We start from the raw sequence: 72089 nt of genomic DNA, 5'->3' as shown, positions 1-72089 counted from the left end.
AATAAAATAAGATGGAAGATTGTTTAAGATAATTCAATTTATGTCAAAAGAAGAGCAGTACTACTTGGACTCTCTAGTGAGACTATTGTATATGTCATAATAATCAATATCTAATTCTCCTAAATGATTTTCTCATATTAAACTGATCATTTAATGTGGGGAAGTGCCAGGGGAGAAAAAGCTAGAATATTGGTTAAGCTAGCAGACCGGCCACAGTAGGGATCCAAAGGAGGGAAAATAGGGATCCAAAGGGGGGGCCATTTGCAAAAGAGCCATGTGCAACAATGGGCTAAGAAGACCCTAAGGTTCAGCCCATTAAGACTTCCAAAATGCTAAGGTTCCAAAATTCAAAGGTTGTGTCCAAAGGTCAACCCTAGGGGAAATTGGATGCATTGTGTGTAACTAAAAAGTCTTTGCATATCCCTACATGGGAGGGGGCGAGCCCTTATTCTAGGGGATGAGAGAGAAAGTCACACACACACACACACACACACACACACACACACACACACACACACACACACACACACACACACACACACACACACACACACACACACACACACACACACAGGTTCCCTTTACACAAAGGGAATTAGGGACACATGTCAGCTCCCTAGCCCAGATGCCCACAAGGTGTGCCCAATTCCTATTGGATGGCCTTGGAGGTGGACCAATGAGAATTAGGCTAGAGTAAATCTAGTTTAATTAATTTAAAAACACTTAATAAAAGAACCAATGAGAATTAAGCCTCCTAGAAGACTATTGGACAGTCTCCCAAGGGGTCCAATGAGCATTCAGGAGCCCAATGGCTTGCCTGATTCCTATTGGCCAGGAGGCAAATGGGTCCAATGGGAGTTTAGTTTAATTATTAAATTACCTAAAGCTCTCACAAAAGGGGAAAGGGGGGCACATGTCAAAAGGCTATCACTTATGCTACTTAATAGCCATTGGCTTGACTTGGGGAGGTCCAATGGGGAGCGTGCAAGAGCAATTAGCAAGAGGGCTCGCCCAAGAGAGAGAGGGGGCTGATTTTTGCAAGGCATTATCACACACACACTCACACAATCTCATGTGTGAAGAAAGAGAAGACTATCTCTTCCCAAGCTTTAATGGAGAGCTCATCACCTACTCCAAGCTTGTCAGATAGAAGCCTACATCAACACACTCTTGGCATGTGGATGCAAATCCAACCAAGAGCCAAGCTTCAATGCATGCTCATCTCCTCTACCAAGCTAATTACTAAGCTAAGCTATGCTAATATGAGTGATTATGTGAGGAGATGTACATCTTTCTCGTAAGATACTCCTTCTTCCTTTCAATCTACTCTCATACCCTGCTAGCTCTCACCATCTTCGAAGGTGTGTGAGGTATTGGGTCTGAGAACGGGGATAATTAAAGTCGTGTTTGCTAAGTGTTTTGCTTAGTGCATGAAGATTTCATCTTCATTGCACTAGCAGTATTGAAGGAACACAAAGAATTGTATTATACAATGTCTCTCTTGATGGGAGAAACCATAATACAAAGCCTTTTGGAGGGGGGACCGGCTCCATGCAAATCCGGTCCCCAACTGTTGTCAATAGCTTAATTTCTCTCTCTTTTGAAAGTATTGTTGATGCTATCTAACTAGGTGTTATGCTTTTTTTTGCTCTCTCCACCCAAGCACTCTTGTAATTCTCATTAGGAATCTATTTTAATGAAATGCCCACTATGTTCATGCTAATTTCCGCTACACATAAGTTTTTAGACTATTAAATGTTACATTGGTATCAGAGCACATGGTTTCTCTTTTCTTGCTCAAAAAGGGAGGTCCTCAAGCTAGCTATAAATGGTTGGTATTATTAATTGCCTGTGAGTAAGTAGAATAGGGATTTTTCAGCCTTGCAGTGCGCCTGCCTTCGTGCAGTTAACGGGGCATCACCGTCAAGAGCTATGGTCTTAATAGTGGAGTCCTATGGGGCTTGCCTATGGCTTAACCACTATTGAGCTATTAGAAGCTTGACAGGAGCCGGTGCTGTTTTGGTGTTGAAAGACCCTCTCTTCTATTCCTTGCAATTAATGGTATTCGAGCCGCGGGTACAGTAGCTTGAGTGCTTTTTCTAAAGGGGTAAAGAGGAGTAGCAACTAGGGCTTGAAGTGCCAAAGTACACCTAAAAAGTTTACACCTAAAAGTTGTTAGAATGGTTGACAATAGTAAAGAGAGTGAAATTAATGTTGATAACTTTGATTTTGCTCATGAGCAAGCCACTAATGATGCTTCAATGCTTGTTAACTATCTTGTTTCTAGGCTTCAACAAGCCATGGGCAATCCATCTCTCCAAAGCGAAGTGCAACGGCAGCTCCGTGCTCACAGGATTCTCCAAGCTCATCACCATGACGAGAGAACACCTAGGACGCCTCCTTGTGAGACTACCAAAAGAGGTCTCTCTCTGATTCGGGAAGAAGAAGAGAATCCCTACGAAGGGCTCAAGAATTTACTTCTTGATGATGCATCTCCTTCCCAAAGGAGAACTCAAGAGCCTCCATCGAAGGAACGAGAAAGAAGTGAGTCTCCTGCCACCTCGGCGGAGATGGCTCCATGAAGACGTCGGGCTAAACGCTCTCCATCACCACCAAAGTGGAGAAGACCATCACACTCTTCTCCACGCCATAATTCAAAGAGGGATGATAAAAATCAAGAGAAGAAAAAGGCGAGAAAGAGGACACCCTCTTCTCCATCTTCTTCATCCTCTTCCTCTTATGAAAGTGATGGTGAAGACCACGAAGATCAAGACAAGAAAAAGGCGATAAAGAGGTCACCCTCTTCTCCACCTTCTTCAAATTCTTCACCTTCTGAAGAAAGTGATGGTGCAACCTTTAAACCATCAAAAAGAAGAGGCCATAGAAAATACTATGCCGCATGGAAGAGTTCGTCCAAGTTGAAGAAATTCAAAGAGGGAGGGAAGAGCATCTCTTTCCTTACTTATGATGGTACCTTTGGTGCTACGGACAAAGTCTTGGCCTTTATCCAGCAATTCGATGCAGCGTTTGGAGATGAGGGCTTTACGGAGTCCTCTAAGCTACGCCATGTAGCTATGCACTTTCAAAAGTCCGCCAGGCAATGGTGGTCTAGCCTACGAGCCAACGGTGAAGCTCCACGAACATGGAAAGCTTTAAGAGCTTCTATTATGAAGCAGTTTTTGGCCACCGATGCCAAAGACAAAGTACTCACCGAATGGCGAAGCTTAAAGCTCTCTCCCTATGAATCCATCCACAAATATGTAGACAAGTTTTGGGACCTACAACTCAAAGCCACTGTCTTCAAAAATTTGGATTTTGGAGAGCAAAAGCAACAATTTTGTGCGGGCTTAACCGAAGAAATGGCGGAGTATGTCAACTCCCAAAGGCGACGTACCATATCGGCGGTAATACACCATACTATGGTGGCCTCTCGAATCAATTTCCAAACGGGGGCTAAAAGAAATAATAAGCCCACGGAAAACAAGGGTTCCAATGAGCCTAAGGGGAAGGACAATGTCCAAAAGTCTCCTAAGGGCAACTCCAATAAAGCTAAAGAGAAGGGAGTTTACAAAGGTAAGAACAAACTCTCTCCTGAAGAGCTTGAGCATTATCGTAAGGATAACCGGTGTTTTAAGTGCGGCGAGCAAGGGCATGCGTACCGCGCTTGTCCCCAAAAGAACAACCGCCAAGATCCTCCTAGAGCTTCCTTGGTTGAAATCCAAGAGGAGGAGACTCACCAAACACACCACAAAGGATCTCCTCTATGCCATGCTTGGGGAAAGGTAAGAGAACATGATTGTTTTATTCTCTTTGACCCTGGTTCTACTCATAATTTTATATCTATAGAGTTGGCCACCAAGCTAGGCATAAAATCCTACGAGATGGGAGATGTCCTACCCGCAGAAAGTGCCTTCAAGGGGCAAGAAGCTTTAGTCGCTCCCTTAATCGGGAAATTGAGGCTTCATGTCCAAGGCTATGTGGACAAAGAGGACTTCTTTATCTATCATCTCAAGCATGAGGATGTAATCCTAGGGGCACCATGGTTTGACCGCCTGGCTGCCGATGTTAAATTTCCTGATAGGAGAATCTCCTTTAAGTTCAGGGAAAAAGACATGTATATAGATGCTAAGGAAATGGGTAACACTATCCCCATTGTACATACACCAGCTTTCAACAAGTCAATAAAGAGCTCTATTTCCGTGTACATGATTTTTGTTAAAGAAAATAAAAATGAACCTAATGCTTTAACAAAAGAAAATAAAAGCAACCAAAAGGAATTAGAGTTATCCAACTTTCTCAAGGGGTTTCAAGATGTTTTTATTGACGACATCCCTTGTGAACTACCTCCTAAACGAGGTAATGATGACCATGCAATTGAACTTCTTCTAGGAAGTTCACCGCCTAAAAAACCTCCTTATAGAGTCTCTCAAGCTCAACAAGAGGAGATTATGCGGTAAGTGCATGAGTTAGTTGAGAAGGGCGTGGTTAGGCCTAGCTCATCTCCATTTTGCTCACCTGTGCTATTAGTGCAAAAGAAAGATGTCACATATCGTATGTGTGTCGACTATAGAGCACTAAATAGGATCACTATCAAGAATTGGTTTCCCGTTCCACGGGTAGAAGACCTATTTGATAAGCTACAAGGATCGACCTAAAAAGTGGCTATCATCAAATAAGGATAGTTGATCAAGACATTGTAAAGACCGCATTTCGCACCACATTTGGTCTTTACGAATACATTGTCATGCCTTTTGGCTTGACCAATGCACCAGCCACATTCAACCGCTTGATGGAGAAGCTGTTCATGCCTCATCGAACCTTCACTGGAGTGTTGTTTGATGATATTATCATCTACTCTAATTCATTAGACGAACACAAGCAACACCTCCAGGTAATATTTCAAGTTTTAAGAGAGAATAAACTTTATGTTAATCGAAAGAAAAGTGAATTTTTCTTGCAAGACAATTAGTATTTAGGTCACATTATCTCTCAAGATGGCATCCAAATGGATCCATCAAAGTTAGAGGTAATAAAAGGATGGCCTAAACCAAGGAATCTTCATGAAATAAGAAGCTTTATAGGTATGTGTGCATACTATAGACGCTTCATAGAAAAGTTCTCACAAATTGCGGGACCATTACATGACCTAACAAAGAAAAGCGTTAGGTATACATGGTCTGCTAAGGAGAACAATGCTTTCGAAAACCTTAAAGAAAAGCTTATCTCTCAACCTGTGCTTACACTACCGGATCTCTCAAAACCATTTGAGGTCCAATGTGATGCTTGTGGTGATTGCCTTGGATCTGTTTTGCTCCAAGAAGGGCACGCCATAGGCTATGAGAGTCGAAGGCTCGACCCTGTTGAGCAAGCTCTAGGCATATATGAAAAGGAACTCCTTGCAGTTCTACATGCCTTAGACTCATGGAAGCACTATTTATTGGGGACTCCTTTCATTCTGCGAACGAATCACCAAAGTCTTAAGTACTTCATGACGCAGACCAAGCTCTCCGACAAACAAATGAGGTGGGCAAATTTCCTTTCGCAATTTCATTTTCATATTGCGCACATTGCTGGCAAGCATAATCAAGTAGCTGATGCACTCTCCAGACGGCCGAGAGTGAATGCGGTTTCCATAGGAACTCACAATGATCTATCTTCAATGATAGATGAGTACGCTATTGATCCTGATTTTAGAGACGTGATTTCAGCCCTTGAATTAGGGAAGAAAGAAGAACCATTTACTTTACAAGATGGTTATCTTCTCTATGGCAATAGACTATGCGTTACTAACTCACTACGTGAGAAAGTAATGTATGAATCTCATGCTCCACCTTATGCGGGGCATAGAGGGATTCAGTCTACCTTAAAGGGAATTGAAACATATTTTTATTGGCCTACCATGAAAGTGAACATACAAGAGTATGTTTCTAAATGTGTAGTGTGCCAAAAGACAAAATTTGATAGAGGGAAGCAACTTGGATTGCTTCAACCCTTGCCAATCCCTAATTCACCATGGGAGATCATATCCATGGATTTTATCTTTGGATTACCTAAGTCTATCCATGGGAATACGGGAATATGGACGATAGTAGACAGGTTCAGTAAACAAGCTCATTTTATACCTGTCAAAAAGACTATCAAAACCCATCAAATGGCAACCCTCTTCATTTCACAAATTTTCAAATACCATGGCTTGCCAATGTCCATAGTGTCCGATAGAGATCCTAGAATGACCAATAATGTCTGGAAGGGTCTCTTTGAGAATTTAGGGACAAGGCTAAACTTCTCTTCGGCCTATCATCCACAAACGGATGGACAAAGTGAAATAGCTAACCTAACCATTCTCGATCTACTAAAAGCCTATGTAACGGAAGTAGATCAAAGATCCCAATGGGAGAAGTACTTACCCTTAGTGGAGTATGCTTAGAATAACAGTGTACATACTTCCACGGGAAAAGCACCTTTCGAGGTAATTGAGGGGAGATCAAAAAGTCCCTTGCTACTTAAGGTACATGGGAAGATCTTCGCTGCAGATGAGTATAGCCGAGACCTACAAGAATATTTTCAAAAGATTAAGGATGCTATCTCTATCTCACAGCTAAGGCAAAAGGATGCTGCTGAAAAGCACAGAAGAGCCCAAGCCTTTAAAGAAAATGACTGGGTCTTGTTAAAGTTTCCCAAGGCTTGATTAAGGCACACGACGGGCAAGAATCCTACGGGCCACCAAAAGTACTATGCTAAACTAGCAAAAAGGTACTATGGTCCCTTCCAGATTCTTAGGCCAATCAATGAGATGGCCTATCAACTCAAGTTGCCCAATCATTGGCTCATACACAATGCTTTCCATGTGAGCCTATTAAAGCCTTACAAAGGAGAGCCACCTCAAGAACCAACTATTGAAGACCCACCGAAGATCGAGGACCAAGAGGAGGTGCTGCAACCCGAGTCCATTCTCCGACATGAAGACAAGGTACTAAGAGGTGGTAAGACTATCCGACGATATCTTATTAAGTTTAAGAATTATCCTTTTGAAGATGCTAGATGGATGCAAGGCATACAATTAAAGGATAAACTAAACCTTGTCAATGCTTACAATGCTTTCCAAGAGTAAGCAAATGTACAAAATGTTAAAAATGAACAAAGTTTTTTTTGTCTTAAAAGACTCTCTTTTTCTTTATTGTGCACAAAAATGAAGTAGTATGCATGCTTAGATCAACTTTGCGGAGACGACGTCTCCCAAATACCAAGTAGAGCTTGTCACTCTATATGGAAGATTGATAGGACTAATGTGCAGACATGCTTGTGGCAGTCTCAGGCTCTCAAGCGCCAAATGGACTAGTCATCCATTGTGGAATGATGTCGTAGGGTAACATAGGGATCCTCTACCCGCTAAGAAAAGGACTCATGAATATGCTTTATCTTCTCTACACCATAGTCGAGGACGACTATGATTTCAAGAGAGAGGTAATGTCATAATAATCAATATCTAATTCTCCTAAATGATTTTCTCATATTAAACTGATCATTTAATGTGGGGAAGTGCCAGGCGAGAAAAAGCTAGAATATTGGTTAAGCTAGCAGACCGGCCACAGTAGGGATCCAAAGGAGGAAAAATAGGGATCCAAAGGGGGGGCCCAATTCCTATTGGATGGCCTTGGAGGTGGACCAATGAGAATTAGGCTAGAGTAAATCTAGTTTAATTAATTTAAAAACACTTAATAAAAGAACCAATGAGAATTAAGCCTCCTAGAAGACTATTGGATAGTCTCCCAAGGGGTCCAATGAGCATTCAGGAGCCCAATGGCTTGCCTGATTCCTATTGGCCAGGAGGCAAATGGGTCCAATGGGAGTTTAGTTTAATTATTAAATTACCTAAAGCTCTCACAAAAGGGGAAAGGGGGGCACATGTCAGAAGGCTATCACTTATGCTGCTTAATAGCCATTGGCTTGACTTGGGGAGGTCCAATGGGGAGCGTGCAAGAGCAATTAGCAAGAGGGCTCGCCCAAGAGAGAGAGGGGGCTGATTTTTGCAAGGCATTATCACACACACACTCACACAATCTCATGTGTGAAGAAAGAGAAGACTATCTTTTCCCAAGCTTTAATGGAGAGCTCATCACCTACTCCAAGCTTGTCAGATAGAAGCCTACATCAACACACTCTTGGCATGTGGATGCAAATCCAACCAAGAGCCAAGCTTCAATGCATGCTCATCTCCTCTACCAAGCTAATTACTAAGCTAAGCTATGCTAATATGAGTGATTATGTGAGGAGATGTACATCTTTCTCGTAAGATACTCCTTCTTCCTTTCAATCTACTCTCATACCCTGCTAGCTCTCACCATCTTCGAAGGTGTGTGAGGTATTGGGTTTGAGAACGGGGATAATTAAAGTCGTGTTTGCTAAGTGTTTTGCTTAGTGCATGAAGCTTTCATCTTCATTGCACTAGCTAGTCTTGAAGGAACACAAAGAATTGTATCGTACAATGTCTCTCTTGATGGGAGAAACCATGATACAAAGCCTTTTGGAGGGGGGACCGGCTCCATGCAAATCCAGTCCTCAACTGTTGTCAATAGCTTAATTTCTCTCTCTTAGTATTGTTGATGCTATCTAAGTAGGTGTTATGCTTTTTGTTTCTCTCTCCACCCAAGCACTCTTGTAATTCTCATTAGGAATCTATTCTAATGAAATGCCCACTATGTTCATGCTCATTTCCGCTACACATAAGTTTTTAGACCATTAAACGTTACAGTATAAAAGACTACATGTTGAGTTTGATTGCACATGGAGGATGTTAAATATGATTGTCTATGCGAGAATTAGAAAAGCAAATAGTTAGAAAAACTTGCAAACATAACCCTTGAAGGTAGGAATAAGTAGTAAAATCACTAGAATGAAAATAGAAATGCTCATGTATGAGTCTTGTGAAAGCAAAGTGCAGATGATAGTGAGAGTTGGTAAGGTCAGTCATCACACCAATTTAGTTGTCCCCTATTTTCGATTACGTTTTTAATAGTAAGTGCTTGTATTGTTAAGAAAGGTCGTGCTTATTAGTGCATCCATAAATAATTACCTAGGATATCCATGAGAAGGGTAAATTGCAAATGCTTTATGAACAATCGTTTTCAATTGCAAAGAAAAATGGTACTTAATTTAGATTACTGCAAGAGAAGTTCGAGATGGATAGTGCCATCCCGCTTAGAAAATAGGTGGGTTGGTTTATTTATTTTCCACCATAGTACATAAGCTTTGCACACAACTACTTAGTAACAAGAATTAGTCAGAAGATGCTATCATTCACCATGCCATCTCAATATCTAGATTTAATAAATAGGAAAAAGAAAATTATGTTTTTGCACAGAAATAGGGCAATTCCAAAGAGCGAGCGAGATTTTTTGAGAAAATAAAAAATTGAGCAAACTAATCCAATAAAAGCTCCAAAAAGAGCTTATGGAGCCCTACCACCTCTATTAGCATTACATAAACTCTTGATTAAACCTAAGAGTCTTGATTAAACCTAATAGTCTCTTGAACTTGTCCTAAGCACGCCCATATAGAACCCCTCAAAAGTGAAGTTTGAGTAAGAAGGAATGCAGAAATCAACATGTTAGCACAACTAAAGAAATTTCCATTGTAAAAATCTCAGTGAATTTTACAAATATGGTCCACACCATGTAGTATTTTTTGATTAGCTCTACATATGCTAGATGTCTAAGTGCTAGTGCATCATGGTTAGGAATGCAAGCACCACCAGAAGACACATGAAAGTTATGATCAAAGAGAGGCAAAAAACTCTATCTTGGTAGACCTTTATTGGGATGACACCTTTGTTGTCCTTTAAAAGAAGACCCCTTTCTCTTGTCACCTTGAGCAAGGAAGTGGTGATGCTGGACCTGATTCGTGGCACGTGAGTAGCCATGTTGATAGCGATCGCCAAAGGGTTGATGATGCAAAGGCTATTGTTGAGCAACGAGAGGTTGTCGACAGTTCGGGCTCTATTATGCGCTTGGTTGCACACGTCTAGTGAGGGCTTGGATAAACGATAGCCAAGGGTGATCAAATTCAATGCCATATTGTAGCTACCAAATCTAAGTGCTCTCTCTCTCTCTCTCTCTCTCTCTCTCTCTCTCTCTCTCTCTCTCTTACCAAGTTCTTTCATAATTTTATTGAGCCCATTCCAAACACGAGGAACTTTGAAGCTGCTAGGGGCAATCAACAAGCCCATGCCAAAATCAAGGTGCTGCATGCGTGTCCACTTCATATTGCATGCCATCAAAACACTGACAATGCATCAGAAGATATCCTACCAAAAGGTAGAGATTGAAGATCTCAGTGAGAGCCAGATGATTTGTGGATTGGCTCATGTTCCTGGCCCATGATGCCTAAGATGTGTTATGTGTCCATAGCGGGTAATTGCAAGGCAACCATGCTCATCAAGGTTTATTAGGGCTAGTGGCCACGGTTCGACAATTGAGCAAGTAATAGGAGTGACCAGACCTAGGTGGGCATCATGTGATCTGCTTATTTGCAGCCTTCCATAACTCCCTCATATGGCACAACTCCTCTGAAGCCTCTCGTGGCGCACCTGCAAAACGTGGAGCTTTTGCTCCAACATTGGAGTGCAACATTTTCTCTCGCAGCTCCTAGTGCCATCCGCTTTTTTGTGTGAGAGGCCAAAGAACAAAGGAGCTATTGGATCAGGCTTATAGTATGGGTAATCGCCAGATCATAACCAATGTGAGGGGTAATAGCGAGAAGCAGCCTCAGCGGGCGCAGGCCTGATCCTCTGCTCCTTAGCAATCCGGCAAGTAATAGGAGTGGTCAAATGTAGGCATGATCAAGCGTTGTCCACCTTGAGTGCACCGTAATTGGAAGACGCTTGATCTCTTCCTTCTCTACAAGGGTCCCTGTATTAGCTCATCGCCACTCAAACCCTACTTCTAGCTGGAGAAAAATATACCTACCATACGCCCCAGACTTGGCAGGAACAGAAACCCACTTGCAATAGGGTAGAGGGGCCAGTTGTGGTACGGCCCCCAAAGAAAAGACACATGAACCCCTACTGGCTCCTCTACCCTAGCACCTTGGAGCTCTCTCTCCTGAAACTCCTCAAACCAGTCCGCGGCGCCGTGAACGTACCACAAGAAGTTTTAGACAAATTCTCACAATAATTCCCACATTGTGACTTACTTCAAGATCATGAGTTTCTGTGAGGGAGGCACCCCATACCTAGCTAGGTACGACTGGGGGCAGGGGACCGACGGCCCGGTGGGGGGGCCGGGGTCTCCTGCCCCCAATCGTACCTAGCTAGGTATGTGGTGCCTCTCGAGCAAAAGCTCATGATGTTATGCATGGTATGAAAAACACTGAAAAAGACTCCGTTTTCCTACATGAGAATATTTCTAAATCTGGTTAGAGGAGTTTTTGGAGTGCTTAAATCATAGCAAAGCTTAGAGTTGTGTCACACCTAGTGTGTGCTACAAGAACCAAATAAAGCAATCGCAAGTTCTAGTCCAAGTTTGTAGAAATCCTATTGTCGTTCCATTAGTACCTTGAAAAATCTTGGTACTAAGTTATTTTTTTGCAAAAGCCTCTTTCTCCCGATTTCACAAAGAGTTTCCTCCAATAGAAAGCCTCCAATACAGGTTGATTCTCCCCACATTCTTGCAATCACTTGCAAATTCTTTTGGGTGCCACATGTTGGCATCCTCCTCCCCACCCCTCCTGCTCGCACATGTTGCGACTTGGCTTTTATACACTCAGACAGTTATTGCCAATAGAAAACATACAATTTTTTGGAGACAACGACTCAAATAAGAGTAAACAACACAAGTAGAAGTCTATTTGTTTGTGTCAAATTTTTGAAGGGTGTATCATTTTTTCTACTTTGATGCCTAAAATTATATTGGATTTTTTTATCAAGGACAAGCTTGAAATTTGGCATATAGAGTTTTGAAAATTACACCAAAGGTAAGCATTTTTGTGATTGCTTGGAGAGAGAGAGAGAGAGAGAGAGAGAGAGAGAAGTCTCATTGGGTTGGAGCCAATTTCTTTATTTTTATCCATTTTTAAAGACAATTTTCTTCTTGAAATCTAGTTTGACATTTGAATTTTCAGCTAGTGAGAATATCTTAAAGATTATTTTTTCAAAAAGCTCTACTATACAACAAAGAAGGCACCAAAAAAAGCGTATTTACATTTTTTTTTCCTATTGATTTTCTTCATGGAAAGCTTAAAATCTAGCACAACTTTGGACTTTAAGCTAGTTAGAATATCCTAAAGATTAGTGTCTTACAAGCTTCAATACACAGCATTGGAGATAAAACAACATTGTCACACAAAGATATCATATGAAATTTGATTAAGAGATCCTAGCCACAAGTAAAGGAGTGTGAGAAACCAATACCATTGATGTTGTGGACAATATGTGCAAATTGCATATTGGATTAACAATAGATTCATGTTAGTCATGTATGAATACACTTGGTTTTTGGTTTGCTCGGAAAAACATGCTCGGTGTTTGGTAAAACTCAAAAAATAAAGTATTCTCCACTGACAAAAACTTCAATTTTTCTAAACGAAGTAGGAAGAAAATGTTGACAACTTTAGCCATCCTTGATTGTGCTTTCATGAGCAAGATCTACGTGTTTAGTGATTGATTAAAAATTAGTATGTGAGAATGAGTGTGAGAGCTATCCGTGAGTTAGTATCAATGATGCATGCATTCCTTGCAGTTATGAACTGCTTTGGTGGCTACCACGCAAGTGATTTGAGACACCATACAAAGAAATGATATATACCCTGATGCTTTCCATATACCCTTATGTCCAAATGCCTTTTGCTACTATTCTGGTCAATGTCGATAATAGTCTTTACAAACAGTTGATTAATGTTGCTTGCCCTCTGTAGACCTTGAAGACGAGGAATAATTGCATTAGGATCAATGTGAAGACTTGGAACAGGTAGGCTTATCATTTTTCTTATTAGATTACGAAGCCATGGCTTGGGCATGCCAAGCAAGCATAGCGTTAATTTGGTGTGTAGTTTGAAGCTTTCTAAGATTCGGCACCTGGAGTCTTTTGAATGTAACTAGCTAGTAGTTAATATTCACTCAAATTGGATGATTTTCCTACTTCCTTGTTGTAAGAGGGGTCGAGGCTTGTAACGGCCAAACCCTACAGTGTCAAAGATTTCACATAGAGAGATATAGAGAGAGTAGCAAGAGAGAGGGACTCTGTGCCTGTGAGTAATGTATATGCTTGAATATGATAGTAAGCTAATATTATTATTATAATGAGTTAAATGAAGACTTAGAGCAATGCTCGACAATTTTACAGGTCAAATTTCAACCAAAAATGGTAAGATTACATATCATTCTCCTCGATTTGACCTGGATAATGTAGCATGATGAGGATGATCTTAAGACGATAACTAGATTGTGAGAGTCTCACCCATTCAGGCTTGTTTAAGAGGTACAAAAAGCTTGATTCAACAATTTAGCATACAATAAAAGAAAACTAGCTCTTGATTGTACAACCTTGCAGCTTTATAATCAGCCGACGCATGGGCTATGAGAGGTAGGAGGAGACACTGATTAGTGTCTCGTGAACAACTGAAAGCGGCTATGTTTCAAACTACATCTGTCTCTTGGTGGGTATTGAATGTTCTAAAAGAAGAGGATGTCTTTGAGCTCACCAATGTTGGAGCTCATGATGATGATGATGATGATGTCAGTTCTGATTGTAGAACGATTACGGTGAAACTCGTCCTTCTCAACCTCGTCAAGATCATTGTGCTTTCCACCTGCACGGACGCACTTTTGTGTGTCGCAAGCCTGCTTTAATTGACCTAGCTTACTCTTGGGTCGGCCATTCCCAGAAAGATAGGTTTGAACTGGTTCACACCAGAGATGTCGAAGAGAAGAGTAGGATCATCGAGGGGAACAACCAGACTCGACTCCTCCACTGTGTGTCCAGGCAAAGAAGGAGGGGAAATCCTCCATTAAGCGAGGAGCAGACCACTGCAGCTCAGTATTTTCGTTCGCATCCCTAGCATGCTGATCTCAAACAAGAGAGAGAGAGAGAGAGAGAGAGAGATGCTGCAAGTGGTGTGTGAGTGTGAACTAGAGGTTGGTGAGAGAAAGAGAGAGAGAGCTGCATTATGGGGTCGGTAGAGACCAAGCATCACCAATAGTTGGTATAGTGATATGTGCCGGTCAGCCTGTTGGCAATTGCGCCATGATCAGTAGCCGCCATGATGATTGAGCGAGAGAGTGAGAGTTTGTATGGTGGGCTTTGTAGAGGAGTGCAACGTGTCCAAATACGGCTACTCACAGGCCTTAATTAAGGCATACACAAATTGGCAGCATCGCATGCCAACCTTGATTTGCCTCACGACCACCTTGTCATGTACAACTACCACGTGGGTGCTCTCCCTACTCACATCTGCATGTTCAAGTGTTGTGTTGGTACTTCCAAGGCTGCGATTAGCTATTGGGGGTGCCATTGCCTTTGGCATCGATGAGGTGGTTGAAGTGTGATGTGGGCAAGGTGGATGCAACTATGAGGTTGAGTGAGATACCAAGCAGTGCCAAGTGAGTTGCATAGCAGGGCCGGTGGTTGTCGATGGTATGGCCGGCGGATGGGTGTTATTGCTCTTGTCTATCATTGATGGGATTTACAATTTTCCCACAAAGGCAAGCTACGCTCTCTCATCGAAAGATGCCTTAGCAAGATCTTCCACTGCAACATCATCAGGTTTTGGGTTCACTCCACTAGCTTGTAAGAAGGCGATGGTGATTCAAACTTTTGTTGTGCACAAACAGATCCGGACACTTATGTCAACCATGGTGTCGATCACTGATTCATGTTGTCAAAGTGGTAATCCATAAAGATAAGCTAAGATGTTCTCAAGGGTTTTCCCATGCCCCTAAAAGAAACTTCCCTCTTTGATTTTCTTGATGTTGTCATTGAATTATGGTAAATAACCTTTGAATTCTCCGTGACACATCTACTCCTAACTTCTGCTTCTGCTTCTTCTACTCCTTTACCTTCTCACTTGTACCAGACTCTCCCTTCATTCATTCATTACATGATCATTCATGTACATGCTACCCATCCGTAGTGCAATCAATTGCACACAAATGGATCCTAATAATTACTTTATCAGCATTATATATATCATTCACTCTCTTTACGTAACTAATCTCTCTATTATGCTATGTAAATAGCTTTACATAACTATGAACTGACGATCAAACATATATAAGTCAAGCACAAACAATTTTATGTCAAAGAGAAGACATAACATTAAAAATAGAAAAGAAAAAAGAAAAACGATACTACACTTACCTTTGATGGTTGAAGTTCTCCATATCCATGATTGCCACAACTCCCAAGTGTGTAACCTTAGCTTTGATACTGATAGCCGTTTTTTGGCTCTCCGTAATTGTCAAAGTGAGTTACTCCACCCTACCAAAATCACCTAAACACTGTGGCTATTTTTACCTTTTCATTGTACCTAGGCGTGCGTGAGTTAGGGGGCTTTTCCCATATCTACTTAAAACCCTCAGCTAGCTAGTCACTGCGCTTGTTGAGCTAAAAAAAATAAAAGTATATTATGGCCTCTTTGTGTGTAAATATTTCATTGTATATATGGCCTAAATATAGGGATTTTTTATAATTATTTTCATATTTTATTTAAATATTTCTACTTAGGTGTGTGTTTTATTAAACCTATGTATGCCTTCTTTCACCCTCTTACACCATAAGTATATTTTTTGTCAATATGTACATACTCTAACTTCATATTTTTCTTTTATACAAATCACTCCCATATTTTCACCCTCACCCTCGTGAAAACAAAAAAATGAATTCTACTCCCTTAGTCATGTTTATTATATTATTTTCCTTTACTTGCAAACCTTTTCCTCTTTCACCCAAAATAATACAAAGAGGGACCATATCATATGATTCCAATATCTTTCCATATCCATAATTCTTCCATATTTTTATTATTATGTTTACTCATTATTCTAACACCATGTGCTCATTGAGCTAAAATCCATGAATAGTCCATACACTACTCCCACCATATATATATTGCTTTATTCACCAATAATCCTCCTCCATGAATGTGTAAAGGGCAACTTGGATGCTTTGTATTATGATATGACAAAGGAGGGGCTCACTCTTGGATGCATTGTACAAATTCAACAAAGGAGGGGGCCACTAAAAGACTTTTGCAGGCATAAAAAACAGGCTTTTTGGTGAGATTTTTGGCACCCATCTCCACTCCGAATTTGGAGCGGTGGTCAAAAGAGAAAATGTGGAAAAAAAGCTGAATAATCACCTCAAACATTTTGGTGATTTTTGGAGCAACCACCGGTGAGCTATGATGTTTTGAGTGGACCCCAGTTTGCCCACTTTTCTCACAAGTAGCCCATAGTTTTCTCTCACCTCTTTCCACACTTCTACACACACACACACACACACACACACACACACACACACACACACACACAAACACACATTCCTCTCAATCCCTCACTCAAACATGCACCTTCAATGGTTTTTCTCACCTTCTTCACCATTAACCTCCCCACTTACTCCCATAGCTCTCATATGAGCTCTCCATGTACATACACTATCTCTATGCCTCTCTCTATTATCTCCAAAGTACAATTCCATCTTACTCCTTATATATATACATGAATTCAGCATGTGTACACTGCTTAACCTCTGCAAATCAAGAGATTTCATCAACGGAATTACCATTTTCATCACGATAATCAACCTTGGCGACGGTGGCATAAAGAAGGGAAGACGAAGAAGAAGATCGATAGTCATTTTGAGAACCTACACAAGTAAATCCAAAACTTCTTCAAGATTCACCATCACAAGGATTTTGTCACTTCATTCAACCATCCACCCCATTCTACTCATTGTAAATATATCATTAACTTTCTAGTGATTAGTAACACTAACCACTACCATACTAACACAAAATAGCATTAACCTAACCATAAAAGACACCTCACCTCAAGACATGTACAAAGTAACTCTCTCTCTCTCTCTCCTTACTTAAAACTTTACTTTCACCTTATCTACCATCAATAATGGTCTTTTTTGAGCCCACATCCATGACTCAAGCAGACAAAGAAGGCCCGCAATGTTTTGATATTAAAAAAAATCATAATCCTGATTTGTTAGCTTGTAAATTTCGATTTTTAATAATATTAATGAGGGGTCTACAACCTATAAATAGGCCCCTCTCCTTCTTGTAAAACAACCTCCAATATCTCACATAGCACCCCAACACTCTATGCGTGAGGAGAGACTTAGGTGTAGCAACTACTTGTGAGCTTCACTCTTGGTGTGAGAGAAGATTTCAAGCTACACATTGCAAGTGAGAGAGCGTGAGTTTCTCAAATCTCAAAACCACTATTGTATATGCTCCTTCATCATCAATAAATTGAGGTTTGGTGCATCAAAGGCGTGATTCGACGTTCAAATCTTCGTCCTTCCATTTGTGCAATACGGTTTGGTGAATTCAAGGTGACTTGTGTATTTTGAGTTTTTATCGGTTGATCTTGATTTTAGAAAGTGTTTTAGTGTGTTTTTCATTGCCACTTTTGTGTCCATTGTAAGAGGGTATTGTGGTGAGAGGTCTCCCACACCCTAAGACAGTGTGTGTGTGTTTTGGCAATGTTTAGCAATCACTAAGCATTGAGTGAGTTTTGTACAAGTTCTACGATAGCATCATAACGAACCATGTCCATTTGCAAGTCACAAATAAGGTATTACGCAAGATCCTTTCCTCTCTCTCTTCCCTTTTCTCTAGCTCTCTTTGGTCGATTTATGTGTGTCTTGGTGTGAGGTTGCTTGTGTGTGTTGTGTGGTGCATCTTCTTGGTTGTGCCAAAATATCTCTTGCGTCCTAGTTCGCATACCATAACTAGGTGGTGCCCTTTCACTTGTTTGGTTGTGGGTTTGTTGTTGTTGTTTCTGTGCTTCTGGTTGCCCCAGCCCTAATTGAGCAGCACGCGAGCCTTGAGGGGTGTTTAGAGGTTTCCTCTCTTGTTGTCCACCCTGGACCGCCTCAATTTTGGTGCCCCCACTGAGGACGAGCGTCTGTGTTAGCATACACAAGGTAAGTCTTCAAAAACTAGTTGTGTGTACATGAACAATCCACCACCTCCTAATCTTGCTCATGCAATTCAATTTCATCAGTTTCATTGGGTGCAAGGGATTAGGATAAATGTTCACATTGATAGAAAAATCTTTTTTCAAAAACGTATTGTATTCCTCTTTGGTGCTGAAGCATTAAGAGATATTTTACAATCTCCAAATCCTATTATACTCCCACTTGTAGACTATAATGTCTCTTTTGATGTACATGTGTTTATCTTATTTTAGCTAGGTTAATGAATCAAGAGGACTTGTATCGTACATTCATTCCTTTGGCTAGACAAGACGTGCATGTAATAGTTGGCATAAAGTTACAATTTCAACGTGCTTTCCGTCGTATGTTTGAACCTAGGCAAGTAGCAGCTATCAATGCCTCAGTCAATCCGTTCATTTTGCCATTGATTCGCTACGATCTAAGCTTTGAAGTTTATATTTTCATTCTACTTTGAAATTTGATTTTGCAAAACAAAAAATCAAAAAAAGAATTTTTTTTTTTTGAGTAAAACCAACAACATGGATTCAAGGTGTTTTCCGTCGTATGTTTGAACCTAGGCAAGTAGCAGCTATCAATGCCTCAGTCAATCCGTTCATTTTGCCATTGATTCGCTACGATCTAAGCTTTGACGTTTACATTTTCATTCTACTTTGAAATTTGATTTTGCAAAACAAAAAATAAAAAAAGAAAAAGAAAATTTTGAGTAAAACCAACAACATGGATACAACTAGGCAAATGAGTGGCTACCCCTTGTTCTTTGGAGAGCCTGGGGAGGATGCAGAATTATTCTTAGCAAATTTCAAAATGTCTTGCCGTATCAAGAGGATAGTAACTGATCAGGAACGTGTAGAAATGTTTGAGGTGGTCCTTAGGAAAGATGCTAGCACTTGGTTTGACTCTTTGCCTGAGGAATTTAAAGGGAATTACACAGAAGTTGTGAATCATTTTAAGAGGTACTTCTTTGATCCCCAAAATACTCAAAAGCTATGGCAAGACATTGTCTCTCACAAACAAAAAGACTTAGATGACTACTACATGTATAAACAAGAGTTTCTACGTCTTTGGGATGTATGGGTGAGAAATGTTGCTAACCTTGGTGATGGTGCAGAATTTCTAAAGAAGGAGAGGTTCATAGTTGGACTCTTTCCTGACCTTAAGGTAAAAGTTGAGGCGGGTGGACCTGCTACCTTTGATGCAGCTGAAACTAGGGATGCTGAGAAATATAGGAAACTGAAGTGCTTAAGGGGAGAGGTTCCAATAGAAGGTCTGAGACCCAAAGGTAAGTCACAAGCATCAACATCTAGGGAGCTTCCTGAGGTAACGACGGAAGTGATTGAGAAGTTAAATGAATCTTTAAGCAGCTTGTCAATTCACCTTGCACGAGCTATAGGTCCAAAAGGACAAGCAAAGAAGTCTGAAGAGAGAGATCCATGACCTAGGAGAGTCTTACAATGTTGGAATTGCGGAAAGTCTGGACATGGGATGTATAATTGTCCTTGGCCCCATGGGGAGCCAGGGAGACCTAACTTGAATTACCCAGTCATGAATGAAGGTGAAGGTGTTGAGCTTATATGTGAAGCTACTCAATATATGGCTTCTCTATATATGGCACCCAGGTCCCCTCTATATATACATCATCTCATGTGTGTATTCTACACACTTTGGGGTTCTACTTCTGTGTTCTCTCCTTCTCTCTCAACATGGTATCAGAGCAGTACGTTTTTGTTTTCAATTTTTCTCCTGATCAAAATCGATTTTGCAGAAACTACCCTCTATAGGGATCGGAATCGATGTGGTCTACAAGTTTGCAAAAGGAAGTTTCTTCAAATTCTGCACCGATTTTGAGTTATCGTTCACGGACTGCGTACATACCTGAAAAACAGCTTCCGCATTTTGTTTTTGATTTTTCTGCTAATTGGAAACGATTTTGCAGAAACTACTCGCGTGAGAGACCGGAATCGATGTGGTCTACAACTTTGCAAAAGGAAGTTTTTTCAAATTCTGCACCGATTTTGAGTTATCGTTCGCGGACTGCGTACATACCTAAAAAGCAACTTCCGCTTTTTGTTTTTGATTTTTCTGCTAATTGGAAACGATTTTGCAGAAACTACTCGCACGGGAGACTGGAATCGATGTGGTCTACAACTTTGCAGAAGGAAGTGTTTTCAAATTCTGCACTGATTTTGAGTTATCGTTCGCGGACTGCGTACATACCTGAAAAGCAACTTCCGCTTTTTGGTTTTGATTTTTCTGCTAATTGAAAACGATTTTGCACAAACTACTTGCGAAGGAGATCGGAATCGATGTGGTCTACAACTTTGCAGAAGGAAGTGTTTTCAAATTCTGCACCGATTTTGAGTTATCGTTCGCGGACTGCGTACATACCTGAAAAGCAATTTTCGCTTTTTGTTTTTGATTTTTGTGCTTATTGAAAACGATTTTGCAGAAACTACCCATGGGAAAGACTGAAATCGATGTGGTCTACAACTTTGTAGAAGAAAGTGTTTTCAAATTCTGCACCGATTTTGAGTTATCGTTCGTGGACTGCGTACATACCTGAAAAGCAATTTTCGCTTTTTGTTTTTGATTTTTGTGCTTATTGAAAACGATTTTGCAGAAACTACCCGCGTGAGAGACCGGAATCGATGTGTTCTACAACTTTGCAGAAGAAACTACACGCGATGGGGATTGGAATCGATGTGGTCTATAACTTTGCAGAAGAAAGTTTCTCTAAATTCTGCACCAATTTTGGGTTATCGTCTCGGACTGCGAATATGTTTGAAAATCAAAATTTTACTTTTTTCTTTTGATTTTTCTCATAATTGAAAACTTCTCAATTATATTTTTCTTCATCAATCATATATTTGTTACTGATGTAACTTTGCTGCAGAAGCCAGTTACACATCGTTCCGATTTAGTCGAGCCGTTGATGATCGTCCAAATTCTATCGAGCTACTGTTGGTACATGATCTTTTGTTATATGATATACTTGTTCATTGATTCTCGTATAATTATTCTTTTAGAGATATAGTTTACGTCGTTTTATTGATAATTTCTCATTGATACCATAGTGATTTTGATGGTACCATGATGATGTTTTGTTAATACTTTGGTCATGGTGATTTTCGTTGATAACATGATGATATATCATTGATACCATGGTTATTCTCGGTGGTGCCATGATGATATTTCGTTGATACCATGGTTATTCTCGGTGATTCCATGATGATATTTCTTTGATTCCATGGTGATTTTTGTTGATACCATGATGATGTTTTGTTGATACCATGGTTATTCTCGGTGATACCATGATGTTGTTTCTTTGATACCATGGTTATTCTCGGTGATGCCATGATGATGTTTCGTTGATACAATGGTTATTCTCGGTGATGCCATGATGTTGTTTCATTGATACAATGATTATTCTCGGTGATATCATGATACTTTTTGTTGATACCATGATCATTTATTCATTTTTATTGATATAATGATGATATTTTGTTAATACTTTGATGGTATTCATTGATCACTACATTGATAAATGTTGTTTTATGTAGTATATACACATATCATTTGTATCACGTAATCACACATTTTGTACTTTTACGTTTATACTTTATGTACCATATGTTGTCGTGCGTATATATGTCGTCAAAAGAGTGGCGTCGCGAACCATCTCTTATGGCATTGTGAACGTAATTATTTCATTAACGATGTTAATAATTTTCATGACATGTTTTTTTTGGAGTCTATGATCTATGTAGGATTGATCAAAGAATTGATTTTATGAAGACAAACTTGGTGACAATAAAAGATTTATGAAGATATATTTGGTGATGCCATATTGATGACAACATGAAGACATGTTTGGTGATGCGATATTGATGACAAGCTACACAACAGATTCACGGAGACACTTTTAATTACAAGCTAATCGATAGCTTTTACACCTCTTTATTGAACCTTTGTATTCATTATTGTATTGATAGGATAGGAGTAATATAACTCATCATAAAACATTCATTGTAAAAGGAGTGATGTAGCTCCTCGTAAACATTTGTATATTCAATGATTTTTATAATATAACGGTGGGTGTATATAGAGCTGTGGGTTTTTCCCTTGATCCCCCAAGGGTTTTTTCATCCACAGTTAGGGACCCTTATTTGAGCGGGGGTGTTGAGCTTATATGTGAAGCTACTCAATATATGGCTTCTCTATATATGGCACCCAGGTCCCCTCTATATATACATCATCTCATGTGTGTATTCTACACACTTTGGGGTTCTACTTCTGTGTTCTCTCCTTCTCTCTCAACAGAAGGAACTAGTCAGCAACCACAGCTTCTACAAAGACCAAATGGACCAAGACCACCTCCACAAGGGGTAGAAGGAGTTCCACCTTTGCCAGACCCGAATGTGCATGTGGTAGAGGTGACAAATTCAAGAGAGTTTGACATGGAAGCAAATGGCATTAAGCGTGGCCGAGGGAAAGGTAAGGAGAAAGAAGGAGTTACATCACAAAGTGACCATGGACGAGAAAAGAAGGCAAAGGAGACCAAAGAAGCTAAGAGGACACGACGTCGTATCAACCTCCAAGACTTCCCTCTTGGACATGGAATGGCTCCATACAACTTGTTGGAAGACATGAGAGGTAAGGGTCCTGATATCGCATGGCCTCAGTTTCTTGCATTATGTCCACAAGTTAGGAGGGATTTAACAAAGGCAGTTAGCACGAGGAGAAAGGTAAAAGAGAGTGTGCCTGTTGTAAAAATTGCACATGCTGAAATGAAGGAGGATATTACACCTGTGCTAGATTGTTACATGAAAGAAAGATTGGTTAGGAAAGGTCTAGTGGATGGGGGTGCACAAATTTGCATCATGACAGAGGGACTCATGCAAAAACTAGGCATGCACATCCATGAGACACCTGAAATTAAAGTCAAGATGGCAAACAATAGCAAGGCTAGGTGCGTACGCATTTGTAAAAATGTTTTTGTAGAGGCATTTGGCATTAAGAAGGCGGTGGATTTTTATGTTATGTCGACCAAGGAAAGTGGTTATCCATTTATCCTAGGAAGAACATGGCTAATGAAAATGCGAGTTTTGCAGGATTGGGAGAGTGGAAAATTAATTTACAGGATTGACAATCATAAGAAGGTTGTCTTTGACATGAAGGAGCAACGCCAAGAGGAGCTCCATGAAGAATCATCTCAAAGTGAGACGGAGGAAGGCTGGACCGATAGCACTTCAGAAGGAGAAAGTAGCGGCAGCATTACTGAAGAGGAGTCTTCCATCGAAGTCATGGGGGTAAGGTTTAAGACAAACAACCAGGAGACCTCTTGCCCAGGTTTGGAAGAGGTAGGTACTCAAGAGAACCAAAATGTGGAAGAGGAAGGGATGTTAGAAGGTATGTTGTCTACAACACTTACAAAGGATGAAAGAGAGGAGTTCAAAGGTGTGTTAAGGAAATTTCCTAGGATTTTTGCTAAATATTACACCGATGTGCGTGGAGTAGATGCTGTTCAACACAAAATTTAGTTGAAGCCAGATGCCACACCTAAGGCTCAGAAGCTACGAAGGCTAGGAGTCATCAAGGAGCAGGCTTTACTCAAGGAGGTAAGAAAGCTTCTAGCAGCAGGTTTCATTTATCCAGTGGAGACCACTCAATGAGGCAACAAAAAGGGATCACTTTTCCCTCCCATTTCAGGATGAGATACTAAATGAGGTAGCTGGTCATGAGAAGTACACTGTGCGTGATGGATACTCGGGTTACTTTCAAATAGGTATCGCATTGGAAGATCAATTGAAAACAACCTTCATCACTCCTTGGGGTTGTTATGCTTTTAGAGTCATGCCATTTGGCCTGACAAATGCTCCTACAACTTTCCAACGCTTCATGAACATGGTGTTTCAAGCATTCTTTGGAAAGTCCATTAGGGTTTTTATTGATGATTTTTGCATTTATAGCACAAAATCATTGCATCTACAAAGGGTAGAAGAAGGTTTAAAGAAGCTCTACGACATGGGAGGTCAACTCAACCCCGACAAGTGTCACATAGGTGAGGATGAAGTGATCTTGCTTGGTCACAAGGTTTCCTATAAAGGCATTGGGGTGGATCCTTCAAAGGCAAAGGCTCTTATTGAGCTCCCATCACCCAAGAATCTCAAAGAGGTCATCTCATTCATTCAAAAGGTGAAGTATATGTCACACTTTATTCACTTAACTTCGGAGTTGCTTCATCCTTTGCAAAAGTTGACACAACAAGTAGAATTTGCATGGTCTGATGAGCTTGAAGAGTACTTTTGTAACATTAAAGTCATTTTGTCAGAGCTACCAACACTCATGCCTCCTTGTTGGGAGTACACATTCTTTGTTAGCTCTAGTGTTGGGAAGGAAACAATTGGTGCAGTTTTATTACAACAAGATCCCCACAGTACTAGGATGCGAACCATCTACTTTGCTAGTAGGGTCATGAATGCTTTGGAGAGAGGCTACACGGAGGCAGAACTCATGATGCTTTCTCTCATGTTTGCGGTGAGAAAGTTTAGATCCTACCTGCTACCAAAACCTTTTGTAATTCTCACTGCAGAAAATTTGTTCCCTTGGGTGTCATCTCAAATGAATCTTAGTACTAAGATCTCAAAATGGATTATGGAGTTACAAGAGTTCCAATACTCTTTCAAGGTAGAAGATAGTGTGTGTGCATAATTGGCAGGGATTCTCACTTATAGGGTACATGAGAAGGAAATTAAGGTGCCTGAGGTAAAGATCCTACCATTGCCACCACCAAAAAGTATGCCTAATGCTTTTACCTTGTTCTTTGATGGAGCTTTTCGACGAGTCACAGGAAAAGCAGGGGGAGGGCTAGTATTGCTCAACCCAAGTGGAGAGGTGGTCATGAAAGAGAAGGTCAATCTACCAGGTTCAACTAGCAACAATGAAGTAGAATACGACACACTACTTCATGGTTTAAAGTTATGCGTTGGCCAAGGTGTACAACGTCTCATGGTAAAAGGGGATGCACTTCTCATTGTGAAGCAAATTTTAGGCATTTGGGCATGCAAGAATGAAAGCTTAAGGACACAAGTTCATGCCATTCGTAGGATGTTTAATTAGTTTGAGGAAGTGCAACTATATCATATTCCTAGGAAACAGAATGAAGATGCCGATTTACTTGCACAACAAGTAGTTACATGTGTTGAGAAAGAAGTGCAGGTCATCATGGTGGCAGCAACTGTCAAGCAACCGAGATACCAGGGATTGGAGTCATCGGCTCCCATTATTGGCTACATTTTGGAGGGCGAGTTTCCACAAGACTTCACTAAAGCTCAGAAAAGGAGACTCATGAAGAAGGCTGCAAGCGCGTATCTCTTCCTAGAAGGATCCCTCTATCAAAGAGGGAAGGATCAAGTGTGCAGAAGAGTAAAAACTATCGAGGAAATTCCAGCCATTCTAAAAGGTTTGCATGAAGAGGCATGTGGTGGTCATTTTGCCCAAGATTTAAATGTGAAGAAGATTGTGCTTGCGGGGTATGTTTGGCCAAGTCTGCATGTGGATGTCCAACATTGGTGTAAAAGTTGTCACAATTTTCAGGTAAATGGGAATAGAAGATTGGTTTATGGTCCAAGGCAAATCGTGCTTGCAAATGGACCCTTTGAAAAGTGGGGCATTGATGCTATGGGTCCTCTGCCTAGGACAAAAAATGGTAAACTCTACATTCTAGTGGCTGTAGACTATATGACTAGGTGGGTGGAAGCACAAAGTGTGGCAAAGGTAAATGAGAGGACAGTGAGCAAATTTGTCTACACTCACATTTGTTGTAGATTTGGCACACCTTTGGAGATTGTTTCTGATAATGTTCCAGGGTTTAGAAAGGGCTTTCTCACAGAAGTCTGTGAAGAACTTCACATTCTACATCGTCACAGTACACCCTACTATCCCCAGTCAAATGGTTTGGTAGAAAAAGCTAATGGTGTCATTGTAGGCATCATTAGAAAGATGGTGAGAAACAAGACAAAGTTGTAGGATGACTTCTTGGATGGTGCCTTGTGGGCGTATCGAACCACATATAGGGGAGCCACGGAGTTTACACCATTTCACTTGGTCTATGGTCAAGAGGCTCTGCAGCCTATCGAGCTCAACATTCCAACAATACGGCTTCATGGTAGAGGTGCACAAAATGATCAAGAAGCATGGATGGATCGACTTCTTACCTTAGCTGAGCTTGAGTGGAAAAGAGAAGCAGCATACGAGTGCTACAAGAGGAAAGCAACACAGGCGAAGGAGAAGCTTGACAAGAAACTAAAGGACAAAGTCATCAATGAAGGAGATCTTGTGCTAAGGTATGACAATCGACTCGATAATCGTTTTGATGCCAAGTTTGAAACTAGATGGCATGGGCTATACATAGTCAAGAAGGCTTTCAATTCAAGTTACTATCAACTTATGGACTTGAATGGGAAAGAGCACTTCAGAAAGGTAAACGGGTATCGCTTGAAGCCTTATTTGAGTCGCCTTCTACCAAAGGATTTACCAAAGATATGTCAAAAGGCAGTTATCTCATGTAAGTATTGTTCCGTGAAGCATGAGTGTAACTCAAACCAAAATTCCGAGGGGCCAAACAATGAAGATCTCGTCAAGGACTCTGAAGCAATCTCTTTGGAAAAGATGCTCTATGATGGTACATGAATATACCATCATCCTGGGGGAGGGCTAATGATAGCCGTTTTTCGGCTCTCCGTAATTGCCATAGTGAGTTACTCCACCCTACCAAAATCACCTAAGCACTGTGGCGGATTTTACCTTTTCATTGTACATAGGCGTGCGTGACTTAGGGGGCTTTTCCCATATCTACTTAAAACCCTCAGTTAGCTAGTCATTGGGCTTGTTGAACCAAAAAAATAAAATAAAAAATAAAAATAAAAATAAAATAAAAGTATATTATGGCCTCTTTGTGTGTAAATATTTCATTGTATATATGGCCTAAATATAGGGATTTTTTATAATTATTTTGGTATTTTATTTAAATATTTCTACTTAGGTGTGTGTTTTATTAAACCTGTGTATGCCTTCTTTCACCCTCTTACACCATAAGTATATTTTTTGCCAATATGTACATACTCTAACCTCATATTTTTCCTTTATACAAATCACTCCCACATTTTATCCCTCACCCTCGTGAAAACAAAAAAATGATTTCTACTCCATTAGTCACATTTATTATATTATTTTCCTTTACTTGCATACCTTTTCCTCTTTCACCCAAAATAATACAAAAGAGGGACCATATCGTATGATTCCAATAATTTCCATATCCATATATAATTCCTCCATATTTTTATTATTATTTTTACTCATTATTCTAACACCATGTGCTTATTGAACTAAAATCCATGAATAGTCCATACACTAATCCCACCATGTATATATTGCTTTATTCACCAATTATCCTCCTCCATGCATGTGTAAAGGGCAACTTGGATGCTTTGTATTATGATATGACAAAGGAGGGGCTCACTCTTGGATGCATTGTACAAATTCAACAAAGGAGGGGGCCACTAAAAGACTTTTGTAGGCATAAAAAACTGGCTTTTTGGTGAGATTTTTGGCACCCATCTCCACTCCGAATTTGGAGAATTGGTGAAAAGAGAAAATGTGGAACAAAAGCTGAATAAGCACCTCAAAAATTTTGGTGATTTTTGGAGCAACAACCGGTGAGCTATGATTTTTTGAGTGAACCCCAGTCTGCCCACTTTTCTCACAAGTAGCCCATAGTCTTCTCTCACCTCTTTCCTCACTTCTACACACACACACACACAAAAACACACATTCCTCTCAATCCCTCACTCAAACCTGCACCTTCAATGGTTTCTCTCACCTTCTTCACCATTAACCTCCCCACTTACTCCCATAGCTCTCATATGAGCTCTCCATGTATATACACTATCTCTATGCCTCTCTCTATTATCTCCAAAGTACAATTCCATCTTACTCCTTATATATATACATAAATTCAGCATGTGTACCGTGCTTAACCTCTGCAAATCAAGATATCTCATCAACAGAATTACCATTTTCATCATGATAATCAACCTTGGCGGCGGTGGCGTAAAGAAGGGAAGACGAAAAAGAAGATCGATATAAGTCATTTTGAGAACCTACACAAGTAAGTCCAAAACTTCTTCAAGATTCACCATCACAAGGATTTGCTCACTTCATTCAACCATCTTACTTCAACCATCCACCCTATTCTACCCATTGTAAATATATCATTAACTTTCTAGTGATTACTAACACTAACCACTAACATACTAACACAAAATAGCATTGACCTAACCATAAAAGACACCTCACCTCAAGACATGTACAAAGTAACTCTCTCTCTCTCTCCTTACTTAAAAGTTTACTTTCACTTTATCTACCATCAATAATGCTCTTTTTTGAGCCCACATCCATGACTCAAGCAGACAAAGAAGGCCCGCAATGTTTTGATATTCAAAAAAATCATAATCCTGATTTGTTAGCTTGTAAATTAGGATTTCTAATAATCTTAATGAGGGGTCTCCAACCTATAAATAGGCCCCTCTCCTTCTTGTAAAACAACCTCCAATATCTCACATAGCACCCCAACACTCTATGCGTGAGGAGAGTGTTAGGTGTAGCAACCACTTGTGAGCTTCACTCTTGGTGTGAGAGAAGATTTCAAGCTACACATTGCAAGTGAGAGAGCGTGAGTTCCTCAAATCTCAAAACCACTATTGTATATGCTCCTTCATCATCAATAAATTGAGGTTTGGTGCATCAAAGGCGTGATTCGACGTTCAAATCTTCGTCCTTCCATTTGTGCAATACGGTTTGGTGAATTCAAGGTGACTTGTGTATTTTGAGTTTTTATCAGTTGATCTTGATTTTAGAAAGTGTTTTAGTGTGTTTTTCTTTGCCACTTTTGTGTCCATTGTAAGAGGGTATTGTGGTGAGAGGTCTCCCACACCCTAAGACAATGTGTGTGTGTGTGTTTTGGCAATGTTTAGCAATCACTAAGCATTGAGTGAGTTTTGTACAAGTTCTACGATAGCATCATAACGAACCATCTCCATTTGCAAGTCACAAATAAGGTATTACGCAAAATCCTTTCCTCTCTCTCTTCCCTTTGCTCTAGCTCTCTTTGGTCCATTTTATGTGTGTCTTGGTGTGAGGTTGCTTGTGTGTGTTGTGTGGTGCATCTTCTTGGTTGTGCCAAAATATCTCTTGCGTCCTAGTTTGCATACCATAACTAGGTAGTGCCCTTTCACTTGTTTGGTTGTGGGTTTGTTGTTGTTGTTTCTGTGCTTGTGGTTGCCCCAGCCCCAACTGAGCAGCACGGGAGCCTTGAGGGGTGTTTAGAGGTCGCCTCTCTTTTTGTTTAGCTAATAGTGCTCTCTCTCTCTCTCTCTCTCTCTCTCTCTCTCTCTCTCTCTCTCTCTCTCTCTCTCTCTCTCTCTCTCTCTTTGACAGACACATACATACACACGCTCGCTTTCTTGCGTTCGTGATTGCTTACGGAGTTTTTATTATTTGCGAAATTTGATTGGATCAATGCGCAAGGAATTTCAGATAACTACCTCAACGGGAAGGATGAATTCTGGTAAACACACATATCCCACTCTTGTTGCTTTGTTATTTGATGCTCGACTAGATTCGGATATTAGAATGAGTAGCGTAGAATCCAAAACTTATGAAGAAACTAGAGAATCATAAGCATGCTAAAAATAGATCATAACATAAAAACAATGCTTCTAGACTTAAAAAACATGGACATCTATTAGGGCTTGCAGAAGCACCCCCCTCACGGATGGGCACGTTTGCATACTATGGAGCTCGCCAATATATGAAGGTTGTGAGCTCTCAGCGAGTTGTATCCCTTGGCCACACGGTGCATTGATCAATAAATTAACAAAAAAACAAAGAAAATTGTTTAGTGTTAGATTTAGTACTTGGTACTTGGTGGTTTGGTACATGGTACATAGAATTTGATGCGCCGCGTATGTTCTGACTCCTGGTACTTGGTACGTAATATGTACTCTGATTTGGTACATAGAATTTGATACCTAATAGTTCAAACTCGATACTTTGGTACTTTGTACTTGGTTCTCGACTTTGTATGTGATACGTAGAATCTGATAGGTATCGTATATTCTCAAATCTGTGGAGAAACTATGGAAATCAAAAGCTTGTTAATATTAAAGTGTGACATAGAAAAATATTCGTAAACTTAAAAAACGACCCATTGACTAGCCACGTTTTGTTTTTCTTAATGTAAAAACGAATAAACTACGGTGCTAATTTTTGGTGCACTTTTGAAGTACATGGATCAATAAATTAACAAAAAAACAAAGAAAACATTTTAGTGTTAGATATGGTACTTGGTACTTTGTGGTTTGGTACATGGTAGGTAGAATTTGATGCGCCGCGTATGTTCTGATATCTGGTACTTGATACGTAGCATATATTCTGATTTGGTACGTAGAAATTTGATACCTCATAGTTCAGACCCGATACTTTGGTACTTTGTACTTGGTACCCGACTTTGTACATGATACGTAGAATCTGATAAGTATCGTATATTCTCATATCTGTGCAGAAACTATGGAAATCAAAAGCTTGTTAATATTAGAGTGTGACATAGAAAAATATTTGTAAACTTGAAAAATGACTCATCGACCAGCCACGTTTTGTTTTTCTTAATGTAAAAACAAATAAACTACGTTTCAACACTAGTTTGGTACCAAAACAGGACACTTAGGTGTCCCTTTTTGAAAAATTTATATTAAATGCTACTTGCATTAGACAATGCATTTAAGAAAACCCTCTTAATGTGATCAAACATGTCAACTAGGGGATATTTTAAAAATATAATCTTGCATTTTGGAAGCTATCATGGTCAAGAATTACACTCATCAAGTGGACCCTTGTAAGACTACGATTGATGTTTTCAAAACATTGACTTTACAAACTAAAATAAAAATGAATAGACCTTGTAGAAAATTATGACAAAAGTTTGATATTGACATTTTGAGACAAACACATTAAAATCCTCAAACTTTGCATGTAGATCAACTAGAATTGTTAAAAGACATGGTATGGACACAGTTGGAGCACCTAGAACCTTGGTTTCAATGTGCTTGTATAGGACTTAAAATTTTCAAGAGATTTTGCACGACAAAAAAATAAAGATTTGGTTCAAGCAACAAGATTTAATTGAGTTAGGGATCCAAAAAAATATCTACTCTCGTGGTTTTTACATATAGAACAAGTGTCTCATCTCCATCAGCTCATATACAAAACACATATACAAAACGAGTCTCATCAGTGCATATACAAAACGTATCTCATCAGTGCATATACAAAACAAATATCTACTCTCATCAGCCGCATATACAAAACGAGTCTCATCTCCATCCTCAAATATACAACAAACAAATCCCTAGTCTCTATCACTATATGAGCCGTGCTCACTACCAGAACAATCACTAGTATCCGTGTGGTGACTAGCAGTGTCATCTCCATCAGCATCTCCCTTGGCACTACGACTGTGGATATCTCCAACCACGTCCCTAGGTTTGTCATCACTGATCGGATCATCGCTCCTCTCAGACTCTCGACGTCGCCCCTCTGCCTCCTGTCGAGCCACCTCTGCTGGATCGGCCTCGCCATGTTGCTCTTGTATTAGTAGTGAAATCAAATAGCAACATATTACAATCTGCATGAAAACAAAGTACAAAATAAACAATCATACTCACAAGTGGATCTGGCCTATCAGAAAGCGTCGCGCACAAAGCCCGGTAGCCATAGTACGTAGCGTACTCTATCTCCTGCATCGTAGGTGGACGGCCATAGTCTTTGGTTTGCAGTTAGACAGAACCAAAGACTTGTTGTAAACTTCATTCGCTAATATTAGCTTTGAAATTTCAAATTTAAAGGGTCTATACTCACAAATGTGGCCACGAATCCGTCTTGTCCCATCCGGCCTAGTCTAGATGTGTGACCACTAGCCACTCTCTTTCGTGCTGCCTGCTATGTAGATTTGATTATATAAAATAACATACATTAGAGAATCGTATAATAGATAAGTTTCTAATAATTCGAGTATATGTTGGCAAAAACACACACCTTCTGCCGAGGAAAAGTGATGCATAAGCGCATCTCCTTGCGGTCGTTCTGCCATGTCTCCATGCAAATAGACGCCTTCCTCTTGTTTGTCTCCACCAAACAATAGCGTCTGCTTATTTTTTCATTACAATAAGCGTTAGAGTATACCGTAAGACTTGTTAGATTTCAACGTTATGTTACTTTTATTGAGTTCTTATTTTGTTCATTTGATAAATGTCTCTTGTTTTTATGTTAAATGCAAATTAGATTCGGATCGGTCAGAGGGTACACCGCCACCCCCAACTACTCGTGATCGGGATGAAAATGAACTCGTTTATGATGATTTGTACTATGACGAGTCTATTATATGTTGGTGCACTCGTTGTTGTGGCACATATTGAAGACCTAGACGGGAGTGTTTTTTACATCAGATGGCTTATGGTACTTTTGAGCGAGCACCACCTCCTAAGGAGCGACATCGACCTATGGTATGTGACTAATCTCTCTTATTTTCATATTGAAATTTTATTAACAAAAAATTGATATGTAATAGAATCTATTATATATGTAGGTTCCTTCACTTGATGAGGAGGATGACTTCACTATTAGTGGTGCACATGTCCCTCGCACACGACACGGACAAGTCATTTATCAGTTGCAGCTCGAGGTTTCTCGGCAGCCTCTACCTCTTGCTTTGGACGCTGAGACGAGTGGAGATCACCTCTTGCCCACTCATTTGCAAGCTCTAGTACAGACGTAGGATCGAAGGCGATACGGAGGATGGCAGGGAGGATCACTTCCTTTAGATGGAGTTGTTTTTAGCTTTTGGGGCAATCGCTACATGATTTCTCTGTCCACCATCAGTGGAGCAGGATGAGGCCTCTTTATTGCACAGGATTTTCACGTTCCCCCTCATTCAGAGGTCACCCTTATGTCTTTTTGTGGACCTATATATGGATGGGGTCCATGGCATTGGCTTGCTCGTTACATCCAGGGCATGAGCACATATGGTTTATGTCTCAATGCAGCCTCTCTTTCTGATAGAGGGATTATACATGCATAAGGACAAAGACTCTATGTTGATGGAAGACCTTACTCTCAAGGAAACATAGCAGGTTTAATCAACAGTAGTCGAGGGATGAGTGCGAGAACCAATTGCACATTTGTGGAGTGTGAGAATAGTCACGAACTAGGACATATGAGTAGGGTTGTACCACGATATATTGTTGTCAATGCTATCAGACCATTACGGGCTGGTGATGAATTGTTAGTAAACTATGGATGGCGTAGACCTCCGTGAGCATCCTTAACGAATTATGATTAAAAACTCCATTGTATACAAATTATTAATGTTATTTTGGACTCTTGTATCCTAATTTTACACTTTAATTTACATCTTGTTTCTTTTATCTCGGATTTATTGTGATGATCGTCTTGTCTTTTATTTTAATGTTTGTACATCATGTGTAACAAAGTCCAATTTCAATTATAAGGAAAAGTGCTACTTATATGTGTGTGCCTGTCTAAACATGCTAATGATACAATCTTCTTTGCCTATGCAAATTCCGGATTATGACATTGATAATGTCGCAAACCAGCATCCACATGACATATCTCACATGTCTATAGAGTGCATGAGGATCCTACGCAGAAGTGATCCTCACACGTATGCAAGACTTAAAGAACAATATTCAAAGGATTTTAATGGACGTGCTGATATCTTTGATAATGATGATGGCATGGCTCATTTTATTGAGGATTGGTATCAAAATGATAGTACAAATATTCCTAAAAATGAGAAATATCTTCGAGAAGAAGCTCTAAAGCATATCTACACAGGAAGCCAGCTAACACGACTAAGTGCAAGCTTACTTATACTTAATCTTAAGAAGCGTTTTGGATGGAGTAATGTATCTACTTCAGCACTATTGAAGTATGTACGAATACAACATATTTTTTTGCTAGAATTCTAAACTTTTGTGATTTTTATTGATCATAGTTTTTGTTCAACTTGCAGACTACTCTCTCAGAAGTTCTTGCCGACAAGAAATATCCTTCCTACATCATATGATGAGGTGAAAAGGATGATAAGTAGTCTTGGACTTGACTATTCTTCTATACATGCATATTCCAACGATTGCATTTTATATAGAGGTGAGTATAAGGACAATCTGTTGTGTCCAAAATGTCAAACGTCTCATTATAAACAGAAGAAAGGTAAGGTCCCTAGGAAGGTGTTGAGACATTTCTCCCTCGCTCCACATTAAAAACATAGTTTCAAAGTCCCGAACTAGCTAAGCTTATGATATGGGGAGCATAGCACAAGAGCAAAGATGGAGTAATGTGAATTCCAATGGATAGTCCTGCATTTGATCATATTGAAACGCTATGGCCCGATTTTGCAAAAGAACCATGCAATTTAAAGATGGGTGTAGCATTGGATGGTGTGAATCCATTTTCTATGAAATCAAGTAAATGGTCTACATGGCCGGTGGTAGTTATCAATTATAACCTACCCCCATATCTCAGCATCAAGAAAGAACATTTAATGCTCTCACTCTTGACTCCCAAAAAATGACAAGTTAAAGACTTGAATGTTTATTTAGCTCCTCTTATCGATGATCTTCAAGAATTGTGGAGAGGGATTGATGTCGTTGATATGTCTAGAAGCATTGATAAGAGAAAATTTACTTTTCGTGGAATTTTCGCATGGACTATCCACGATTTTCCAGGATATGGATTTTGCTCAAGTAAATGTGCTTTTATATATAAATTATCTCATATGCTAGGATTTTTAATGCGCTAATCACCTTCATTATTTTTTTCATGCAGGGATATGTATGAAGGGCTATAAATCTTTTCCTGTTTGTGGTGATTGGTTAAAATCGATTTATAGCAAAAATCTCAACAAAAATATATATCATTTCGACATAGACAATTTTTACCTAAAGATCATCATCTACGAAACAGAAAGCAAGCCATACATTTTAATGGTTTGGTAGAAGAAGGAAGATGTTCAATACCAATGACACCAAAGGATTGGTATCTAAAGTGGACTGTTGGACTCGCTATTGATCCAGAGTCTGAGATCATAAGCGACGACGATGATAATGGTGTGAAGGCACGAGGCAGAGGAAAACGTTCCTTAGCTCAAAGTCCGTCGATATGGTACACTTTGGAATATTGGAAGGATTTGAAGATATGTCATCTTCTTAATCCGATGCACATATTCAAGAATGTTGGTCATTCATTATGGCAACACCTCGTTGGCTTAAAAGACACAGCGGCAGCAAGACATGACTTAAAAGATCAAAACTCAAAGCCCAATCTATGGCCACTTTATGATGAAACTCGAAATGAGACAACTTATGAGCTTGCTCCATGGGTACTTACGGCAGAAGAGTTGCAGGCAGTTAACATGAAGATTCAGTCAATTCGTACACCTACGGGATATGGAGCATCTTGTAGAAACATGTTCACTTTAGATGACAAGAGCTTGTCTGGTTTAAAAACACATGACACAACTTTGTGAAGGTAAATCTACAACGCTCTTTGTAAATATTTAGTTTCTTGTATATTTTCTTGATTGGATGAATCATGTATGCATCATGTTCTACCCCTTATTATTGATGGGTGCACTACCCAAGGAGTTCGAGATGTAATTTATTGTCTTGGATCACTTGTAAGGTATATATTTATGGCTCTTTAATTTTCAATGAGAATTTTTAATTGATAACTTATTTGAATCATTCTCTAATGTCTTCTTGATAACTTACTGATAGATGGATTACATCTAAAGAGATCGACAAACAAATAATTCCACAAAAGAAGCGTGAATGTATAGAGATTCTTTGTTTGATGGAGAAGGAACTTCCAACATCCTTTTTTGATATTCAAGTCCATCTTCTGGTCCATCTAGTGGACGAGATAGATCTCGCCGGTGTTGTTTCTACTGGATGGATGTTTTGGGCCAAAAGATTTATGGGCATACTCAAAGGTTGTGTATGTCAAAAAGCAAGACCTGAGGGTTCAATGGCAGAGGGATGGATGCTTGAACAATGCATGTATTAAGTTTCAGAATATCTTGAACAAACGAACTCTGAAGCTCCGCGTGCATGGACAAATGAGTCTTCTTCTATCATGTCAGACGAGGTACTGTGTGGTAAGGGAGTCTCTTTTCGACTTAGCATCCAAGATAATTTGGATGTTTCGACTTTCATTGTCTATAATAGCGAATGCATGCAACAATTTATTGATGAGTATGAAGAGGAGCTTGCAAACCAACGAGTTGGCAGACGTAAAAAGAGAAGATCTAGATGTCAAACCAATGTAAATAACAAGCAGAATGTATCTTCTTTCACGGATTGGTTATACACCCGTATACAACGTGCGGTTAGTGATCATGAGTCAATCTCAAGGGAACAACGAGAGTATATGATCGGGCGTGAAAGAAAGGTAACTTCTTGGGTTTCAAAAATTGAACTAAATAAGCTTCAATCTTCTCTTTTTTCTTATATAATTTATTTATTGTTCTAGGCTCGAATGTATACCAACATGTGGGCTTATGGGCAACATCTTCAGATAAAAGACATTGATGACTTACTTCTAACTCAGGATTCTTGCGTTGTTGCCTCTTTCAAGCAATTATCACATGCTAGTTCAAGAGACACAAATCTTGTAGACAGTGAACTTGGTTATGTGGGAACCATTGTTGGTATTTATGAAGTATCGTATCGTATCTTCAAGCAGGTAAAATGAAATCTCTCTTCATGAATCAATAACATGTAGTTTCTCGAAGCTATGCATAATCTAAAGTTTTGATTCGTGCATTTTGACAGGTGATTTTGAAGGTGGATTGGTTTCGTGCCGAGTATAAAGGCAATGATGCCACAATGAGATGAGAACCATCCAGATTTTGGTCCGTCGACTCCTCAAAGTTAATGCGTGCAACAAAAGAGCCTTACATTCTGCCACCTCATGTTGAACAAGCATTCGTTTTCAAGAATACAGGTGCTCATCCATGGTGGCAAGTTGTGCATGTCCAACCCAGGGGTCAACACTTGTTTGATAGCGTTGATCTTGAGGAAGAAAATCAAGAAGAAATTGTTCCTTCCCCGAATCTAGACACATCGACTTCAGATAATTGTAGAATTTTCCTTGCAAATCATGATGACATTGTACATGATGAGAACGACAATGATTCGTGCTCTGACACTATAGACACTGAAGAGGAAGACATGATGGATGTCGAGCAGACAATGGAAATGAATGTAAACACATATTTAACGTTGGAGGAGTTTGAGGAAGTCCACAAGGATAATGAAGACGAGATTCTATTGACGATTAATCTCAGAGATGACGATGAGGACTACTAGTCTTATTAGACGTCAACTCACGACTCAACTTATGTTGGGTAAGATTTTATCTCAAAGCAATTTATTGTATGTCAAGATTTTAATTCTTTTGAAAATCATACTAATAAGGGTGGGTGGTGGGGAGTCTCTTGGTGATAGCCTCATATGGCTAGTGTCAGGGTTCGATTCCCCTCAGACTCGTTTTTCTTTCTTTGGTTGTATACACGGTGGCAAGGGTACCTTCATAGTGAACCACCAAACAACATACTAGAGGATTGACTCCCAAGCTGACAGGAATGCAAACACAGTGATGCACAATACATTCAGAATTTTATCAATGACTGCTGTTTTTGGACTGTTTTGTAGCCGTATGGATGCTTGGAACATTGGGAACAGTGCCCAATTGTCAGAGTACACTTTTGGGAATGGTTGGGGCTGGAAACAGGTGAAAAACCAGAAATCTAGAGAGCTATAATTGCTCTTTTTGAGTTGAAATTAGAGGGTTTTTGTCAAAGAAAGTGAGTTCTTGGTTGGAAACTTGTTTGGGACCAGTTTGGAGTTGTTATGCTGCCAAAATTTGGTCAATACAGGTCAATAGGGTGGTGCATGACTCTCTGTCATAACCTTCTATCGAAGAAGTCGACAAACGCAAAGCTTTCCACAAAACATCAGGAAATGAATCAGGATGTTCTCCACGAACAAGAGCATCATAGGGCTCAACAAAATCCGCATCTGTATTGTAATGATCTCACATCTCATCCAACTCGGACGCTACATGTGGACGCCTAGACAAGGTATCTGCTACCACGTTCTTCTTGCCCTCAACATGCACAAGCTGAAAATGAAACATAGACAAGAATTTGGCCCATGACAAATGCTTCTCACAAAGCTTGGCCTGAGTGAGAAAATATCGCAATGACTGATGATCAGTCTGCATAGTAAAATCGGCTCCAAGAAGATAGTGCTTCCATGACTCTAGAGCATGAATAACGCCAAGCAACTCCTTCTTGTAAATCTACATATGCTGCTCTGGCCCTCTCAATACTCTGCTCTTATAGGCAATAACATGTCCATCTTGCATTATGCAAAGGTGTTGCTATCTCTGCAAAGAAACGAATAGTCATAGTAGATGTATATGCAAGCCCCATCTCATTCGTCTTTACTCCCATTTTCTCAGCTAGCTCTGGTGTAATAAAACTTGCCCTTATCCCCGGATCGAAGAAAACAAGCAATTGATGATCCCGAACCTGACCCCATGCTCTGCAGCTCTGAACTCGCATCCGCATCCCTTGATCCCAGAATATCAGGTACTAAACCTGTAGATGGACGTGATCTACTCTAAGATGATCTTTGGTTCTGGTTCTGGTTCATCAAGATCAGCCATAGTCTGGGCTATCTTGGTATACATAGAGAAAGCATGTCGACAAATGTTAGCTGATGTATAGTGGGAACTCGGAACTTGATACAATGATTCTCGAGTATCTTTGGCAATCCTATAACAAATCACTCAACTTGCTCTTTAAGAGTAACATTCCGAAATGAAGTCATCGGCAACTGTGCCTTCCAAAACATTGATATGTACTATTCCATAGTCGAGCAACCAAGATATGAAAGTGTATTCCAAGTTGCTATCACATCTGTTACCATATACATGTGGTAGTGATGTGTGTGAACACACTAGGACCGCCGGGGCATTTTTTCCCTCTTTAGGAGGTTTTTTCCCCTGTGCATTGGATATACGCCCATCACTCTAGGGCTATCTATATTTCCACTGCACACCAAGTTATACACTCTCTATTGTTTGCCTTGAGCTTCCTTCGTCTTCTCCAAGCTGTGTGTGTTTCTCTGCAACCCTAATTCCAACAATTGGTATCAGAGCAAGTCACGTCCTCCCGGGCTTAGTCGCCAGCTGCTCGAGCACATGTCTGCTCACTTTCTCCGATTCCAGTGAGATTTGGCGAGCGTTCGCAAGTCGACAAAAATTTTGACTCAGAATTTTGATTTGGGCTCATTTCGGCCTCCGTTTCCACTACAGGCAGTAGACTCTGCACAGGCTATTTCGTCATTTTGTGCAGAATTTCTGTCAGTGCCGTTCTCTGCATAACAGGAGCCTTATAGTCTTCTATGGTTTTTGCTATATAGCACAGGTTGTTCCCGCTCCGTTTCTCCTATTTTCGGGGAGTTTTCACATCAGGTGCAACATTTACCATGGCTGACAACAACAACACAGATGTGTTCAAGATGTTTGCTGCTGAGGACCCATTGGATGGGGACAACTACCCTATGTGGGCTTATATGATGCAACATGTTCTTGTGTCAAAAGGTGTTTGGAACATTTTGCAGAGCATTGATGTATGTCCTAGTTCTGAGGATGTAGGCGATGTTGAGGATGTTGCAGGTCTTGCTGCAAGGATTGCAACTGTTAGAGTTGTTTTGCCTACGGTAGAACAAGCTCGTTGGGATGTTAAGGATGCGCAGGCTCATGCCTTGATTGCGTTGTCTGTGAAGCGCACCATTGTTCCTCACATCCGTTCTACAAAATCTGCAAAACAGGCTTGTGATATTTTAGCAGGTCTTTATGCAAGCTGCAATGAGGCTAAAATTGCTTTGCTGCGTAAAGAGCTGGAGTCGAAGATTATGCATGAGGAAGATGATATGGACACATTGCTAGCTAGTGTCAAGGATATCAATGAGCAACTTATTTCTGCAGGTGAAGTCATTTCAGACAGTTCCCTTGTGCAGACTGTTCTTGATGCCTTACCAGATTCCTACCAGACTTTTGCTAGTACTTGGAGACTGATGACCCAAAGAAATCCTGAAGTTGTCAAGTTTGATGCATTATGCACATTGCTGTTTCAAGAGTCACTTTCCAGAAAAAACAGGACTAGACAGCGTGCAGTTGAACATGCTTTTATTGCTTCTCAAAGAAAGGGTGGTAACAGTAATGCAGCCACTTCTTATGGTTCTCCTACGAGTGGAAAAAATTCTGTTCCTAATGCTTTTGCTGGCAGCACTTCGTCTGGCAATTCCAGTGATAAGGGCAAAAAGAAGATGCGTTGCCATTATTGTAAAGCCAATGATCACTTGATCAAGTCGTGTCCTAAGTTGAAGGCCAAAGAGGCTAAGAAGAAAGAGGGTGGTTCCACTGCAAATGCTGGTTCCACTACAAATGCAGCCATTGTTGAGTCTTCTGTGAAAGGAGATTGTGTTGCTGATGTTGATGCAGAATGGGCTTTTAGCGCAGAGTGCACTTACAATCTTGCTGTCCATGATGCATGCTTGTCAGTTGCTTCAGATTCACATGTGTGGTATTTAGACAGTGGTGCTACAAAGCACATTACCTCACATTGTGAATTGTTTACCTCTCTTGAGTCAGTCCCTCATGGGAATTCAGTCACTTGTGCCAACAATGCCTCTCATTCAGTTCAGGGAGTTGGAAAGATTGTGCTCACTGTTGCTAATGACATTTCTTTCACACTTGTTGATGCACTTTATGTACCTGGGATCAAGAAGAATCTCTTATCTGTATCCGCACTTGCTAGACTTGGACTTGTAGTCAAATTTGTGGATGAGAGATGTACAGTTCATGATCTCAGTTTTAACGATGAAATTGTTGCATCTGGGCTTTTGTGCCGTGGGCTGTATAAGCTCACTTTGTATGACAAGTGTGGACAAAATTTTGCAAATGCTGTTGCAGATTCAAGGGCTATTTCAGATGCAAAACTTTGGCATGCACGTTTTGGTCATCTGAATTTTGCAAGTTTGCTGCATTTGCAGAGATCTGATATGGTTGCTTCTTTTCTGCCTCTTGAAGCACCTGTCAAACATGTTTGTGAAGGCTATATTTTGGGTAAGATGCAGCGTTCTAAATTTCCAAAGGATGGTTCAGTTCGGGCCCAATGCAGGTTGAAGCCTGTGCATAGTGATGTTTGTGGGCCCATGAAAACTCCGTCCTTGGGCAATTACCTTTACTTTTTGACTTTCATTGATGATTACTCCAAGCATGCATGGGTATTTCCGCTTAAAGCGACGTCCGAAGTTTTTATGTGCTTCAAACAATTTCTGGCTATGGATGAAAATGTCTCGAAATGTACTATGGGCACCCTGCGTTCGGATCGAGGGGGGGAGTATATGTCTCATGAATTTAATGCATTTCTGGCTAGTCGTGGGATAAAACACCAATGTACAGTGCCTTATACACCTCAGCAAAATGGTGTTGCTGAGAGGAAAAACAGGTCATTGATGGAAATGGCACAATGTATGGTCAAAAGTCAAGCTTTGCCGCATTCTTTTTGGCTTGAGGCCATCATGTGTGCCACTTATGTACTTAGCAGGTGTCCTACGAAAGCTTTGCAGTCTATCACTCCATATGAAGCATGGCATGATAGAAAGCCTTCTATTGAGCACATGCGTGTTTTTGGCTGTTTGGCATATGCTTTGGTGCCACAAGTGCAGCGTAGAAAATTGGATGATAAGGCTGTCAAATGTATTTTTGTTGGTTATAGTGTTGAAAGCAAAGGTTACAGGTTGTATCATCCGCAAACAAAACGTATTCTGGTTTCTCGAGATGTAGTGTTTGTGGAAGATTCTGTTCAGCCCTTGCTATCATGTACTAGAGACAGTAATGTAAGCTCACAAGACATTTATGACACTTTGTTGCTTTTTTCAGTGGTGGAAATACGAATGTAAGTTCCAATGAGGCAAATGTACAGCCTATGGGGGTTTCTGAAAATGTTCCAGATCAGCCTATTACTGATGCAGATGTACATGATGTACTCGATGAGGAAAGCGCTGAAAATGAGCAAGCTAGAGCTATGCCAAAATGGCTAGTGCACACTTTGCGTGATAGTAAATTGGATGCACCTTTGTCTAGTCGTACTTGTTCAGGCTCTCGCCATGCATCTTATGCATCAGATTGTTATGATTTGGCTATGTCTAGCTTAAATGATATTGAGGAGCCTTTGGCTTTTGATGAAGCACAGAATTCAGAAAATTGGATGGCTGCCATATGCAATCAGAATATGATGCACTTATAGAAAATGACACATGGACTTTATGTGATTTGCCTCCTGGCAAAAAGGCGATTGGTACGAAGTGCGTTTACAAGTTGAAACGCAAGCCGGATGGTGAGATTGATCGCCATAAGGGTCGACTTGTTGCAAAGGGTTATGCACAGCAAAAAGGCATAGATTATGAAGAGACTTTTGTTCCCACTTGTCGTATGACTACTGTGCGTTTTCTATGTGTATTGGCATCTCATTTTGGTTGGGATGTACATCAATCAGACATTGTTACTGCTTTCTTGAATGGTGACATATTTGAGGAAGTTTATGTAACGCAACCTCGCGGTTTTGTCATAAAAGGACAAGAGGACAAAGTGTGAAAATGTAACAAGTCTTTGTATGGGTTGAAGCAATCTCCTCGTGCTTGGTATGAGAAAGCTGACACTCATTTGGTCAAACAAGGCTTTCGTAACAGTCCAACAGAAAGCACATTGTATGTAAAGAGTGAGGGTGGTGTATTTCTCATCGTGGTTCTTTATGTTGATGATTTGCTGATCACTGGACCAAATGAGATACATATCGCTGAATTTAAGGCTGATTTAAATGCTACTTTCAAGATGAAAGATTTGGGGTCGTTGCATCATTATTTGGGCTTATAGTTTAAGCAGTATGATGGTGGTATTGCCTTGTGTCAGAAAAGTTACATAGAGACATTGCTATGTAAGTCGGGACTTGAGGATTGCAAACCTATTGCCACTCCCATGGAAACAGGTTTGAAGTTGAGTCTACATGATGCTGGCGATCCTGCTGATGTCACTCTTTACCAAACTGCTGTTGGCTGCCTCATTTATGTATGCAACACCAGGTCGGATATTCAGTTTGCAGTCTCACAGGTCAGCAGATTTATGCATAGCCCAGGGTCTAAGCATTGGTAGCCTGTCAAGAGGATTTTCCGCTACCTTAGTGGCACTTTACTTTTTGGCTTGTTTTATCCCAAGGGGGGGTCATTGCCGCCAGACTAACATGCTTCTTCGGACTCAGATTGGGCTGGTTGTTTTGACACGCGAGTGTCCACAAGTGGTTTTTGTTTCATGCTTGGCAGTTCATGTATATCATGGTTCAGCAAGAAGCAACCTACTGTGGCCACTTCCAATTGTGAGGCTGAGTACAGGGTAGTCTTCACAGCCACGGTTGAGTGTGTATGGCTCATACGCCTTGTGGATGGTTTGGGTGTTGGACAGGACATTGCCAACACTATCTACACTGACAGTCAGAGTGCATTGGCAGTTGCGAGGAACCCAGTTTTTCATGCTCGCACAAAGTACGTTGAGGTTCATTACCACTATGTCAGGGAGAGGCTCTCAGCAGGAGAGATCATCTTGGCTTATGTGCCAACACAGGACAACCTTGCAGATCTTTTCACAAAGGCATTGTCTCGCGAGAAGCTTGAAGCTTTCCGCAAAGCTTTCGGCTTACTCCCCTTTGTGGACTGATCCTGTCCTCAGGGCATGGCACTTCCCTTTACTCATGTGCCATCTCTCGTTCACCGCATCACTCTAGGGGGGATTTGTTACCATATACATGTGGTAGTGATGTGTGTGAACACACTAGGACCGCCGGGGCATTTTTTCCCTCTTTAGGAGGTTTTTTCCCCCGTGCATTGGATATACGCTCATCACTCTAGGGCTATCTATCTTTCCATTGCACACCAAGTTATACACTCTCTATTGTGTGCCTTGAGCTTCCGTCCTCTTCTCCAAGCTGTGTGTGTTTCTCTGCAACCCTAATTCCAACAACATCCACTTCAAAAGCCACAGTCATAAAGATAGCTGCAAATGTTCTCTTGAAATCCACCCAAGTCCTCGGCGGAATGCGGTTGTTCATAAGGCCATTCCACCATGACTGCGTATCGTCCTTCAGAAAAGTAGCGACTTTGGGAAGTTTGGAAGCCTCTGCAAAATTCTCACCATTAAAGGCGTTGTGGAACTAGTGGATAAAGGCTAAGGCCTTTACCTCATCCATTCCACCATGGAAAGTATTAAACTTGAATGACTGGCCACCTTCCTTGTAATCTTTTGCTGGTCCCACAGGAGTAAGGTCGTCGGGGATTGGAGCAGCAAAAGTCCTCGTCCCTCCAATGTATCCACCATGCTCTTGGCCTTCTCCCAAAGTGCCATCATGTGATGGTATTCCTCCCACAAAACTAGGTAGAGTTGTAAAATCATATGCGTATCTACCAAGGCAGCCTCCTCCGTTCACTTCGAGTTTATGCTTTAATAACTTCCAAGAGACAACGTTCTTGATCAATCTTTTAACCTAATATCTCCACCTGGACGTACGACAACGGACTAGTCTACCTCCTTGGCGCCTTTCCTTGTGGGCTAGAATCTGCTTAGGGTGTAATACCTTGTCAACCTCGGGTTGTGGACTGTCCTCGGGTTGATTCCCGCAATTCTCCCATGAACTGTCGAAGAAGACTCACATGGAAAGCGTTATGAATCTTCCACGAGGCATGCTCGCCTTCTCAAATCAAAGAAAAACCTAATCACCTTCTCTGAAGTGCAATCGGCATCTATGCTTCTCTTGAGATTTTTGATTGGCTCATCAGATTGATCATGTACAATCTTGTGATTTTTGATGCTCTATTGCTGAGGCAAGAGCCTCCCTATACAGGAATAGGTGAGGTTAATTACCTCGCCAAACAGGTACAAAAATCTTCACTATTTGGCTGCTGCTTTTGAGCTATTTGGGGGATGTTTTGTGCTCAGAATCATGCCAGAATCAAGGGGCACATGGCCCAAGGTATAGAGAACAGTAGAGGGACACTAGAGAGGTGAAAACAGGTAAAAAACAGGCCATAACTAGAAAATATAGCGGCCTGAAATTGCCGTTTTTGGACTGTTTTTCAGTCGTATGGATGCTTGGAACATTGGAAACAATGCCCAATTGTCAGAGTACACTTTTGGGAAGCGTTGGGGCTGGAAACAGGTGAAAAACCAATTCCAGAGAGCTATAATTGCTCTTCTTGAGTTGGAATTAGAGGGTTTTTGTCGAAGCAAGTGAGTTCTTGGTTGGGAACTTGTTTGGGACCAGTTTGGAGTTGTTATGCTGCCAAAATTTGGTCAATACAGGTCAATAGGGTGGTGCATGACTCTCTGTCATAACCTTCTGTCGAAGAAGTCGATAAACGCAAAGCTTTCCACGAAACATCAGAAAAGGAATCAGAATGTTCACCACGAACAAGAGCGTCATAGGGCTCAACAAAATCCGCATCTGTATTGTAATGATCTTGCATCTCATCCAACTCGGTCGCTACATGTGGGCGCCTAGACAAGGTATTTTCTACCACGTTCTCCTTGCCCGCAACATGCACAAGCTGAAAATGAAACATAGACAAGAAGTTGGACCATGAAAAATGCTTCTCACAAAGCTTGGTCTGAGTGAGAAAATATCGCAATGACTGGTAATCAATCTACATAGTAAAATCCGCTCCAAGAAGATAGTGCTTTCATGACTCTAGAGCATGAATAACGTCAACCAATCCTTCGCGTAAATTTGCATAAGCTTCTCGGGCCCTCTCAATACCCTACTCTCATAGGCAATAACATGTCCGTCTTGCATAAGCACTGCACCAATACTGCTGCCACATGCATCACACTGCCCGTGAAAAGACTTTCTCGAGTCCGGCAAAATAAGGACTGACTGGCTCTGTAGTAAGCTTCTCTTTCAGAATCTTGAATGCTTGTTGTTGTCTCTGGAAAGCCATGCAGATCGTCGATGTAGAGCGAATTGATGGAAGCCCCTCCACCAAGGAATTCCTAGCTGCGCGCTATAACATCACATAGCTAAGGTGGCCAAACCTAGCATGCCAAAGTGTAGATGAAACCGCGCCCTGTGAGAGTAGAGCCTTGAGCTTGAATAACCAGCCATCACACTCCCCTCTAGCAAGAATTAGACCTGTAGCACCATCTGTAATAATCACCTTACCATCCCCAAAAGTGACAAAAGCTCCCAAGGTGTCCAAGGAGGAAACCGAGAGAAGGTTGAAGGCTAAGCCAGGGATGAAAAGCACATCAACCGCACTATACTTGGGGTCTACTGAAGAGCAGAAGATAGGAATCCTCCCAGTCCCAGCCACTGGAATCGAGTGAGAATCACCCAAGGTAATGTACTGATCTGATGATGAAGAGGTAAGAGAACTGAACCACTCCCGCATGGGAGTCATGTGAGTGGTCCCACCGCTATCCACAATCCAAGCACCAGACTGTGAAGAGGTCAAGGCAAGGTCCTGTGAGGCAATCAAAGAGACTCCAACACTCACCTTCACCTCCGGCACAAAACTCGGCTTGGCTCTCAATCTGCATGAGCTGGGAAAGAGCCTCCTCCCAAGTGGGTTGCGTGGTACACCTTGACTGAATGAGACTCTGGTAGAAAGAGTCGAACCTATCTAGAAGTTTGAATAGGAGTTGTTGCGCCATCTGAGTTGAGGTCATCTTGCCTTAGACCGCAACCAAATCATCCCATAGCTCTCGCATCGTGCAGGTCAACTCTGAGAGAGATTTGAATTGGTTATACTGCAACTAGTAGAGCTCCTTCTCCAATTGCATAATACGGCCAATAGACTTGTCTACGAAGAGATCTGAGAGTTTCTTCCAAAGACCATGGGCATGTGACTCCGTTCTGACTTCTTGAAGGATAGAATCAGAAAGGTTAAGCAAAAGGAAAGTAAACACCTTGCGTTCTATCTTTTGCCACTCGTCTGCCGTTCCATGTGTATAGTCCTCCTCCGCTGGGTGAGGCATAACCGCCTGTGCCGCATCCTCGAGCCAATCCCAAACTTCGTTGTACATACATATAGTACACACCTTTGTCTTCCATATGGACCAATTAGCACTGTCCAACTTGGCACTCTCCGGGAACATGGAGAAGTCGTAAGGTATAATTTGCAACTCCGATTAGTGTCCTCCTTAGAGGGCAAGGTACGCCACGTACGAGAGATGCAAGAATCCAAGATCGAATAGGCACAGAAACGGAACGGCAAGTGGACTCCTCCTCAAAACAGCTCTAGAAAACAGCCCGAGATGCCTCCAAAACACTTTCAAGAAGTGTATAAGCCTCCGAAATGTCGATGTCATCCAAAAACCTGGTAAATCTGCTGCTGTCCGCCAAAAAACAGCAAGTACAGAGCACTGAAAAACACAAAAAACAATGATTTTCAGCGACTTACGCGCACCCATAAATGTCCAAGACCCATAGTGCTGATGGGGAGAAGCCAATCCTTGCGAGGTAGGCTGAGTTTGGGACCTCTCAGTTTGAAATATTTAAACTAGATCTCTCTCTCTCTCTCTCTCTCTCTCTCTCTCTCTCTTTGTGTGTGTGTGTGTGTCTCTCTCAGAGCCACTACACTGCCTTCTTTTTAGAACAACCTACACTGAGAGAGCTCATGGAGTCCAGAGACCAGAGACCAGAGACAGCTTGGATGTTTTTTTGTAGAGATGCAGAGACATAGAGATATGATGCTACATTCACCTAGTGGAGATAGACAGTCCCAACTTACATATTTTTTTCATCAAGCGACTCCAGCACCCCCTATTCTACCACACATAGAGGGGTCACTCTACAACAGGAAGAGGTGGTTAGAGCTAGGAGACGACCTAGAGTTGTGGGATACCGGACCCAACGAGCACACTAGAGGGAGATCCACCAGATCCGGGCACACCATGAGCATGACAGACAGAGAGCGATACAACGAGTCTCCTGCAACCCTGCCACCATACTACAAGGACTCTTCACACCCTACCCACCTATGCATGATATCCTACACCCCCAGTTTGGTACCGGATGGAGCTAGTTTGCATATAATGGTTGTATCTCCTGAGCATATAGCTACGCATCCATTAGAGATAGAACTCCATCCCCTCATTTTACATGCACATGTACTCACCCTACCCTTGAGGAGATTACTCTAGCCTTGTATCACCTTTTTTTTAGCAGTATGTACCACTTTACTTTAGTTTTTCAGCACTTTAATCCTTTTTGGTTACCAGAGGATACACATATGTACATGGTTTTGTCTCATAGGCCGACTTTGGCCTCTAGAAGAAGACATTAATAAATATTTCTTTCTCTCTCTCTCTCTCTCTCTCTCTCTCTCTCTCTCTCTCTCTCTCTCTCTCTCTCTCTCTCTCTCTCTCTCTCTCTCTCTCTCTCTCTCTCTCTCTCTCGTGCATACCGTGTATTGTTTCGTCGATGAGCCATGAGATTGCTTATTCGCTTAAGTAACCATTTGTGTCTCCATCCTGTCCCATACTCCGCCTCGAGTGAGTTGATGACATATTTCTTCTCATCCTCAAGCTGATCACTACATTGCATCAAAAAGTCAATTAGTAATTCAAATAACAAACTATAAATCATACTTTTTGATGTTAATTAATACTTACTCCCATGGAATATGAACTTGCTTTAGATATGACATGCAGAGATCTCCAATCCGACGTCTGAAGAGTAAGCCGACTCCAAGAGGGAGAATAGACCCATCAGGCAGGATGTCGCAGGTGACGTCCAAATTGCCAGTGCAAGTGCGCATCTGCAATGGCGGGGGCACTGAGGGGGGCACTGGAGGGTGAGGCGGTCTCTTGCGAGTCGATATCTCTGGTGGCGTGCTACTCTGTCGACGACGCGAGCTATACAAACATACGGCAGTTAGGATGATAGTTCTTAAACACTACTTGATATTAATTCCATAATCGACATAAAAGAAATACCTCCGAGACTGACGGCCACTAGCCTATGACTCAGGTGTCACCTGAGTACGAGGAGGTACATCAGGAGTAAGCCGCTGACTCTCGTGATGTGATGTACCTGGGATAGGGGTCCTAAGCAAGCAAAGATAGCAAAAGAAAGAAGTTTTAAGAATACTTTACACAAAAGAAGACTGACCTTACAATTTTATCACTCCAGAAGCTTACCGAAATGCTCTAGTGTGATCCTCTGCTCCTACATGTGGCTGGGAGGACGTACCCTCTCCCGGACGTACGGGCATACTAAACCTCCCAAGAACCTCGATGGCATCATCTAAACCTACGACATCCATCTCCACATAATCAGACATAGCCTCCGTCAATGCCTCTCCTAAAAGTCCAGTGCTCTGTAGCAAAGTCTTGATGATGGTAAGCTTAACACTACGACCAGGGTCACTCATTGTATCTGTACATTTTAAAATAGCTATATGTCAGACTAACACAAACATATATAATACAACTAGCTCTCTCTTGACTCTCCCTCCCTCTCTCAAAAATAGCCATAATCAGCCTTTTTTACTCCCCCGTTTTGGGAGCGTTTCTGTGAGTCAGGCCCCTCCGGTTGCGGTTGCATTTGGGCCTCTCGTTTCCATTTCCCATTTCCTTTGCAGGTAACTAATGCTATAGAGAGCATCTTCTCCAACTTATTGAAAATGGTCTTGTGACAAGGCCGAGTTACCTAGACAACCACTTATCTTATGGGATACGATGTACTATCTTCCATGGAGTCTACGACTCCAAATGGTTCTTGAAAAAGCAGGAAATTTGAAAGTCCTTGATGAAATAGATGCAAAACCTGCTATAACAGTTGCAAGAAAGCCACCTGCCACCTAAGCAGGCATTGATGCTTGTAATAAAAATGACCTTGAAGCACGCACCGAAATCGTCCTTCATCTCGGGGGCAAACAACTACAACTAGTTCGGCAATCTCCAATAGCACATGAGATGTGGAGTCTTCTAAAACAACAGTATCAACGAACCACTGTGGTTTCACAAGTTCTTTTACACAAACAACTAAATGAACTCACTATGAAATATTTTCCTTCTATGAATGCTTTCCTAGAGCGCTCACAACACCCCACTTTCTTCTTCCAAGCATGCAATGCCCCTCTCTCTCTGTCTCCATCAATCACTCTCTCTCTCTCTCTCTCTCTCTCTCTCTCTTTCTCTCTCTCTCTCTCTCTCTCTCTCTCTCTCTAGACACAAGGTTGAGCACCCACATATTATTATGCTATCCCGTTTGATACATGGGAAACCCTTAGTGCCACATGAAATGATCAGAGCAGAGCTAGCCACACCACCTATGCTAGTAGAGGCTCTTTTTTAGACAGCATGTTCTATCCAGCGAGTGCGACAGCTTCCCCCAGATAGACATCACATGGAGCACTTGAGGCATCCCGCCAGCTAGCTGAGTCTGGAGAGAGTGGATCATGGTATGCATAGGTGACAGAGTGGTTCAACACCCATGGTTTGGATATTCAGCAGCTACCACCCTTTCAGTACAACCCCGACTCACCACTCATTCGCCTTTCCCATGAGGAGAGGAATCAGGTGCTCAAACATGATGTTTGGCAGCTATATATCAGGGAGACAAGGATCACACCTAGACAACATCTTCCACCAAAGATGTTGTACTACAAGGATCAGTTCATGACTATTCTAGAGGATGGATTCATCGAAAGGCCTAGATACATGGATGTTTATATGCCCCACAATGCTAGAGTAGCCATTGGACAGCTTCGAGTCTCTTCACACATACTGAAGATTGAGGTAGGGTGAGCAGCTCATAACCCTAGAGAGCACAGGATATGCAGGATATGTAGAGTAGAGGTGGAGAGCAAGGAGCATTATGTTTGCAGCTCTCCAGCCTACCATGATATACGGAGCCACTACACTGCCTTGTTTTTAGGACAGCCTACACTCAAAGAGCTCATGGAGTCCACAGACCAGAGACAGCTTGGACGCTTTCTTCTTAAGATTCAGAGACATAGAGATCTGATGCTACAGTCACCCAGTGGAGATAGATAGTCCCAGCTTACAGATTTTTTTCATCGAGCGACTCCAACACCCCCTATCACTACCACACAGAGAGGGTCACTCTACAGTAGGCAGAGATGGTTAGAGCTAGGAGACGACCTAGAATTGTGGGATATCGGACCCGACGAGCACACCAAAGATAGATCAACCAGATCTGGGCACACCATGAGCAGGCCAGACAAAGAGCGATAGAGCGAGTCTACTTCGACCCTACCACCATCCTACAGGGACTCTTCACACCCTACCCACCTATGCATGATATCCTACACCCCCAGTTTGGTACCAGATGGAGCTAGTTTGCATATTATGGTTGTATCTTTTGAGTATATAGCTACACATCCATTAGAGATAGAGCTCCATCCCCTCATTTTACATGCACATGTACTCACCCTACCCTTGAGGAGATTACTGTAACCTTGTATCACCTTTTTCCTAGCAGTATGTACCACTTTACTTTAGTTTTTTCAGCACTTTTATCCTTTTTGGTTACCATAGGGTACACATATATACATGGTTCTGTCTCATAGGACTACTTCGGCCTCTAGAAGAAGACATTAATAAAGCTTTCTTTCTCTCTCTCTCTCTCTCTCTCTCTCTCTCTCTCTCTCGCACACACACACACATTAATAAAGCTTTCTCTCTCTCTCTCTCTCTCTCTCTCTCTCTCTCTCTCTCTCTCTCTCTCTCTCTCTCTCTCTCTCTCTCTCTCTCTCTCTCTCTCTCTCGCACACACACGCTGACTTCGGCCTCTAGAAGATGTTAATAAAAATTTCTCTCTCTATCTCTCTCTCTCTCTCTCTCTCTCACACACACACACACACACACACACACATGCCGACTTCGGCCTCTAGAAGACGTTAATATACCTTTCTTTCTCTCTTTGTCTCTCTCTCTCTCTCTCTCTCTCTCTCTCTCTCTCTCTCACATACACACACACACACACACACACACACACAGAAACACACACACACACACACACACATACGAACATTGCCAAGAGAGGGTGTGGGAGGGAGGAGAGCATACATGAACTGCGTGACTGGTGTTCGCCAAGCAACACCGAAGGAGCTTCGTTTGAAAAGCCCGGCAAATTTTGGGAGCCCGCGGGTACTAAGAATTCCCGAGCGTCCCTTAAGGGACGTAATTCAGTCGTTGCAAAGGCCGTCGTTATTTACTGTCTCTTAAGCAAAGCTTAATTATGGAGTCGCATAAGCAAGGCTTGGTCATTCCATAAAAGACGCCAACATGTTTTAAAAATTTTTTGCGATGCTTATTCATCGGCCGTCGCTCATGCATCGGGCAATGCTTTGCTTATGCATCGCCTTCGTCATAGCTTAAGCGACGCCCGTAGATTTTAGGCCGTCGCTACACACCCCTTGGCTAGTATTGAGTGTACCGTAATTGGATGACGCTTGATCTCTTCCTTCTCTACCAGGGTCCGTGTATTAGCTCATCGCCACTCAAACCCTGCTTCTAGCTAGAGAAAAATATACCTACCATACACCCCACACTTGGCAGGAACAGAAACCCACTTGTAATAGCACCTTGGAGCTCTCTCTCTTGAAACTCCTCAAACCAGTCCGCGGCGTCGTGAACGTCACAAGAAGTTTTAGAAAAATTATCACAATAATTCCCACATTGTGACTTACTTCAACATCATAAGTTTCTGTGAAAGAGGCACCACATACCTAGCTAGGTATGTGGTTCCTCTCGAGCAGAAGCTCATGATGTTATGCATGGTATGAAAAACACTGAAAAAGACTCCGTTTTCCTACATGAGAATATTTCTAAATCTTCTTGTGAATTGGTTAGAGGAGTTTTTGGAGTGCTTAAATCATAACAAAGCATAGAGTTGGGTCATACCTAGTGTGTGCTACAAGAACTAAATAAAGCAATCGCAAGTTCTAGTTGTAGAAATCCTATTGTCGTTCCATTAGTACCTTGAAAAATCTTGGTACTAAGCTATTTTTTTGCAAAAGCCTCTTGCTCTCGATTTCACAAAGAGTTTCCTCCAATAGAAAGCCTCCAATACAGGTTGATTCTCCCCACATTCTTGCAATCACTTGAAAATTCTTTTGGGTGCCACATGTTGGCATCCTCCTACCCACCCCTCTTGCTAGTACATGTTGCGACTTATCTTTTATACACTTAGATAGTTATTGCCAATAGAAAACATACAAATTTGTGGAGTCAACGACTCAAATAAGAGTAAAGCAATGTTACAATATACATGTGGTAGTGATGTGTGTGAACACACTAGGACCTACGAACACTTGCCAAATGCCCATTTTTTTCCCCCTCTTTAGGAGGTTTCTTCCCCCGTGCATTGTATATACGACCATTAGTCTAGGGCTATATATCCATCTTTCCAATGCACACTAAGTAACACACTCTCTATTGTGTGCCTTGAGCTTACTTTGTCTTCTCCAAGCTGTGTGTGTTTCTCTACAACCCTATTTCCAACAATTAGTATCAAAGCAGGTTGCGTCCTCCCGGGCTTAGTCGCCAGCTGCTCCAGTACACGCCTGCTCACATTCTCCGATTTCAATGAGCTTTGGCAAGCGTTTGCAGGTCGACAAAAATTTTGGGAGACCTCATAGAGCTCAGTCTGCTCAGATTTTTGATTCAGGCTCATTTTGGCCTTCGTTTTCACTACAGGCAGTACAACACAGGCTATTTTGTCATTTTGTGCAGAATTTTTGTCCGTGCCATTTTTTGCATAACAGGTGCCTTACAGCCTTCTACAGGTGTGCTATATAGCATGTGTTGCTCTCGCTCCGTTTCTCCTATTTTCGGGAAGTTTTCACATCAGGTGCAACATTTACCATGGCTGACAACAACACATATATCTTCAAGATGTTTGCTGCTGAGGACAGGTTGGATGGGGACAATTACCCTATGTGGGCTTATATGATGCAACACGTTCTTGTGTCAAAGGGCATCTAGAATATTGTGTAGGGCATTGATGTACGTCTTGGTTCTAAAGATGTAGGCGATGTTGAGAATGTTGCAGGTCTTGCTACAAGTATTGCTGCTATTAGAGTTGTTTTGCCTATGGCAGAACAAGCTCGTTGGGGATGTAAAGGATGTACAGGCTCATGCATTGATTGCGTTGTCTGTGAAGCGCACCATTGTTCCTCACATCCGTTCAACAAAATTTGCAAAACAAGCATGGGATACTTTGGCTGGTCTTTATGCAAGTCGCAATGAGGCTAAAATTGCTTTGCTGCATAAAGAGCTGGAGTCGAAGATTATGCATGATGAAGATGATATGGAAACTTTCCTTGCTAGCGTCAAGGATATCAATGAGCAACTTATTTCTACAGGTGAAGTCATTTCAGACAGTTCCCTTGTGCAGACTGTTCTTGATGTCTTACCAGATTCTTACCAGACTTTTGCTAGTACTTGGAGACTTAGGACCCAAGCAAATCCTGAAGTTGTCAAGTTTGATGCATTATGCACATTGTTGTTGCAAGAGTCACTTTCTAGAAAAAACAAGATTAGGCAGCGTGCAGTTGAACAGGCTTTTATTGCTTCTCAAAGAAAGGGTGGTAACAGCAATACAACCACTTCTTATGGTTCTACTGCGAGTGGAATTTTTTTTGTTCCAAATGCTTCTGCTGACAGAAATTCGTATGGAAATTATGGTGATAAGGGCAAAAAGAAAATGTGTTGCCATTATTGTAAAGCTAATGATCAATTGATCAAGTCGTGTCCTAAGTTGAAGGCCAAAGAGGCTAAGAAGAAAGAGGGTGGTTCCACTGCAAATGCTGGTTTCACTACAAATGCAGCCATTGTTGAGTCTTCTGTGAAAGGAGAGTGTGTTGCTGATGTTGATGCAGAATGGGCTTTTAGCGTAGAGTGCACTTACAATCCTGTTGTCCATGATGCATGCTTGTCACTTGCTGCAGATTCACATGTGTCATATTTTGACAGTGGTGCTACAAAGCACATTACTTCACATCGTGAATTGGTCACCTCTCTCTCGTCTGTCCTCATGGGAATTCAGTCACTTGTGCCAACAATGCCTCTTATCCGGTTCAGGGAGTTGGAAAGGTTGTGCTTACTGCTGCAAATGGAAGTTCTTTCACACTTGTTGATGCACTTTATGTACCTAGGATCAAGAAGAATCTTTTGTGTGTATCTGCACTTGCTAGACTTGGACTTGTAGTCAAATTTGTGGATGACAGATGTACAGTTCATGATCTCAATTTTGGTGATGAAATTGTTGCATTTGGGCTTTTGTGCAGTGGGCTGTATAAGCTCACTTTGTATGACAAGTGTGGATAAAATTTTGCAAATGTTGTTGCAGATTCAAGGGCTATTTCAGATGCAAAACTTTGGCATGCACGTTTTAGTCATCTGAATTTTGCCAGTTTGCTACGTTTGCAGAAATCTGATATGGTTGCTTCTTTGCCGCCTCTTGAAGCACCTTTCAAACATGTTTGTGAAGCCTGTATTTTGGATAAGATGCAGTGTTCTAAGTTTCAAAAGGATGGTTCAGTTCGGGCCCAATGCAGGTTGCAGCTTGTGCATAGTGATGTTTGTGGGCCCATGAAAACTCCGTCCTTGGGCAATTACCTTTACTTTTTGACTTTCATTGATGATTACTCCAAGCATGCATGGGTATTTCCGCTTAAAGCGAAGTCCGAAGTTTTTATCACTACAAGAAGTTGTGTACTTTTGTGACGCTTTTAGCGACGAAAATACACTGGGTTTTTATAACCCCCGGCGTCACTAAGAGCATCACTAACAGCGTCAATATGGGAACGTCACTATACGCATCGCTATAACAGTCTCTATAAGAATCGCTATATAGCGGCGCCTATAGCGACGATTATAGCGACGCTGCAGACGATCTATAGCTACGCTGTAGAGCCTTATATAGCGACGTTCATAGCGACGCGCGAGAGGAAATATTTTTGGTTTCATTAATTGACTCACCTTTGAAAAAAAGTATAAAGATAGATATAGACCCAAAATGGTCACCTACAAGACAATATAACCATTAACTCCATCATCCATAATACGTATTTGTTTGCAAAATAAAGATCCAAAACTGACAAGCGTGAATTGATGAAAGTAAATCAATGACAATTGTACACATAGGCAAAATCACTTGATTGTTAATTTTTGCAAATGTAATAGTTACAAACCATTGTCATTATTGAAAAAATATACATGGTTTTCAAAAAGACGTATAAAAGTCGTCTCATAATACATAAGCTATGAGAAAAAGAAACTAATGCTATCTGCAAAAAAAAACAATAAGATAGCTTTTTGTAAGTATAAACATATAGCGACGTTTATAAAACAATACAACAAATAGGAAAGAGTAAACCCTAATACTAACCATACCACCGCGAGAACTCAGAATGTCCATAAGGGCGTTTAAGCCCTTCCTGCCTACGTACTCATGCTCGTACGGTGTGGGATCACGTCCTGTCATCGACCATTGTCAAAACATACAAAAAATCCATTATGTTAGAATTAAAAAATCCATAAACCCTAAACTATCAAACACAAAGAGCAATGCGAAAACACTTACAAAATCGGCCTCAAATGATGCTCACCCACCACTCCTCAAGTGGTGCGAGCTCCCTGCCTCTACTCGAGCTCTGGCTGCCTCCTTTTGTTGCTTCCATTTGTCAGGATTCTCGCGTGCTGCTTTCTTTGCATTCTTCCAATCTTCTTTGGCCAGCCAATCTGGTCTGTTCCACCCATGCTTGATTGCTTTTTGCACTTCGAAACGCTTTTGCTTGCAGTATTTGTGCATTCGGACCTTCATCACGTCTTCATTGAAGCGCTCATCCCGTGTTGGAATGGGAAACTCGTCATGAAGAATGCTGATGACTCTGTCTTTTAAATCATTCGGTACTTTACTCCAGTTGTTTAGTATGTAGTGTCTAAACACCTGAGAGCAAAGAGCGCGCATGTGCGAAATCACCTTCTTGCCTTCATCATCCAAGATGATGCCGCCGCTGAAGTCGACGGAGTAAGGCAAGCCCTCTTTCCGCTGACGCCTGAACCTGGGTGTCCCGGCAGGGGTCTCTAGTGGCGTGTCGATGGGGGGACGGGCGTCAGGTGTCTCCACTGGAGTCTGAGCCCCGAAGCGAGAAGTGTCCACTGGAGTGACTCTTGGAGGAGTCGCTAGTGGTGTGTAGCTGTTAGGAACGGCAATCAGCCGCGCAAAACCTGGTGTCGATGGCGATGCCGTGGTTGGTGTTGGGATGGACAAAGAAGGGGAGGGTAACGAGCCTCGTCGAAAACGAGGTGGTGTCAAAGCATCTCGGCGGCGGCATCCCCACAACAACCACCACCGCCACCACTAGAGCGTCGGTGCCTAGACAAGTGTGAAGATCGTCTCATTGACACCGAAGCTTCGGAGCATGCTGAATGCTCCAAAACAGAGGGAGATGCGGATGGAGTAGGAACTTGAGATGGTACGCCAGAGAGATGATGCTCCACGTACCACTGTCTCTGGTGGGGTGACAAAGAAGAAAGAAACTCCTCATCATCCATACTTGCATTAAACACACGAACATTTAAACTTAACATTGAATGAATGGAGTAGAAAACATGGACAAGTAGATATATATATATATATATAGAGAGAGAGAGAGAGAGAGAGAGGAGGAGGAGGTGCTCGTCGTCCCTGCTTGTGAGAACATACCTAGAGCATACGTACCTGGAATGGAGGCAAAGACCATTAAATACAATGACGCAATGACGCATATAAATACAATGACACAATGACGCGTCCTTCTTCTATTCAACTTGAGTGATGAAAGAGGCAAGTCGATAACTCAGAATTTTCAATCGAAAGAGAGAGAGAGAGAGAGAGAGAGAGAGAGAGAGAGAGAGAGAGAGAGAGAGAGAGAGAGAGAGAGAGAGAGAGAGAGAGAGAGAGAGCGCACACAATCAAATCTTGCAGTCGAAAAACCAGGTGGTGCAGCTGCATGTGGCCATGGATTGCCCAGAATGTGAGCGCAAAATCAAAAGAGTGTTATACAACATGGAAGGTACTTAGAGAGCCAGAGTTTTTACAAAACGTAGCAAAATTGTTCAAATAAAATATTTATGGTTTTAAGAGATCTCTCTTTCATCCTTGCATAGCTCGGCATAACTTCCTATATCTATATAGAGCTCTCCGTTTGAACAGATGTCCTCCGTTTCATTTTGTAGATCCTTTGCATGCACCCAATAGAGAGTAGCAGCTTGATGTTCGTCTGGCACCACCTCAAAGGCTTCTGACTGAGCATCTTCTCCAATCTCCTCCATTGATGCCGCTGTCATTGGCACATGGTAGCCTTCATACGTCCGTGCACTACTACCTCTATGACGTACCACCAGTTTGATGCAAACTTTGTAGGATGAAATATCACCTGCCACAGCCACATAACTTACATGAGATCTTCCAAGCACATAAGTTCTAAAATGGGATGTTAACTATTTACATACTTACTTGTTCACAATGCTCGGGTAGTACGAAAGTGTCTCTTAGGTCAGTCCATTTCTTAGTTGAATCCACCTCAAGAAAACCAGACTCTCCTCTACGCACGGTAGCGTTGGGACCCTCCATGATTATCTTGAACCATTGTGTCATAATAATCAATATGTAATTCTCCTAAATGATTTTCTCATGTTAAACTGATCATTTAAAATGGGGAAGTGCCAGGGGAGAAAAAGCTAGAATATTGGTTAAGCTAGAAGACCGGCCACAGTAGGGATCCAAAGGAGGGAAAATAGGGATCCAAAGGGGGGGCCATCTACAAAAGATCCATGTGCAACAATGGGTAAAAAGACCCTAAGGTTCAGCCCATTAAGACTTCCAAAATGCTAAGGTTCCAAAATTCAAAGGCTATGTCCAAAGGTCTACCATAGGGGAATTGGATGCTTCGTGTGTGTCCAAAAAAGTCTTTGCACATCCCTACATAGGAGGGGGCGATCCTAGCATGTAGGGGATGAGAGAGAAAGCCACACACACACACACAAGCTTCCTTTACACAAGGGGAATGAGGGACACATGTCAGCTCCCTAGCCTAGATGCCCACAAGGTGTACCCAATTCCTATTGGATGGCCTTGGAGGTGGACCAATGAGAATTAGTTTAGAGTAAATCTAAATTAATTTATTTAACAACACTTAATAAAAGCAACAATGAGAATTAAGTCCTCTGGAAGACTATTGGACAGTCTCCCAAGGGGTCCAATGAGCATTCAGCAGCCCAATGGCTTGCCTGATTCCTATTGGCCAGGAGGCAAAGGGGTCCAATGAGAGTTTAGTTGAATTACTAAATTACCTTAGGCTCTCACAAAAGGGGAAAGGGGGACACATGTCAGAAGGCTATCACTTATGTTGCTTAATTGTCATTGGCTAGCTCTAGGGAGGTCCAATGGGAGGTCAACAAGAGCAAATAGCAAGAGGGCTCGCCCAAGAGATAGAGGGGGCTGATTTTTGCAAGGCATTATCACACACACACACACTCACAAAATCTCATGTGTGAAGTAAAGAAGACTCTCTCTCCTTCTCAAGATTTAATGGAAAGCTTACCACCTACTCCAAGCTTGTGAGAAGGGATGCCTACACCAACACACTCTTGGCTTTGTGATGCAAATCCAACCAAGAGCCAAGCTTCAATGCATGCTCATCTCCTCTACCATGCTAATTACTAAGCTAAGCTATGCTAATATGAGTGATTATGTGAGGAGATGTACATATTTCACGTAAGATACTCCTTCTTCCTCTCAATCTACTCTCATACCGTGCTAGCTCTCACCATCTTCGAAGGTGTGTGAGGTCTTGGGTCTGAGAACGGGGATAATTGATGTTGTGTTTGCTAAGTGTTTTGCTTAGTGCATGAAGCTTTCATCTTCATTGCACTAGCTAGTCTTGAAAGAACACAAAGAATTGTATTGTACAATGTCTCTCTTGATGGGAGAAACCATAATACAAAGCCTTTTGGAGGGGGGACCCACTCCATGCAAATCTGGTCCTCAACTGTTGTCAATATCTTAATTTATCTCTCTTTTGAAAGTATTTTCATGCTATCTAACTAGGTGTTATGCTTTTTGTTGCTCTCTCCTCTCAAGCACTCTTGTAATTCTCATTAGGAATCTATTCTAATGAAATGCCCACTATGTTCATGCTAATTTCCTCTACACACAAGTTTTTAGGCCATTAAATGTTACATTGGTATCAGAGCACAAGGTTTCTCTTTTCTTGCTCAAGAAGGGAGGTCCTCAAGCTAGCTATAAATGGTTGGTATTATTAATTGCTTGTGAGTAAGTAGAATAGGGATTTTTCAGCCTTGCAGTGCGCCTGCCTTTGTGCAGTTAACGGGGCATCACCGTCGAGAGCTATGGTCTTAATAGTGGAGTCCTACGGGGCTTGCCTATGGCTTAACCACTATTGAGCTATTAGAAGCTTGACAGGAGCCGGTGCTGTTTTTGTGTTGAAAGACCCTCTCTTCTATTCCTTGCAATTAATGGTATTCGAGCCACGGGTAGAGTAGCTTGAGTTCTTTTTCTAAAGGGGTAAAGAGGAGTAGCAACTAGGGCTTGAAGTGCCTAAGTACACCTAAAAAGTTTACACCTAAAAGTTGTTAGAATGGATGACAATAGTAAAGAGAGTGAAATTAATGTTGATAACTTTGATTTTGCTAATGAGCAAGCTACTAATGATGCTCCGATGCTTGTTACCTATCTTGTTTCTAGGCTTCAACAAGCCATGGGCAATCCATCTCTATAAAGTGAAGTGCAACGGCAACTCCGGCTCACAGGATTCTCCAAGCTCATCAGCATGACGTGAGAACACCTAGGAAGCCTCCTTGTGAGACTCCCAAAAGAGATCTCTCTCCGATTCAGGAAGAAGAAGAGAATCCATACGAAGGGCTCAAGAATTTACTTCTTGATGATGCATCTCCTTCCCAAAGGAGAACTCAAGAGCTTCCACCGAAGGAACGAGAAAGAAGTGAGTCTCCCACCACCTCGACGGAGATGGCTCCACGAAGACGGGTGGCTAAACGCTCTCCATCACCACCAAAGCGGAGAAGACCATCGCACCCTTCTCCACATCATAATTCAAAGAGGGATGATAAAAAGCAAGAGAAGAAAAAGGCGAGAAAGAGGACACCTTCTTCTCCATGTTCTTCATACTCTTCCTCTTATGAAAGTGACGGTGAAGACGACGAAGATCAAGACAAGAAAAAGGCGAGAAAGAGGTCACCCTCTTCTCCACCTTCTTCAAATTCTTCACCTTCTGAAGAAAGTGATGGAGCAACCTTTGAACCATCAAAAAGAAGAGGCCATAGGAAATCCTATGCCACATGGAAGAGGTCATCCAAGCTGAAGAAGTTCAAAGAGGGAGGGAAGAGCATCTCTTTCCTTACCTATGATGGCACCTTTGGTGCTACGGACAAAGTCTTGGCCTTTATCCAACAGTTCGATGCGGCGTTTGGAGATGAGGGATTCACGGAGTCCTCTAAGCTATGCCATGTAGCTATGCACTTTCAAAAGTCCTCCACGCAATGGTGGTCTAGCCTACGAGCCAACGGTGAAGCTCCACGAACATGGAAAGATTTAAGAGCTTCCATTATGAAGCAGTTTTTGGCCACCGATGCCAAAGACAAAGTACTCACCGAATGGTGAAGCTTAAAGCTCTCTCCCTATGAATCCATCGACAAATATGTAGATAAGTTTTGGGACCTACAACTCAAAGCCATTGTCTTCAAAAAGTTGGCTTTTGGAGAGCAAAAGCAACAATTTTGTGCGGGCTTAACCGAAGAAATGGCGGCGGTAATACACCATACTATGGTGGACTCTCCAATCAATTTCCAAACGGGGGCTAAAAGAAATAATAAGCCCACGGAAAACAAGGGTTCCAACGAGCCTAAGAGGAAGGACAATGCCCAAAAGTGTCCTAAGGCCAAATCCAACAAAGCTAAAGAGAAGGGAGTTTACAAAGGTAAAAAAAAACTCTCTCCTGAAGAGCTTGAGCGTTATCGCAAGGATAACCGGTGTTTCAAGTGCGGCGAACAAGGGCATGCGTACCACGCTTGTCCCCAAAAGAACAACCGCCAAGATCCTCCTAGAGCTTCCTTGGTTGAAATCCAAGAGGAGGAGACTCACCAAACTCACCACAAAGGATCTCCTCTATGCCATGCTTGGGGAAACGTAAGAGAACATGATGCTTTTATTCTCTTTGACCCTGGTTCTACTCACAATTATATATCTATAGAGTTGGCCACCAAGCTAGGCATACAAGCTTACGAGATGGGAGATGTCCTACCCGCAGACAGTGCCTTCAAGGGGCAAGAAGCTTCAGTCACTCCCTTAATCGGGAAATTGAGGCTTCATATCCAAGGCTATGTGGACAAAGAGGACTTCTTTATCTCTCCTCTCAAGCATGAGGATGTAATCCTAGGGGCACCATGGTTTGACCGCCTGGCTGTCGATGTTAAATTTCCTGAAAAGAGAATCTCCTTTAAGTTCAGGGAAAAAGACATGTATATCGATGCTAAGGAAATGGGTAACACTATCCCCATTGTACATACACTAGCTTTCAACAAGTCAATAAAGAGCTCTATTTCCGTGTACATGATTTTTGTTAAAGAAAATAAAAATGAACCTAATGCTTTAACAAAAGAAAATAAAAGCAACCAAAAGGAATTAGAGTTATCCAACTTTCTCAAGGGGTTTCAAGATGTTTTTATTGACGACATCCCTTGTGAACTACCTCCTAAACGAGGTAATGATGACCATGCAATTGAACTTCTTCCAGGAAGTTCACCGCCTAAAAAACCTCCTTATAGAGTCTCTCAAGCTCAAGAAGAGGAGATTATGCGGCAAGTGCATGAGCTAGTTGAGAAGGGCATGGTTAGGCCTAGCTCATCTCCATTTTGCTCACCTGTGCTATTAGTGCAAAAGAAAGACGGCACATATCGTATGTGTGTCGACTATAGAGCACTAAATAGGATCACTATCAAGAATAGGTTTCCCGTTCCACGGGTAGAAGACCTATTTGATAAGCTACAAGGATCCACCTACTTCAGTAGGATTGACCTAAAAAGTGGCTATCATCAAATAAGGATAGTTGATCAAGACATTGTAAAGACTGCATTTCGCACCACATTTGGTCTTTACGAATACATTGTCATGCCTTTTGGCTTGACCAATGCACCAGCCACATTCAACCGCTTGATGGAGAATCTGTTCAGGCCTCATCGAACCTTCACTGGAGTGTTCTTTGATGATATTATCATCTACTCTAATTCATTAGACGAACACAAGCAACACCTCCAGGTAATATTTCAAGTTTTAAGAGAGAATAAACTTTATATTAATCGAAAGAAAAGTGAATTTTTCTTGCAAGAGATTCAGTATTTAGGTCACATTATCTCTTAAGATGGCATCCAAATGGATCCATCAAAGTTAGAGGTAATAAAAGGATGGCCTAAACCAAGGAATCTTTATGAACTAAGAAGCTTTATAGGTATGTGTGCATACTACACTACAAGAGGTTGTGTGCTCTTGTGACGCTGTTAGCGACGGAAATACACTGGGTTTTTATAACCCCCGGCGTCGCTAAAACCGTCGCTATGAGCGTCGCTACGAGAGCGTCGCTATACGCGTCGCTATATAGAGACGCTCATAGCGACGCTTATAGCGACGTTTACACTGCATACTATAGCGACGCTCATAGCGACGCTACAGAGCCATAAATAGCGACGGTTATAGCGACGCCCGAGAGAATTGTTTTTTGGTGGCAGGGCATTGAATGCCTTGCCACCCATCAACCATATTGTACTTGATTCACTTTTTAAGAAAAGTGCAAGGGTAGATAATAGACCCAAAATAGTCACCCACAAGACGCATTGTTTGCAAAATTGACAATTGTACACATCATAGGCAAAATGAATTGATTGGCAAATGTAATAGTGACAATTGTACAACATCATAGGCATAAAGAATTGATTGGCAAAAGGAACTGCGGTGACAAATGTAATAATATACATGGTTCAAAAAGACGTATAAAATCCGTCTTATGATACATAAGCTATGAGAAACCCTAAACTAATGCTATCTAGCTACGGCTAAACTGACGTCGTCTAGTCAGACGTCTCATCACGTCCAAGCGGCGTATCTGTCGGATTCTGCAAAAAAAGACAATAAGACAGCTTTCAGTAAGTATAAACATATAACGACATTTATAAAACAATACAAAAAATAAAAAAGAGTAAACCCTAATACTAACCATGCCGCCGCGAGAACTGAGAATGTCCATCAGGGCATTTAAGCCCTTCCTGCCTGCGTACTCGCGCTCGTATGGTGTGGGATCACGTCCTGTCATCGACCACTGTCAAAACATACAAAGATTTCATTATGTTAGAATTAAAAAACTCATAAACCCTAAACTATCGAACATAAAGAGCAATGTGAAAACACTTACAAAATCCGCCTCAAATGATGCCCATCCACCGCTCCCCAAGTGGTGCGAGCTCCCGGCCTCTACTCGCGCTCTGACTGCATCCTTTTGTTGCTTCCACTTGTCGGGATTCTCGCGCGCTGCTTTCTTCGCATTCTTCCAATCTTCTTTGGCCAGCCAATCTGGCCTGTTCCACCCATTCTTGATTGCTTTTTGCACTTCGGAACGCTTATGTTTGCAGTATTCGCGCATTCGAATCTTCATCAGGTCTTCATTGAAGCGCTGATCCTTTGTTGGAACGGGAAACTCATCATGAAGTATGCTGATGACTCTGTTTTTTAAATCACTTGGTACTTCACTCCATTTGTTTAGTATGTAGTGTCTAAACAGCTGAGAGCAAAGACCACGCATGCGCGAGATCACGTTCTTGCCATCATCATCCATGATGATGCCGCCGCTGAAGTCGATGGAGTAAGACAAGCCCTGTGGCCGGTGACGCGTGAACCTGGGTGACCCGGCAGGGGTCTCTAGCGGCGTGTCGATGGGGGTACGGACGTCAGGTGTCTCCACCGGCGTCTGGGCCCCGAAGCGAGGAGTGTCGAGAGGGGTGGCTCCTGGCGGAGTAGGTAGAGGTGTGTAGCTTCTAGGAACAGTCAGTCATGCAAAACCTGGCGTAGATGGCGATGCTGTGGCTGGTGTGGGGGCGGGCAAAGAAGGGGAGGGTAAAGAGCCTCGTCGAACACGAGGCGGTGTGGAGGCATCGGTGGCGGAATCCCCACAACAACCGCCACCGCCACCACTAGAGTGCCGGTGTCTAGACGAGTGTGAAGCTCGTCTCGTCGACGCCGAAGCTTCGGAGCGCGCCGAATGCTCCGAAAGAGAGGGAGATGCGAATGGAGTAGGAACGCGCGATGATGCGCCAGAGCGATGACGCTCCACGGACCACTGTCTCTGCTGCGGTGAAAAAGAAGAAAGAAACTCCTCATCATCCATACCTGCATTAAACACACGAATATTTAAACTTAATATTGAATGAATAGAGTAGACAATGATGCAAAGACCATTAAATACTTTGTAGGATGAAATATTACCTGCCAGAGCCACATAACTTACATGAGAGCTTTCAAGCACATAACTTGTAAAAGGGGGATGTTAACTATTTACATACTTACTTGTTCACAATGCTTGGGTACTACGAAAGTGTCTCTTAGGTCAGTCCATTTCTTAGTAGAATCCACCTCAAGAAAACCAGACTCTCCTCTACGCACAGTAGCGTTGTGACCCTCCATGATTATCTTGAACCATTGCACGTCGAACAAGTCGACAAAAAATCCTCTGTAATCGATCCTCAAAATCTCTTGCAGCGTGCCGAAGTAAGTGAGTTCCGCCACCACAGGATCTGCATCAGAGGAACGTCGTCAACTAGACTGTTCAAATTTTGCCATGATTCCACAATCTTGAGTAAAACGCTTTTTGTCGATTCGTTCCACCCTAAAATGTCGACCTTTACACCATGCTGCTGTGTATGACTTATACTACAACGAAGAAAGATTATGAGTGGCCGTTCAAACGTTTAGAAATAAAATCACTAGCTAGTCGTACATTGCAAACTTACCTTGGTCGCGCAACCCCGAGAGTACTCCCACTCTTCCTCAGTCACTTCGTCACCGCATTGTTGTGCGCTTTTCAATTGGTTGTGCAACCATCTTAAGCTCATGAAGGTTGGTAGGCTCTCCAGAACCGCTGGATAGTGCATCGGTGGTCGTCTTCCCCGTCTCCACTCGATTCGTGCCCTTTGTCGCTCTTGCTTTGCATCCTCATATTGTGAAATCCACTTTTGCATCACTGGATTGTGAAGCATGCAAAATCGGTTGATTTTAGCCTCTAGATCTTCCGTCATCTTCTTCTCAACACCGAGATTGCACATGACAATCCCAGATATGCGCTCATCATCTATGGTTCGCCATAGCGTGTCCCGGGATTTATCAAATCCGTCTAGCCACTCTCCAATGTACACTAGGGACTCTGATACCAACCAACCTTCTGCCATGCTACCCTCTGGACGTGCCTTTTGACGCACATATCCCTTAAGCGTTTTCATGAAACGTTCTAAGAAGAACATCCATCTGGAATGAATTGTGCCAGCTATTTCCACCTCATCAACTATGTGAACAAGAAGATGCACCTGAATGGTTAGCATTGTAGTAGGAAAATGTTTCTCAATTATGCACACAAGCTCCGCAGCATTTAGTTTGGCGAATGGTATGGAGTCTACGTTGATCTCCTTTTGTGAGATCCATTGCACCAGCTTTGCAAGTTTGTAGATTGTGTTACGGATGTCGAAAGACAAACATCCCTCAATGGCAACCGGTAAAATAAACTGTAAAGTATGTGCAACAATGATATTAAAGTCCACATTTTATGCAATGATATTAAAGTCCACTATGAACGTACCTGACACATTTTATGCCAATCGTGTGACTTCAAACCGGTCAGCTTTCCTTCTTTAGTAAAACATGTTCGGAGCGAGTGCATTACGCAAGTGGGGGTCCGCAAAGATCGAATGGTCTCTTTTACTTTGCGTTCTTGGGCTCCTGTGAAAATCCATGGTGCTTTAGGGAGTTTTATCGATCCATCAGACGCTGTTTGCAGCCAATATTGCTCCATACGATCCACATTTCTAAGGTCAACTCTGGCTCCCAAAGTATCTTTCTTGCCGGTCAGATGGTCCCATAGTAGATTACCCACATTCTTGAATATGTGCATTGGATCGAGCAAGTGATTGATCATGAATCGGGGCCAGTATGGTAACTCGTACCATAGAGATAGTCTCTTCATCCCTGGAGGCAATCCGTCATCGCACATCTCCTTCTTCTCTAACCATGCTTGTGCAGACATCCTTGGTGGATCTCTTCCCAAAAAGCCGTCGCGTAACACATGATTCTCTGGAAGATACGCTTGATGACCTTCGTAGATTTGCTTCTTCAGTGAGGGTGCCCTACGTGCATTCAGTCTAGGTCCACATGTGACACATGCTCTGTATCCGCTTGTTTGAAGCCCTGCATGTATACACATGATAATAGATCAACTATGGGAAAAAACAACATTTACAGTGTCTGAGTGAGGAGTGTCAATAGATCACCTGAGCATTGTGTTAGCCTGGGATAGTCATGCATGGTCCACATTAGAATGCCTCTGATCAAAGCATTCCATCGTCCTGTGTATCGGCTCATATCCACCACCTCTATGCCAATCCACAATTATTTTAGCTCTTCCAATAGTGGACGAAGATACACATCCATATTCCCCACTTTATATCGCCCTGTCACAATCAAGCTTAGCCATAGGTGCCCCTTCTTCGTAGTCAACCACGGGGGAATGTTGTAGTTGACGATGACAACGGGCCATACACTGTAAGATGTTGATCTTTGACCAAATGGATTTACGCCATCCATAGCCAGGCCTAAGCGCAAATTTCGAGCTTCCCTGGCAAAATCCGACCATGTTCCATCTATATGTTTCCACGCTACGCAATCTGCAGGAATTCGTAGCACACCATCCGAAGATTTGTTCTCCTCATGCCATGATGCTAGGGCGGCCATGGACTTACATTCGAAGAAATGCTGGATGCGAGGAAGCAGAGGGAAATGTCGCAAAACCTTTTGTGGAATTTTTGTCCCGTGGAGATCTACTCGATATCTTTCCGAATCACATTTCGGACACTTCTCCATGTCTATGTATTCCCCTCTGAAAAGAATGCAGTCATTAGGACAAGCGTGGATAGAATTGTAATCCATCCCCAAGTTTCGCAAAATCTTTCTTGCTTCATCTCGGGAATCTGGCATCACATTGTCAGCTGGTAGTATGTGCTCTTTCAGCAATCTACACAACATAAAAATATGATACAGTCGTGTAAAAATCTATCAGATCATTATACATTTAGAGTTTTATTAAAGTAAACTAATTGTAATAGATCACCTGAAAAGCGCTGTGACGCTAGTGTCACTCCATCCAAACTTTGCCTGCATGTTGAGAAGAACCAGGAGTGCTTTCAATCTAGACATACGTGCTCCATTATACAATGGCGTATCGGCTTCACTTTTCATATCATCATAGATAAGCCTTTCAGAATCCATGATCGTCTCGATCATTTCATCAATCTCGGGCTCAAACATTGCCTCGTTGGGAACGTGCTTTGCATGATCATCCCTCGAGGTGTCAGAGGCTACATCTTGTGGCCTCACATATGCTGCTTGACCAAAGCGCCTGCGAACACGTCTATTGGGTTGCAAGATTGCTGCTTGTTGGCTAGCGTCAGAGTCCGACGAGTTATAATTGGTAACAACTCGATCTATAATAGATGGATCGAACTCGCCAAATTCGCGAACATGCTGCAAAGAAACACGTCTTGTCCGTCGCACAGCATGCTTGCATTGATTACAAGGACATAAGACCCTCGTTGAGAGATAGGTGTTTCGGTTGGACGGTCCCACATCCTCGTCACTACTCATAATGAGGACAAAAAACTTATAACCTGGACAACAAATTTAATATTCTATTGGCATTCTTTGTCTTATCTCTCTCTCTCTCTCTGTCTCTGTCTCTCTCTCTCTCTCTCTCTCTCTCTCTCTCTCTCTCCCTCTCTCTCTTTACCTCACATTCTCTAGTCATGTCCAATCCCCGCACACCTCAGTCTAGATGTGCATGGAGATCAGAACCACCGGGTTATAATCTCGTCTTTATTGGTCAATACCTATATTTGTGGGTACAAGAAATCTTCACACCCACGTCTACATCATACTGCATGTAGTGGACAAAACCCCTTTGCCTCTTCTCTAGCTGTAGCACTTCACAGCATCTTAACATCTTTTTAGAGTAGATCTTTTCACTATTTGTCTAACTCTAAACCCTAAACCGTAAGTAATTCTTGCCTGGACTCGATCTAACGTAAATAAGCGTAAATCTAAATAAACGTAAATCTAACTAAAAATAAACCTAAATCTAATTTAACGTAAGTCTACATCTAACCTAATCTTTAATGTCTTTTGGGATAGTTTTCTACGACGTTAAAACTCTCTTCTTCTTGTGTGTGTGTGTGTGTGTGTGTGTGTGTGTGTGTGTAAACCTAAATAAACCTAAGTCTAATCTAATATAACATAAATCTAAATCTAACGTAAATTATGTTATATTAAAAACAAAGAACTAAACTAACAGGGATTATAAGAACCTTAAAACTGATCTAACACATAATTTTTCACATAACTCGGCAAGAGTTGGCATTCTCATCACTAAAGATGTGAGAGTTAACTTCCGGCGGTGACGCTGCCTCATCTCCATCCACATATGACGACAGCAATTGGACCTTTAGACCGTTCTTGCTCTTGTTACTAACTTTGAAGTTGCTGTTGAATGACTAGAGGTTGTCTAGATGGTCATTGTGTCGGGGATGTAGTGACTCTTGCCGCCCTTAAGATCCACCTTCTTCCCTATCTTCTGAAGACATTTCACCAGTACTTTTGGATCGACGGAGCCCACCATGAGTGAAGGCAGCAATACCCTATATTCCATTGAGGGCTTTCTTTACCCGCTTCATGCAAGCATCGCAGTCTATGGAGACCTAAATCTAATCTAATATAACGTAAATCTAAATCTAGCGTAAATAAACGTAAATCTAGTTAAAAATAAACCTAAATCTAATTTAATGTAAGTCTACATATAACCTAATCTTTAACGTCTTTTAAGATAGTTTCCTACGACGTTATAACTCTCTTCTTCTTGTGTGTGTGCGCGTGTGTGGATGTGTGTGCCAATAAAAAGAGATAAATGGTATAACCTTTCTATCACCCATGCCAAGTATGATAGATTGATTATGCCATTTCCCTCTTGAATAATAGGTCTTGAGTTCAACTCCTCGTCGGCTAGATCTTTAGGTCTTTTAATTTTAATTAGTTTCCTACGACGTTAAATTAGTTTCTCTCTCTTTCTCTCTCAATGTGTGTGTGTTTTTTTGGATCGTATGCATGTTTTCTCTCTCTTTTCCTCTCTCAATGTGTGCGTTTTTTGTTTATGCATGTTCTCTCTCTCTTTTCCTCTCTCAATGCGTGCGTTTTTTGTTTATGCATGCTCTCTCTCTCTCTTTTCCTCTCTCAATGTGTGTGTGCATTCTTTGTTTATGTATGTGTGTGTGCGTTTTTGTTTATGTTTGTACTCTCTCTCTCTCTCTCTCTCTCTCTCTCTCTCTCTCTCTCTCTCTCTCTCTCTCTCAAAAACACTATGTGTGTGTGTGTATGTGTGTGTGTGAGAGAGAGAGAGAGGGAGAGAGAAAGAGGGGAAGGGAACGTGAGAATGAGGAGAGGGAAGGAGCATACCTGGCTCTCCTTCCTCTCCTCGTGTGTGTGTGTGTGTGTGTGTGGAGAAGAAAAAGAGAGAGAGAGAGAGAGAGAGAGAGAGAGAGAGAGAGAGAGAGAGAGAGAGAGAGAGAGAGGGAGAGCGTTACCAGCTCCTTGCTTGAGGGCGCCGAAAAACTCAGATCTGAGATCTGAGTTTTTGGGCGCGCTCGGTTATTTTTTTAGCCCAGCCGGCGTCGCTATGAGCGTCGCAAATTCACAAAGAAATTTGCGACGCTCATAGCGATGCTCATAGCGACGCCGGGAATTTTTTTTTTGAGCGTCGCTAATATGAATAGCCTCTTGTAGTGCTATAGACGCTTCATAGAAAAGTTCTCACAAATTGCGGGACCATTACATGACCTAACAAAGAAAAGCGTTAGGTATACATGGTCTGCTAAGGAGAAAAATGCTTTCGAAAAGCTTATCTCTCAACCCGTGCTTACACTAGCGGATTTCTCAAAACCATTTGAGGTCCAATGTGATGCTTATGGTGATTGCCTTGGAGCTGTTTTGCTCCAAGAAGGGCACGCCATAGGCTATGAGAGTCGAAGGCTCGACCTTTTTGAGCAAGCTTTAGGCATATATGAAAAGGAACTCATTGCAGTTCTACATGCGTTAGACTCATGGAAGCACTATTTATTGGGGACTACTTTCATTCTGCGAACGGATCACCAAAGTCTTAAGTACTTCATGACACAGACCACGCTCTCCGACAAACAAATGAGGTGGGCAAATTTTCTTTCGCAATCTCATTTTCATATTGCTCACATTGT

The 72089-nt window shown here is 41.7% G+C and overlaps 3 pseudogenes; 1 reads left to right on the top strand and 2 right to left on the bottom strand.

The window, feature by feature from the left end:
- Window positions 1–31644: 31644 nt before the first annotated feature.
- On the bottom strand, window positions 31645–49252 carry LOC147442681 (uncharacterized; annotated as a pseudogene).
- Window positions 32741–33609, top strand: LOC147442683 (uncharacterized; annotated as a pseudogene).
- Window positions 47377–47903, bottom strand: LOC147442682 (uncharacterized; annotated as a pseudogene).
- Window positions 49253–72089: the final 22837 nt, after the last annotated feature.

This window comes from Adiantum capillus-veneris, chromosome 14, assembly GCF_014529385.1.
Source record: "Adiantum capillus-veneris isolate H3 chromosome 14, ASM1452938v2, whole genome shotgun sequence".
NCBI classification, from domain to species: domain Eukaryota; kingdom Viridiplantae; phylum Streptophyta; class Polypodiopsida; order Polypodiales; family Pteridaceae; genus Adiantum; species Adiantum capillus-veneris.
The sequence above is the reverse complement of the archived record's forward strand: the minus strand, read 5'-3'. Positions and strand labels throughout refer to the sequence as shown.